This window comes from Leptosomus discolor, chromosome 4, assembly GCF_034619465.1.
Source record: "Leptosomus discolor isolate bLepDis1 chromosome 4, bLepDis1.hap2, whole genome shotgun sequence".
NCBI classification, from domain to species: domain Eukaryota; kingdom Metazoa; phylum Chordata; class Aves; order Leptosomiformes; family Leptosomidae; genus Leptosomus; species Leptosomus discolor.
In genome coordinates, this window is record NC_141394.1 from 55,112,026 (window position 1) to 55,184,114 (window position 72,089).

At 37.2% G+C, this 72,089-nt stretch overlaps 1 protein-coding gene across 1 annotated transcript; it reads left to right on the plus strand.

Annotated features, from left to right (window-relative positions):
• Positions 1–4,250: 4,250 nt before the first annotated feature.
• Positions 4,251–60,271, plus strand: GABRA2 (gamma-aminobutyric acid type A receptor subunit alpha2). Its single transcript, XM_086464614.1, has 9 exons — positions 4,251–4,321; positions 6,871–6,986; positions 29,169–29,236; positions 40,027–40,247; positions 42,562–42,644; positions 46,729–46,872; positions 47,687–47,839; positions 55,828–56,030; positions 59,963–60,271. Exons 1-9 carry the CDS (start codon positions 4,251–4,253, stop codon positions 60,269–60,271), a joined length of 1,368 nt encoding a protein of 455 aa, XP_086320740.1.
• Positions 60,272–72,089: the final 11,818 nt, after the last annotated feature.

Consider the following 72,089-nt stretch of genomic DNA (forward strand, 5'->3'; position numbering starts at 1 on the left):
GTTTGTATTCTTACAGTCAAGAGTGTTGCTGGCCTAGATATAAGGGTGAGGATCATTCTCAAGCAGCACAGAAAGTATAAAACGATTACCTCAATCTGCCAAAATTTTTGTCTGGAACTACTATCCTGCAGAACGTACCCCAGATTAACTTTACTGTGTTAAGCACTGTTTGGCATTACTTGATTTTGTCCATGCCAGAAAATGCTTACTGCCACCTCCCTAATGGCTACAGATCAGAGGTATTGTTTTTGAGTAATTTATTCTGCCTGAAGGACAGAGTAACTTTGTCATCTAAATGATTCTTTTAAGCAAAATAGTGAAGGAACCATTCGATTTAGTATTTAGCAATACAGAGAATGACTTGCTTGAGCTTAACCTCTCCTATGATTCTATTACCTCTAAACTGGAAGAAGTGCTTACAAAATGTCACATACCTGCCCTGCTATTCAATTTGTCCTCATAGATGAAGTCTTTCCAATTCACAAAGGTATTGTGAAACACCATTTGTCAGCGTGTGCAGAGATTTGAGTTCCTTGGCAAGGGGGAATAAGAGGATTGTAAAGTTGTTTTTTTAAGATATTTTTAAATATCAAAATAAGGATTGAATTCGAGTTACATATTTCAGCAAATATAGCAGAAAAGAAATAAACCCTTTAAAGTAAAATAATTCGTTTATTGTTTGAAAGTAACAATTTGTAGACCTGCTGCCTTCCAGCGGAGTGTTTCAAGTCCTACTAAAACCAACAGCATGACTCCCTACCTTCCAGGGCACTTGCATCAGGACTCGGAAGAGTCTCACAAACCCAAGTGATGTGTTGGATGCCACATACGACTCAGAGCTAACTGAAATTCGATAGTGAATGACAGCATTCAATACCACTCCACAAACAATGACGCAGAAGGGAAGAGAGAGTTCCCTGTTGACTACACACCTAAGAGGGCTCAAGTGCACTGTTTCTAACCAACAAGAGGTAACTTGTCTAATGTTTGAGAGGCACGCATGCATGTAACCCAACAAAGCAATAAAACCCCAGCAATACCACACTTTTCTCCTCAATTGCCTTCTAGTTCTTCAGCAGCACGGGTTATAAGGGTGTGGGACTATCAAAAAGAACCTTTTCTCTGGCAGCGGTTGCATTGCTTCTGATCTCTCATACAGTGCTTCAGTGATCTGTCCCTGTACTCAGCTTCCCTGTGATTTGGGACACCCCACAGGGCTGCCCAACTTGTCTGAGAATGTGAACGAGGAGTTATTTTCAAGTTTCTGATATTTTTAAGGTATGTGGTTTATCTGAACTTCAATGCATGAAGCTATGGTAAATCTCAAAGAACATCACAGGTAATAATTGTGATTAGAGCCTAAAACCCAGCACAGAGAAGGCTTTGAGCACAAGCTCATTACAAATATATACCTACCCCATGTGGCTTTTGAAGAATGACAATATGCTATGACAGCAACAAGGAGCCACTGTGACTGCTTTCCTTAAGAAACGTTTTTCTATTTTTTGATGCAACTCACATACAAAGATTAGACTCTAGTTTGGTATTATGGTTACTTGAAGTGTCTTTTGGGAAGGAGTGCCACAAACACCTGTGGAAAATAATTATTCTGCTTCTATTAGGTAACATATATTAGAATAAATCACAAAGACTTTTCACTTTCAATGATTTTTTTTCTGGGTATTGATATTTGTGAAGTCACCCTATCCCAGGACAAGTCGTTAAAACTAGTTTTCTTTACTGTGAGGGTTGATTCTGCCTTTAGAATCAGTTGCTGTTCTGCAGTTATTAATTCCTAACATGTGGGGACTTGCAGACAGATCCAAAGAAGACTTTAGACTGACTGTAGATGCTTAACTGATCACACAATGAAGAAATGTGAGCAGAGCACATTTCACATCTGGACAGGGAAAGACAAGGGCCTTGTACCTTAGCCATGCCCAGGGTTAGACGGCAGGTGAATGAGTGTTCTTCAGATTTCAGTTTTTGCACTTGTGTTCTTAACCATTGTCACTTCCCACAGTCTGGGCTGTCATTTTACCGGTTATTTAAAAACAAAGAAATCCAGCTTGCTCCATCTCTCTTCGCAGCCTTACTGCAAGTTGTGAAATATCTCAAAGTTGGAACTAACAGAACATCTTGACAGCCCAAGCACTTTTCTTCCTTCTTTTGTCTCTCATGCTCTGCTGTGTAGTCATTAAGCCACCATAGGAAGAAAACAAGGGGACCTCCAGTTGCAAGCAGCAACAATTAGGGAGCAGGAAACCAAGAAAAAACAGCAGAAAGGAGAGTAGGAAGAATAATTCTCTAATTTTTATAGTTTATTCTATAGCTAACTAAAGAAATTTTTTTTTCTTCTTCCCCCCCCCCCCCCCCACTATATCTGTGCATGCAACTTCACATGGTCATCTTGGAACCGGTAATGATTCAGAAGGAAACTTCAGCAAAACAACTTCAGTCAAAACGCAGTAAGCAGCTAGGTCTGTGATGTTAAGAGGATAATTGAAAGCTGTGTTTTCTGCAATTAACAGATTCAAAGGAAAGGAGACAGAGGGAGACTGGGTTTTTTGTGTTTTTTTTTTGTTTTTTTTTTTTTTAAAAAAAAGGCAAAAAAGCTGCAATGTTATTGCTGGTGTTATTTAATTATTTCCAACTTAACAATGCAAAATAAGGGTACACTAAATATAAACCCTTATCTTTAATTGTCAAGCATGCTCTGATCTACTTGTGCTAGAAAACCGAAAATCAACGTGAATGAATCCTAGCAGCGGTCCAGCTGCTGCCACGGAAGGACTGCGCACCAGAAAGGAGGGCAACGTGCGTTAAAAGCCAATACAACAGAAAATAATGCCGTCTGAGCGAAAAAGCACGGCTTGTTTTCTTGGCTGCCTGCATCCTCAGCTCACTTTAAATGACAGACTTTTCTTCTCTCTGCATTTCAATTAGACTGTGCCAATGGGCAAGTGGGGGACGGAATATTAATGAGAGCCTCGGAGCCAGGAACCGGCGACCGGCGGTCGCTCCCACCGCAGACCGAGAGGAGCGGAGGGCGGTTGGCTGGGTTATGCCCTACCAAACCCGCGCTCGACCACAGCTCGTTAAAAGGCTGCGAAGGGCCACGGAAAACCGCCTTTTCGCCCTGTTTATCGTTCGCGCACCGGCGAAGTCACGGCGCCCGCCTGCTCCGCGCAGGCTGTGAGGCCACGGCCGCCCCTCTCGCCGGCGCCGCCGTTCAGCGCGGTGACTTGCACCTTCCCGCCCCGCCGCCCCGCACAGCACCGCGGGGCAGCGCGCAGAGACGCCCCCGCCGCAGCGCGCGGAAGCCCCGCGCACCACGAGCCGCCGCCGCCGCCCGGCCGCCTCCGCGCATAGGCACGCGCGCCGCCCGCCGCCCCCCGCGCGCCCAGGCACGCGCGCGCGCGCCCCCGCCGCTCGGGATCCGCTCCGTCCTGGCCGCGCGCGCTGCCGCCCCGCGCTCCCCGCCGCCTCCTGCCCCGCTCGCCGTCGGCGCCCTCCCCCCTCCCCTCCCTTCCTTCCCCCCCCCCCCCCTTCCCCGCCCCGCCCGCTGCTCCCAGGTAGGGTCCCCGGGGGCCCCCGCCCGCCGCGGGCAGCGCGGGGCCGGCGGCGTGCCACCCCCTCCCACCCCCGCCACGGCCGCGGGCAGCCCCTGCCCGTGTCAGGGCTCCGCTGCGGTCCGCAACTTGTCGCCCTGCGGGAGCCACCCGCGCCCCCCGCGGCGGCGGCTGTCGCCGGTGTTTTGCGGAGCGGCTGTCAAACGTGTTGGGCGCTCGGCGGCGGCTGGGGGCGGCTCGCCCGCGGACCCCGCGCCGAGCCCCGGCGAATGGCATGATTCTCCTCGCCGCCCGCCCGCCCCCCGCGGCTGCGGCGTGCCGTAGTGGGGCGAGGAACCGTTAAACCCTCGTCTTTTTCTCCGTACGGTTTTTATTTTCTGTTCCTTCTCGTTTCGGGGCTTTCAGCTTACGGAAAAGGAAAGCATCTGATGCGTCTGCTCACATGCCACTTTTGATCATACGCTGCCTCCTTGCACAGAGCAGGATCGTTGGGAAAGATGGAGATACAATAAGTTGCTAGTAGTGAAAAGTGCTGCAGAAATCCAGTGGTTTCCTTTCTCCACTGAAGTGACATATTTTTCCTCGGGTTAAGTTGAAAGCACTGCTTGGTGGAGACTGGCTGTAGCTGAGAGTGGGTTTGTGTTTTTCTTGCACGGTTAGGTTTTGCAAAGAGCAGCGATGAAGAGGAAGCTGGTACTCTCCGAGATGCAGTTGGTTCTTCTCGTGTTATTGGTGTGGCTACCAACAAGGTGAGAGGATGTTTAATTTCATTGTTCGGTGCAAACATGTATGTTAGGGTCTGCTAAGGGTAAGCTTGTGTGAGAGGTTAGAAGAGTGTAGTATGTAGTAATGCAATGAAAGAGTCTTTCTTAGCTGTTTGAATGCAATATTATATAGTTTCCAGAGCAAATGCAGTAGAAGGTAGTCTAGGGACCATATAAGCCTAGTCTCTTGTCCTTAAACAGTTTATGAATTGATGCTTTATTTCACCATTAAAAAATTAATTCCTTTAAATTCCTTATTGGATCTTAAAGATTTATTGGAGTTACTGTATCACTGTGATTCTATACCATACAGAGAGGTTAAGATGGAGAAATAGATTGCCATGAAGTCAAATAGAAAATCACAGTCTCTAAAATAATGCTCGCATATTTTTTAACACGGGCATGCCTTTTTTTTTTTTTTTTTGGTCAACATAACAGAATTCAAAATGATACTTAAGCTTTAAACCTCTAGGTGGAGATAGCATACAACTTCACAGTCACATATAATAAAACAATAGCCTCATTTATTAATCAACTTTTCTTATGTTGTTTAAAGTTCTCCATTTCTGAAGTGACAACGTAAGAGAAAGTAATTTTAATCACATAACAGTTTTGCGTTGCTCACAGTCCCTAAACGTGCAATTAATCGTAGTTTGTAACTTCGTTTTGCTTGCTTTGGTACTGCAGTAGGTCTTGTCCTAATACGGTGAGGGTCGTAAGCTAAATAATGCAAGTTTCCTGTGATTTAAAAAGTCTGCGTTTGTTTTTGTCTAGGAAATACCTAGCAAACAAAGTATTTTCTGAAACTATGTTTCCTATTTCACTTTATGCCTACCTATGGTGCAGTATTAGTTGAGTCACAGTGGGCCAGATCCTGCAAACCCTACTCAAGTGAGTAATCTCACTGACGTCAAAGAGACTACATGCGTAATTAAGGAGTTTATGCCTGAGTAAAGTTTTCAGGATTTGACCCTAATTTGATATAATTGTGTGATCTAATTTTTTAGTGGTATCTTCAGTTCAAAAAACTGTTGTATCTCAAAAAGAAGCTTAAAAAATGGCAGAGACTTAGTACAGAAATAAATTTTAAAAATAAAAAATCAGCTGTCCAGTAATTAAAATTAGGAAAAAAAAAATCACACCAGTGAAATCACACATGGCATTTTAGCATGTTCTTTGTAAGTTATCTGATTTTGGTCGCTTCTGTGGTTTATGTGATGGAAAGCACAGACTGCAATGATTTACATTTAAATACTTCCTCTATGCTGTTGAATTGGGGACCAACATAAAGCCCAGTCTTCAATGATTTCATAGCTTGCTTTAGAGAAAATGTCACCCAAACCTACTTTTGGTTTGGATGAGGAAGAAAACATGCTTGTTTTTGTGGGATACAGAATGCCCCAATCAGTAGTTCATTTAGAGATGATAAATACTCAAACATTTCAGGTTAAAAATTTAGGTGGCTGAAACAGAGATAAACGATAATGCGTGTAGCATATGATGCTTTACTTCCTTGATACCAATATTCCTGTATTAAGTAGGTAGGACTTTTGAGCTCATGCCTTTCACATGCCTGACACTTAAAACTGTTGGCACAGTAATGTTTGCATGTGTAAGGCTTTCTGCATGGGAGTGTTTCCCTAGCACACAAAACCGGTGGTCTGGCTGTCCAAGTCTAAGAGGACTGTTCAGCAGCACAGCTGACTGGGCTGCAGGTTCATGTTCCAGCCCCTAGTGTTTTCCACAGAGATATGACCCATAAAGACTGTAACATCTCTTTCTTTATTGGCGAAATTTGAAACAATCGATGATCTGTAGATTGTTCTTGACACTTCATTTATGATTTTTTGCTGTCCAACTCTTATAAGGTTTGTCTGCATCTAGTGGAACGTCAGAGAGTGCTTTTCATAACAAAATAGCATTTTGGAAACATAAAGGCTATCCACAGCTATCCTGCAGCTTGCTAGTCAGCATTGTTGTTCCCACCCACCAAATACTGACATCAGAGGACTCCCTGAGCATGATTGCTGGAGTTTTCCCTCATGTTAGTTCTTCTGGTCATGTACATTACATGACCATTGGGTGGAAGCATATCCACAGGATTTAACCTGAGATAGAGTATGCTTAAGTGAGGACGGATAGGCTAGAGCTGAAAGGAGACAGTTTTGTGTGGGGGAAGCCAGGTTATCAACCCAGGAGTGACATGCCACCAAGGTCTGGGAAGCTCTTTGAGGCTTTAGCACCTGCACAGCGAAACGTTTTAGTGGAGCTTGAAGTAGTGCTCATGGAGAAGCGATGTTGGCCAGAATTAGAGGCTACTGTAAAATGACTTCCTGGAAATTTCAAATAGTATATTGTAGACTCATATGTTTCTGAACATGTTATGTATAAACTGTCTATTCATATACTTTTAACTAAACCCTTCCTGTTGGAAGGTAGCAATTTAAATATTCAAAGCCAGCCTGCAAAAGCTGCCTGTTGAGTGTACGTTAAAACATATCTAGCACTTTCTAAAATGTAAAATGTCCATTTAGATCAGTGCTGGCTGACTCCCTGGAAGATGAAGCTAAGAATAACATCACCATCTTTACAAGAATTCTAGACAGACTTCTGGATGGTTATGATAATCGTCTCAGACCTGGATTAGGAGGTAATAAAAACAATTAAATATTGATTTAAAAAAATCAGTTTTAATGTTCACATTTTATGCAGTGATATTCTTCCTTGAGGGTGGGTTTTTTTTCCTAACAACTGGTATATATATTGATAAATTATTTATAACTCTGTATTCACCCAGCTGAATCATTTGAAGTTTGAGGAAGATAACATCTATGAATGGAAAAGAGGCACTTTCACACATTTATCTTAAGTAAAAAGAAAAAAAGAAAGTGGTGATTTAACATAGTAAAACAGAACGAGAACAAAAATAACGTCTAAAGCTGTTATTCCAGTCAGGGAATTTTTATTGAGCAAGGAATGCAGGCTTGGTTCCCTGCAATGCGATGAGTGTATGGTTTCAGAAATCTGCACAAGTGTTTTGTGTGTAAAATCCACATTTTTAGATTCATTCCTTGTCCCAGTGAATTCAGTGGGAATGTTGTATTTTTTTACTTCCTTGGAATTAGGGTTCCACTGGTAATTCTGGTAATTAGCATTTTGTTTCTGGCTACCTTGCATATATTTGGGCATTTGAAAAAAAAAAAAAAAAAAAAAGAAAAAAGGGAATTTTGGAGGACAGAGGTCACTGCACTCTTGTGCCATGACTGTCAGTTGTTTTTCGAAATGTCATTTCACATTTCCATTTTAAAGCTGCATGCCAGCTCATGTAAGTGTGCAAGCAAGAAATTTAAATAATTTGTTTGATGTTGAGAGTATCAATAAGGAAAAAGATCTCCGTGGTATGGGGAGGGACAGAATGTCTTATTTTTGGTAATATTTTCTCTACTATTACTGCTTATCTGCTATTTATACTATCTAATATAAATATTTCTGGTTTTAATATAACACTGTTACTACTATTATTACTCATAACAGTTTTGGTAATTGTGATTTTCAACCTGGAGACGGTTTCAGCTTTGTAAAACTCATTCTAGTGCAAAATCCCTGAGAGCCATTCCTCTTCCTGTTGATTTCAGTAAGATCAGGCCCAAAGCTAGAGACTTGCTCTAACTTCCATGGCAATTACTCTAACAACTCCGTTTGATCAAATTAGGAATTAGTTAAAGCTCACAGTTTTTAGCCAACACTCTTCTATCCTGACCTGTGGCTCTGCTACTCTTCTGGTTCTGGAGAATCTTGGCTTGTGTCTGACACAGCATAAAGTGGGAGCTGGCGCTGGCTGGAAACAGCTTTCTCATTATACATTAATCTTAACCTCAGATATCTTTTCATTTCCATTTCTGGCCTCTGTACAGTGGAGACTTGTGAAATCTTTTAGATTTAAAGACTTTTTAATTTAGATGATCCATAAAATGAGACATACAGCACTGTTGGTATGAGAATTTATATAGGGATGTTTTGCATGGAGATTCAATTTCTTTGCAAAATACCCAAATTTAAGAATTTAGACATAGTATAAACATACAATGCCTTGTGGGTGACTTGCAGAAACATTTAATAACACAAAGCTTGTGTTTAATTGGCAGGGCTTTTAAAATCATGTTTTTTATTAGGAAAATAATGAAAAAACCTTTTATTGTTTACAAAAGGAATGTGCCATTTAATGACAGCAGTCTGCAATTCCTTTGCATATCGTGTATTCTTCTTAATATTAACATTTATATTGTTGAAAACATCAATTTAAAAAAAATATTTTTCTAATGGATTTTTATTTTAGATTTTCCATTGAATCTACTGCAACATACCTCCCTCTTTTTTTTTGACAAGCCTCCTAGGTAAATCAAATATATTTGAGAGCATAAAAATTAAAGAATTAACGTCTGTTTGATATTGGCATACATGACAATCAACCCATGCAGAACATGTGTGAAAGGGAACAGTGTCGTGCGTATTAAACCGTGATGATTCACGATACATTAATCTTAATCTGCAAGAATACTTCAGTTGTGAATGGATGGATTCTTATAGTTTAAAAGGATGCTTGTAAAAGCCAGTTGTGATAATCCACGATATGAAATATACCAAACAATACTTTTGTACGTAATGCTTTATAATTATGGAGTTATATTTCAGGATTTTTGTAGCACTTTATTCCTTTCTCTGTATTAACCTGTCCTGTGAATAGAAAAATGGAAATAATTAAATTTTTTTTTTTTTAGACACGATGTGTCTAGTGAGTCCTGATAGATTCTAAAAGTGTTTTTGCATAGAGTACTGCATTTTGACCATGCCACATGTCATTGATTTAATATACTTAGTCTCAGTTCTGTTCTACTTGCATTTATATGAATCTGAAATAATTCAGTTGAAACCAGTAGAGCATTTATTTTGGCATAGATAGCAGCTTGCATTATCCTGCTAAACTACTACGACTGAGATCACAATCTGGCCTAACATGCTACAACAGAAGTAGTCCAGGGTCTGAGATGGATTCTTTTAAAGTCTTCTGAAAACAAGAGGTGCTCACCAGCCCACTTTCACCTGCTGTGAAAGACATTTTCAGAGATGTTTTACAGCAAAAATTCAGCTTATTGTAAAGAATTATTAATCTCAAAAATATTTTTAATAATGAAAAGTAGTAGCTTAACACTGGCATTTTACTAGTTATTGACCAACAAAATGGGAACATGTAGGCTCCTTCGAAGTCTGTATATGAATTCAACTAAGAAATTGTCTGTTTGGGAATTCCTTCTTGAATTTAGGGATAGATTTATAATCAATTTTACTAGGAGACTTGGTGTGAGTACTTACAGGATGTAATGCTGCTTAACTGATACATAGATACACTTCAGAACTGAGTACTATTTTCTATAGACTTTTAAAGGCAGCTTTAACTTTTAGTGATCATGCAGCTCTGTCATACAAACAGGTTTTGGCTGTTGGCTGTCCTAGCAGCTGGGATTCTTGAATAATGTGTGAACACTATAGTGAAGAAATAGCCTGCAAAAGTGGTGTAGGCTGGGAAAAGAAGACACTACACTGTCCCCTGAAGCCAGGGACATCTCATATGACTTAGATAATACCCCGATCTACTATGTTGATATGGATAGGCATGAGAGTATTCAAGGGGAGATAAATTTTTCTCTGTACTCATTTTATGCTAGGCACAGGATTGCAGCTAGAACACTCTTGACTGCACTTTCAGTTCTGACAAGAACTATTTTACCTGAACATTCCATGCCATTTCTGTTTAGTCATCAAAATAAATTACAAGGTCAGTTTCAAAACAAATTCCTTATGTCATTAGCACTAATTTGTGTGAAAAACAGCCATGCAAATGACAAGTCATAAAGAGTTTGATTGTTTATGATTTTCTTCAAAGCCATGAAGATATTTTCTTCTGTTTGCTGTAGTGCTTGCAAGACACTTAGGGTAGCACTTTTCAATAAATCCTTTGATTTTTATTAGCATGGAGAATAAGAAATCCACAAAACAATGGACACTAAAACTAAGCAAGGGACCGAAAGAGAATTTAGATCTTCAAGTAATGAGACAACAGAATGTTGAAGCTGAGATACAGCTGCATTCAAATCTGGAAGTGATCGAATTACCTGTCTGCTCTGTCTGCTTTCCTCTGCCCCATGCACAGATATGATTAAAGGAAAAAGGGACATAGATTAATGCAATCACCTCCTTTAATAAGTGGATATTCTTGTGTATTATGTGTATCAGCAAAAACATCATGTTTTTTAAAATGGTAGCTTCTTTTTAAGGATGAAAAAGAGGAAGGAAGGGAGAAGGAATGGAGATGGTGCTAGGATTTTGATATCATGTTGGATACTTCAGTACTCTTACCGTCTCCAATCAGCCATTCAGCCTGCTTTGTTTTCTCATGTTTGAAATTGGTCATTTCCAAAAGCTATAGAACTTCTGTCTGTTCTACTCTCCCAAATTTATAAAATAGAATTGAATACAAGACTTAGAAAATATGAAATTTAAATCTTGAAAAAAACCACAAAGGGAAGTTACAGGGACAGAGGACTGGACTTCATAGCCTGAAGGCCAGATTTTCAACTGATGTATTGACATTGAAAAGAGCTGTACAAAATTTATACAATCTGAGGATTTTTCCACAAGCTATGCTCAGCCTCACCAGCTTCAGGAATGGCATTGTCATTGTAACCAAAGAGGTGAATATTGATTATTAAAGAAACTGAGGAAGATCAGACAGTAGGTAGGTGAGAACTGAATGCCACTGTGGTTCCATTTTGAAGGATCCATCTCTGCTGCAAGGTGACTTTCAGGTGTTCTGAATGCTTTAAACAAGAATCTCCATTGTGTTTCACTTACAGACATACCAAAACTTTTTTCTCGCAACATTTTGTAAATAAATTGAGCAGGAAAACCAAAGAGAACTGAAAGGATTATTGCTGACTGTTGCTATCAGAGAGTCGGTGAGCAGGGAGCAGTTGTGGGTATGATCATTCATCTTTGCAGCACTGGATATGTTGTTGCATAGAATTGGTGTAGTAGCATACAGTATCAGACTCTGTGATTAGAAGTTGTATGTTATGAGCTAAAGGGGAAACCACATTTTTTTACAGAAAGCTCTCTTCCCCCCTTCCCCTATTAAGATATATATATATATATATATGTATATATATATGTGTGTGTGTGTTTATCAAAGAGTTGTACGTCTTCAGTTGCCAGGAAACAAGGCCATGATCATATGCTGATAATACAGAATATGTTAAATTTAGGGCAGTATATTTATATATCTCTGTGATTCAGAGATTTTAATTAGCTGTAGAAGAGTTTGTAGCTGTAGCAGTGCCCTAGCTAGACATTCAAAACTTACTGGTGTTTGTCAGCCTCATCATGCTTAATACACAGAGTATCCTAAAAGAGGTCCTTTGACTGTTTTTGCTGCAGATCACTACTGTTTTTAAGGGAAAAAGTGCAGTTCCCCTGCTCAGTTCTGGTTGCTTCCTTAGTCTTTCTTTGCTCCAGTTTCATCTTTTGGAAATGGTAATGTCTCTCTGCCAGTGCTAGTGCAGAGCAATTCAGAGCAGCACTTGCATTTTCTGAAAGCGTACTATCTGTGCAGTTATGCCAGCATACAAAGGGGTAAACTACTGTATACTCTTTCTTGGGCATACCTGGAAGGGTCACATAGAGTCTGGCCATAATAGTGCTTTCAGAGGAGTCACTGAGAAGCTCAGATCAATTTAGGTTAGAGTTGTGGATAATGTATACTGGCAAAAAGCATTCCTTGTGAAAAATGGAAAAGCAGTAGAGAGGAGGATAGGAAAATCTCATTTAATTAGTTATCCAGGGCATACAGGTGGTACTAAAATCCAAGAACAGAACTAACTCAGCAGCTATAAGCATTCTAGGGAATGAATCATTAGGAAAGTGGAAGGATAAAAAATCCCCAGATACTGTTGTGATACTGAACAACAAACCAACAAAAATAATGTAGGATAGGATAGTGGCTGAGTACCTAAACAAAGTTTATTTATTCGTTTATTGACATTCTGTGGATAAATCAGCAGTGAAGATATCAAAATAAACTTCATGTTACAACTGTGCAGAGTATTGCAATTGGGGAAAATGTTGCACTGTGCAAAGTGAAAAAATGCTTCACAACAGTTAGCAAAAATCTGGGTACTTTATAGTAAAGTTTATATGTCTATAAAGGGGCTTGGCTGGGAGGATCTCCCAGTTCACTGAACATGTATATTGAGTACTTTTTTTTTTTTTTTTTTTTTTTTCCCCCCCGGTGAAGCATCAACATTTGCTTCTAACACTAGAAATACTGCTGATGACACCAAGGCTGAAGGAAGGCTTTGCTTACTATTATCTCAGCTACAAGGAAGACACAAAATCAGATACTGCAGATTTCTGTGGAACTCTTTTGAGCTCACTGTTAATCAGACTGATGGGATGGTTTAGTTTTTCAGCCAGATTTGATGGTCTAAGACAGACATCACCTGTTTTCAGTGATACGTTTATTCTGGGTTATTTGGAAACTGCTTGAAAAGCAGTGGGCTTGCTGATATCCAAGGTATTCTACTGTGGACTGTTTCCCACTAAGGCTTCTTATCATGTTACATAAATCTTGGAAGGAGTTTGCTATCTGAAATATAGAGCTGCTTCTCACTCAGGCTGACTAGTTTTAATAGCCAAGTACCAAAGGATTGAAATGTTATAGTTTCAAATTTTTATTACCCTTGTGAAATGATACAATTCGTGTAATGCCACCTGAATCGGAAATATAATTATTATCTAAATAATCTAAATCTGAAACATTTTCAGAAATATTTAAACTCATTAGAAATTCATCCAGGATATCTTGGGGGGATTTTAATGGATTTCATGGATTTTTAGTAGTGGATTTTAACCAAGTGAAAAGCGAATTTAAAATGTAGAAATCAATGTGTATGTTCCTTACAATGAACAAAAGTTGGTCATTCTTAGCGACAGACACATTTTGTAATACAAAATTAATAGTATTCTGGCTTACACTAAAAGGTGTACTTAGAAACACTATCACGGAAATCCTTTAATGTTTACTGTTATGATGTAGCCATGGAGTACTCAGTTTTGTATATTCTTCGTTACATTTCAAATCTTCTCTTAAGGTATACCAAAAAAAGAGTGCCAGCTAAAACTGTAAGAAGGAAGCTATAGACTCTTACTCTATTGTATAATCACCTAAAGGTATTAAGAAAGTTTTGGTGAAGAACTATTAAACCAGCAGTTAAAAAAAGCATTGATGCTCTTTGAATTTTTTGATTTAGATACATAGATATTTGGAATACTCTGTCCTTCACAGAGCTGGAAAAATGGACCTTAGGAGTATGTTTGATTTAAGGATAAATGCTAGTTACATCATACTGTGAGAGGGTGTTGGTTTCTGTTCGTGTGACAACAACCAATATTTAAGCAAATAGTCATGCATAACTTTTTCAATACAATTCATCGGCAAGTTTTGACATTTATTTTCAATGGAAACTAAAAACTTGGGATTAAATGGGCATGCAGAACTCCTTCAGCTTCTTTGTGTAGAAAAAGTTGTGGTTTTTTTTAACCTTGCAGGCTCTAATGGCAAATAAGTATATTTCCTGTATTTTAGCACCCTATAAATAAAAACTACGATGAGACACAACTCTTACTATGTATTTATATTCTGCATAGCACAACAGGCTTTTACTCCATTCGAGGCCTGATTGTGGTGAACAGTATAACAATACTATATTTATGAGGCATAATCTCAAATGATAAAAAATTGAATAAATATTACTTCAGGTTTTTTCTCTCCCTTTCCCCGCTATCACCATAACTTGGAGTCCTGAAAAGCATTAAATATGGGAAGAGACAGTATTTTAAAGGAGAGGTACTGTTTTTCATTGAATCATTCCCAGTTTACTTTGTCATCTTTAGATGGGCAACACACAGGGAACTGAAAAGCTGTACAACATTGTGTATCCTAGAGCTCAACACCTCCTCTGGAAGCACCCAGGAATGTCTAAACCCTGCCCTTCTGAAGTGTCCTGACAGAGGTCTTCCTATTTATTTCTTCTGTTTCCATATTTGCCTTTTCCCTTTCTAAAGACCTAACTATTTCATAAATTCTAGAAAATGCACAACTCTCTTCTTTGACCAAAATTCCATGAATTTATTTCACTCCATCTAAACACAGCTTTCCCCAAATCCAGGCCAGACATGCCATGTAGATGCAGCTGTCTAATTTTGCATTAATTTTTTTTTGGTGCAAAACCCAGACTTGCTTTACCTTTCTGCCAGGTACAGTTGCTTACATCCAGCTGCCTGAAAGATTTCGTATCTAATGAAACTGGATTGGGAAGGTTGAAAAGATGCGAAGGCAGACTCCTGGGCAGGTAGAAAGCAAAGATCCTTCTCTCCCTGCAGATTATATGGCCTTCCTTTTGTGCCAGTACAATTTTGTAGGTGTTGTTGAGCAGTCTGAGGTAGATCTGTTGCTTCTGGCAGTATTCCTGACTACATATTCCTGCCTCTGTTTTCTTGGTGTGCCACCATTTCGTGACCATTTTTAACAATAACCTTTTCAATGCACAATGTAGTACATCCAATTTTTAGAATTAGTAGTGCAGAAGGACTTTGTAATTGCCTGTACATTAAAACTGCATCTGCTTTGTTTTTTACAGTATTTTGGTCTGTATTGTTGGTATTAGTAGCTCTTATTAGTGGCTACTATTATTATCTAACAGTAGCTTCTAAAGACTCCAAGAAACAGATATAAAGTAGAACATAACTGTTTTTCAACAGCCTAGCATTAGGGTAATACAAGCCAAGGTGAAAAAACACTATGAGCAAGGAAGGAGGTCAGGACAAGAGAGATGGAAGAGAGTGAAGGAGGGAGATAAAATGGTGATTGTAAATGTTGACCACTTTTAAACAAATGACAGATTAAGACAGCTGAATGATAGTTTTTTTCAAATAGCCTTTGGAAACTTGAAAGTAGAATAACAAGCAATTTTATCATTATGGTATATGCATGTATTTGAATTTCTGACATTAAAGTTTTTCAGTGAGTCATCTGTCTCAAAAAAGCAGTTATAGAGGATATATCGGATAACATTTTGTGTTGCTGTACAATTCAACAGCCTGCTAAATTAAAGCAGCAGAAGAAGATTTTGAATTAATACTGTCAAAAGTCTAATAAATTTTAATGATAAGAATCAAAGCACCTTAATATGCCAGGGTTAATCTTTAAACACATTTTTATGTGTCTCTTTTTTCAGGTTAATGCTTGAATTAAATTAATCACAAGCTAAAGGAACTTTTATTTACCACTGTCATCCTGGTAATAGTTTGCTTTATAATGCAGAGTATGTCAGCACTAGTTTTCTGAAATTGTCTGTACATCAGGAGGGTATGATTCTGCTAACCTTCTGGAAGCGGTGTTGCTATTTGGGAGCCGTTTGTGTGATTACTTTGTAGCACGTGGCTCTTGATTTACATTCCATAATTCCTTGCCATATGTTGAGGCTATTTAATAATTAGAGCGGTTAACTCTGTGTAAATTTCCCTCTTACCTGGGATTAGTGTGCACATCAGAGGACATGAAACATTTTAGTGAAGTTGTGTAGTTGCAGTCAGAGATTGGGTTTAGTTGCATCTGACCAAATTACATTTATTTTTTGTGTCCAGACATACATATTTGTTCCTGCATGTGCATTTTTTTTGTTTGAACCAGTAGAAATCATGCAATTTGTTTGGGAAAAACATGGATGCCCTATGTTCCATCTGCTTAATCTCTGTCTTTTACAAACTGTAAGTAACTTGTAATCTTGTAGTGTTATAACTAACAGAGTTGATTGCAATCCAAATTCAGTGCCATGGACCAACTGACCTTCACTATGTTCTGGCACATATAATTCAATAAGATCAGTTAAAAACTGGTGTATGCTGTAAAACCTGCATGCCTATTATATGTACCTCATGGCTTTTCTCACAGCAGTGACACTCAAAATGTATCAGAGAACTCGGACTACTTTGCAAAAAGAGTGACTTTTATATCTGAGTAAATACAAAAGGTACATGAGGGTGAGGTAACCAGAAGGTATGATTCACCATTGGTAATGGAAAAGATCCATGTCTCCAAGCCCCAATACAGTGCTCATGGTTTCTAACACAGATTTGACCTAAGTGGAGGGGTTTATACAGAAGATATATTCCACCTGGAAAGATGACTAATAAATAAACTGGTTTTGGAAACTCCTGATTTTTTTCTTGAAGTGTTTGCAGACTGCTTGCATTTGTGATCTTTCATGTGAATTATTTTTCTGGAGTTAACCTATCTGCGTTTAACACCTTCTGTTTTAATTTAAAAAATTGCATCATCTTGATCCCTTAAATACCTGAATATCAGAAAAGCAACATATCTTCTGACTGAAAGATTGCCTTGTCATTAGGAGTTATATTTGTTGGTCTCTATTGCTTGGTGCTGATTTTCTCATCCAAGAGAAATCTTCAAACACGTTGAACGCTTTTTCTTTCTTGTATCCATTCTCAGTCGTCTTAAGATAATAGGTTCTTCAGACCACTTCTGTCAGGAGATTGGGAGTTATTAGTGCCATGCTTTTCCATCCCCTCAAGTGCGTGAGCCTTTCAGCACAACACCAGACAGCAGAAAAGGAATGGAGGGGGAAGAAGAGACTGCATTTATGTTTAATAATGTAGAGGTGGGTTGAAGGGACAATTCCCGCCCTGAATACGCCAGCCTAATGTTCTAGATATTTCCTTCTGACCAACAATCTAAAGACTACTGTAGATGCCTTTTTATTTTCATTATTTGAAGTAATTTATATTTTTCACAATTGATAGGCTCATTGAATGAGGAATGAAGTCCCCCTGGATGAGAAGAGGCTGAGAAGCAGTTGTAGTGTGGAGTATATAAATGAAGAAAAACAGAAGTTTGAGCCTTAGATTCAGTGATGTGTTGATCAAACCCCTCTGCCATCCTGAGGGCATGCCATGGCATTTCATGGACTTTCCTTATCAGTGTCCGTAGTGTTAACTGAGTACCAAACAGTGAACTTCTTTCTACCAGATCTTTAAATGTGAACTTGGTACTGCATTACTTCATGCAGTTTTTGAACAAAAGGGAAGATATTTGCTCTTGGGAAAAAAAAAATAAATAAATAAAGATGAGAAAGCAGAAATATTGTTGTTTGAGATAAGGGAACGGTCATATCCTTAATAATCCCTTTCCATCTGCTGGGTGCTAAAAGCTGTCAGAGAATTCTTTACTTTTTTTTTTTACCAGGCATTTTGTCTTTAGTTGGCCATAAAAATAAAATAAAATAAAATAAAAAGAACAGATAATCTTGTTTGCTACTGCATAATATGCTATTTTTAAAATAACCAATTGCTTTAAAATAATATTCTGTGGTAGATGCTGTCTGCATTTTCACAAAGCCTTAGCATCTGCCTAGAAGAATATGCACTTTAAGAAACTGGATTCTGATTAAGTTCATACTAGGTGTTGTTTCAAAGAAAAAAAAAAAAAATTGGTTTGTATTTTCTGCCTGTAAAAAAACCCCCAACAGTTAATTTAATATTAAAAGCAGAATCTTGTCCCAAATATATAGCCTTTCCACATGTAGAAGCCTGATGGGTTCTGAAAGTCCCATGGACAGCCAGAGGGGAATTCTCTTGTCACAGGCAACCATAAAAGACAAATTTGAGGCTGCTTAATCCAACCTCTTAGAGTATCGTGGGAGTACGTTTTAGAGGAGATTCTGGGGAACACTGCTATCTGTAAAGTAGCTTGGAGACATTCAAGTGACTCAGCCATGGGACTTTTGAGTGCTATACTTCTTGTAGGCACACTACACAGCCTTAATTGAAGACTTTTTTTTTTATTATTATTATTATTATTAACTAGGTAACAGAAGAGTAACAGACACTCTGTAACATGTTAAAATGGGATTTAACAAAAGATTGCCCCGTTACTGTCCATGTTATTATTTTTTGCTCATTTGGGGGGTACTTGTTTAAGTATTAATATGATTCTCTGTTGGGTCAAGCCATGAACTCGTTGTTTGGCAGGACTCCTGTTTAGCAAGAAGCTTGTTATCCATGACCGTCCCACGGGTTGTCCTGCCAAACAAAAAAACATTAAGAAAAAGGCAGCTTGGCAGCCAGTCTGGTTTGTGTTGTGTCTCAAATCCCATACCTCTGTTCCTCCTTTCCCTGCATTTCAGCAACCGTGGGGATCAGGGAAGTGTAAAGAAAAAGTGTGCCTACCTGTTCATATGCACCCTGGGTACTTAGGATGTTAACATACACACAACCTCCACCTGATTTTAGTAAGTCCATGCTAGCGTTTTCAAGAATATTAGAGTAGTCTGGATAAACATTAATTTCCTGTACGTCATAGTTATTTCACCTGGCTTAAAGTAGGAACTGCTGGCAGGTTGATAGAAGGATTAGAATGCTGTCTAGTTTTTTTGTCAGTGTGTCACAATCTTCTGAAATGCTATTACAGAATTTCATACAGCATTATCTATTCAAATTATATTTGAGGCTTCTGCTGCAAAAAAATGCATTAAGAGTGCCCACTAATACACAGCTCTATTAAATAAAGGCACTACCTTTTTCTACTATTGGTTCCTGTCATGCTTGAATGCAAAGTACAAGGCTAGCAAAAGATAAAAAGAACTGTAGCTCCATTTTTAATGACTGTACGATCCAGGACTATAGTAACTAGGCACTATACATGGACAGTAAAATTAATCTGTCTGAAAGGATCATCACTTTCAATGCTCTTTTAAGTCTGTTGATCTCTAGAGGAGCTCCATCAGCCTTTGGGACTTTGGAACATGTGAATTTCATACTTTGCTCTGATAGCAGCAAGCCTTGAGAAGATGCCAACCTCTGGTGACAATGAGTGTTTGTTGCAGAGCAAACAAGACTTCCCATAGCTTCATCCCGGTTTCTGTCACCTCCAGGATCCCAATTCTTTTTGTCATGGCTGAGCACAGGCATTCTCCAAAGGCTTCCTCTGAAGTTGACCATCACCAAGGGAAGCCTTTTACACTGACTTCAATGGTCTCTGGCATGATACCCAGATCTTTATTAAATAATTAACAAGGATAATAAGCACTGTGACAGTGTTTTAGCTTAGAAAAAGTAGTATGCAGCCAAAGGTGAAATCCTGTATGTATTATCAGAGTTCCTTGGACACTCCAGTGTGATTTCTGCAGCCATTTCACATGTCCTTGATGCGGAAGGACTTTGACTTCTGATGTGCTTCCAGGCAATTACGAGAACTTGGGTTTTTTTAATGTTTGGAAAGTGGGATGGTACTGAAGGAGAGCCGCCTTTCATAACTTGTACTTTCACTGGCAAGTTGACCTGTTACAGGCATAAGCCAAAATTGCTCCTGAAATCTAACCTGGAGAAAATCTAGGCTGAGTGATCTCGGTTAGAAAAGCACCTAGGCCTGTATGAGAGAAGATGACTCCTGAGAAACTTGAAGCTGCTTCTTTTTTGAAATGATACTGCTGTTATAGGGAGATGTGTTTTGGAATACAGGAGGTGCTAGCAGAGTGAGTATATTAAATGGGATGATGAAAGGTAATGCAGCAGAATTTGACAGGGTGTTCCCTGACTCTAAGTACTGACGTCATAAAATTAAAACTTTTGAAAAAAAAAAAGAAAGAGAGAAAGAATTCTGAATATGTTTCGAAAATCTGAAATAATTTTGTGAATTGTGCTGCCTTACCTGCATGTTACGGTTTCCTTCCTAATAGCATAAGCCTCTAAGCAGAGTGGATGGAAATATGGTTGCATGGGAATAATAACTTTGCCATCCCTACCTGTGTGATAATACCGATTCAGTTCGGTCCAAATAATTACTGCTTCACTTTGTCAAAGTCTGCTTCCTTCTATTTCCAGACTTGTTTAAGTGCTCTCGTTCTCTTTGTCTTCCTCTTTCTCATTCTTTAGACGGTGTTGGGGCAGCCTGGTTCATTTTAGCTTTATCAGGCTCAAACAGTTGGTCTAAACAATGCAGTAGTTCCATTTGTTACTCAGCCTTGTTATATACAATCCCTTTGCATCCTGATGGAAGCTGTAGCCTCTAAAGGGATAAGGTTTAGCGCTGATGTTTTATTTTTCATTTGAATGCCGTGTAGTTTTGGTTTGCTGCCAAATGTGCTGTGTGTTGACTAAGTTCATTTTACTTGAACCTTTTAAGTAACCCGTCTCAGTAAGATCACATTTCTTCCAGCCAAACTCAACTGTTTTCACTTTCATGTTTCTATTGAACATTTTGTGCAACTCCAGATGAAAATTACTCAGATTTATTGTTTATTTTAGAGCTGAATGCTTTTTATTTCTTTTTCCTTTTTTTTTACCCTTGGGGTGTGGGGATGTAATGAAACATGAAGAAATTGAGATTTGGTGGATTTCATGGTAATCTGGCTTTATGGGAACAGATTTCATATTTCCCATGTGTTTAGATTGCCCTTCCCAATGATTTCATTCACTCCTTCTTGTTCCTATTTTCAGTGTTTTGTTTCTCACTTTGTTAATTGTACCATAGTTAGGACTACTGTTTCTAGTTACTCAATTGTCTCAAATGTTTATAAAGCAAAGCATCCATGTTGTATTAATATCTTTACAATGAACCTGTAAATTGGAGTAATACTCTGTTTAAAAAGATAGGGGAAAAAATCCAGAAAGATGTCTAAATAGTTAATTGCTGAGGTGCCAAAAGTCTATGAAATCCAGCATTAATGACCAAGAATATCTACATTTCTTCTTTTCCCCATGCACTTCTGGGTTGCTTCAAACTCTCTTTCATGTTTAAGTACCGGCAGGATTCAAACTAGACACTGATTGACTGGTTGGCCTGCTGTAATATGTGCTGCACCAGTCAGAATAGTAGCCCTCCCATCAAGGACGATGTACATTCTAGCTTAAACATCTTATTTATTCTCTACCTGATTTGGAAAAGGGATCTGGATCCATGTCTCCCACTTCCTGACTCTGTTAACTAGACACAGGGCTTTTGATCATTCTGGGAGAGTGGTTTCTTCCACTGGAGATGTTTTACTTTGTATAAAATGTATGTGTCAGAACACAGACTGAAACCCACGTTTTGTACTGCTGGACTGTAGAGCTGTTCACAGCCTGGCCAATCAGCCCCATATAGGCTGAGGGCGTAGGTTTGGCAGTGCCTACATCTCCTGCTTCAACCAGCCAGGTCTCCTTCGTAGAACATGAGGAAAGCTAGGCATGTTGGCACACCTTCAGAAACGGTGTGGGCAGAGCTTTAACTGTCTGCAAAAGCAGTTCATAAAGTCAATAAACTAAGTGGAGATCTGTCAAGCTAACTAATTAAAAAATGCTGGAGAGGCATGCAGCTGAAGCCTTTTCATTTCAACACAGGTGAAACATCCATGTTTGGGTGGGAAAACATTACCAGTCTCCACTTCATCTGTTCCCAGTAGTGTGCCCCCTCTAGAGCTCGTGCCATTCCTCCTTTCCTGAAAAGAACCATGAGAGTAGATGATAGCCTGGGATGATGGAAACTTGTGTGAGAGAGTGAACACCTTTTGTCAAGTGCATGCTCTGATTTAAAGCAGAGACATGAACTCAAGTTACTGTGTGTCACGGTCTGTCTTGGCCATAAAGGTGAATTTTCTAAGACAGGGCATGCTTCCTCAGTCTTTGGAAGGAATTGCTCTGCTTTGTGTAAATAATTAGATATTGAGCAGAGACTTCAATTTATGTCTGCTACATCCCATGAGTACTGCTGGTTTGTGGAATCAGTCTCTTGCTTGTTTTCTTGCTTTCTCTCTCAAAGTCTTTCTGGCCCAGTAAATTTGTAATTATTTATAGTTTGAGGAACTCATTGGGACTTGGTTGAGAGCCAGCTCTTTAAGCTGCTTGGCAGCATCGGGATATTTTTGCCTTAAGGTGGAAATATAAGCAGCCAGAGAATTTTAGGTACTGACAATGCTAGACAGGAATTTGGGACTAAAGTGGATTCAGACAAGTATAAATGCAAAATTTAGTCATTATGATATGAACCACAGAGACATTTAGATTAACTTTTATTGATTTAAGGCCTTGTAGGCCTTTGGAGGGTCCCTGATAGTCTTTACATGGAGCTGTCTATTAATATATGATATAATGTCTGTTAAGAGATACAAGCTCTTCAGATGAAAATCAGTTGGGGTATGTTAGCCTACTGGCTTTCAATTCCTGTATCTTTCTCTAGAATATTTTCTTCAGAATATATTCTTGTTTCGGTCAACACCATGAGACATCAAGTACAGCACCCAATTCAGGTCTCATTTACACCAAAGTGAATCAAGACAGCAACTGTTAACAGTAACACTTACAGGTATTACTAGGTCTTACTCATATGCTTACTCTACATATGCTTCATTAAAGATGGAGATTTGAAAGAGAAGTTTACTTGTGGCTCATATTAAGAAATTGTCTTGCTGATAGATTGAGGATAGAGTGAGGCTATTCTAAGTGAAGCACTGATGTCGAAGGAAGTGAATTTGTTTCTTACAGTTGGCTTCAATTTACAAATTGGAAGTGTGTTTATGTAGGCACATGTGGCTTTGAAACTCTTGTAATTTAACAGTGGATAATGAATGAAGATGTTGAGTAGCTGAATGGATAAAACTGTCACATAAAGCACCAAAACCAAATACAAAGAAGAACTGGCAGAACAGTATTTTGAAGTATCTTCATTGCTATGGATTTTACTGCTCTTCAGGCTCCACGTTGCATGACCTCCTCTGACCCCTGGTCCTTGCCAGCCAGAGAGTGTCCTGAGTTGTCAACTGACACACTAAGGAGCTTGTCAGATAAGGGCAGCATGTTGAGCTGGAACAGTGTTTGATGGACTGAGACTCTGGCTGTTTCACCTATGCAATTCCTGGCTTGTATTATGAATGAAAATTTCAAAGCCTTTGGGCAACATTGCCAAGCATGCCCTTGGAGACCATATTACAATGTCAGAACAATGTCAATTCCAGTTAAATAATTTTTTTTATAGCAAAATAATTAAAGTAACATCAAGCTTTTGACAGAATTTCCATGAAAAATCGGAAATCCTCAGTTAAGACTCCCACAGCACTGCAATTTGACCTCCTTTTTTTTTTTAATTTTTTGTTGACATAATTAAAGAGAAGTATTTTATTTTCACATTTTTTTGCATGCTGTAACAGCCCTTCAGTTACAGCCTTGCAATGTTCTCCTGGGTACTATTTACTCTACATTTAAAATAATGATTGTAAGAAATTTTTTCGTGCTATGCATTAGAACTGTGTCTGTATATTTTAGAAGCTCTGTCCCACCAAGAATACTTTTGATGGTTTTGGATTACCTCAGTCAGATTGGCTTTTATTTTAACTGCCCAAACCCTGGATTTACAGTTTTATTGATGAAAATTGAAATAATAATAAAAAAGTCTAACCCAATCAACTAGCCTGTTTTCTTGTGAAGATTGCATTGACACATTAATGGATAATATAGCCATCTTCATGTAAACAAACATCTGCAAACTTGCTGATGGTCCACTCTGAAGACTTTACAATGATCACACTCCTTTCTTCTCTTCTTTTAACCATACTTAGAACAGGCCATGAATGTTTTGTCCCTACTCTCAGCAAAGAAAGGATTGTAGATTATGTTGGTGAGAGAAGGAATGAACAAAACACAGGTCATTCTCAAATATGAGAAATATTAATAAAATTTATTTCAAGAAAGATAATCAATCCTGTGTCAGAGTTCTCCACGAAAGGAAGAGATCTGACGTGGGCCCAACCCTGCATGTAAGCTACACCACACCGCAGACAGTGAAACTTCGTGTACACCTTCAGAGATGCTGGCTGCTGAGAAGAAGGGACATTTGAAAGAAAGCAGAGAAGTTTTGAAATCTGCCTGGCAGGCAGCATTCCAAAGGAACTCATTCAAAATTGAATTGCCTCTGTGGAAATTTACAATTTTGACAAGCTGGTGAATGCTGATGAACATTTTCAACCTACTTTTGTGACCACCTCCATTACTCAACCTGCGATTGATTTAGACTTCAGCCACTGCATATTCTCTGCCAAGCAGAGTACTTCAGCTGAGCCAGCTCTTCTACTGAGGAACAAGTCAGCAAGATTTCAGACCATCAGAAAGGGTATTCCAGCAGCAGGAGAGCTGGCGTAATGGAATGGACAAAGGCATTGATACCAACTCTAACTAAGCTCTGAACTCCTCTTCTAATTTTTGATGAGTCAATGATGTCGCAATTTCCAGTGTGGATACTCAGCATTGGACAGCTGAAGCCAGATTTGATAAACACCTGTACTGCACATTACTTACACTTGATGTGATCCTTCTGCCTCAGCTTCCCAAGTACGGAAAAATGAAGATAATAAAATGATTATCTTCAGAGAGAGGTTATTATAATTAATGTTTGTAAAAATCCTAAATATAATTAAAGCACACAGTAAACCTTCCAACTAAGGATAGGTAAGGATCAATAAATCTTCTGCAATTTGGTATATTTATTGCTTTTTCTTACTTTTTGATTTTTTTTCAGTATTGTCATCATGACAGTTCAAGTATAGAAAGGGAGTCAGGAGAAACCAGTGCTAGAGAGCCATGTGAAACATGATCTTAGTAGTTATTGCTTTTAATACTTCCATAGGTTGTGTTTTACTTCCCCTCTTTCTTCTTAACTTTCTTAACTCTTTGTCCATTTACCTTGGGCTTCCATCTTCTGAGGAACTGGCCTAAGCTAATTCAGATAAGGCTTCTCTTTTAACACTTAGGACCAAGGCAAACTGGAAACAATGCTGCTGAATTTCAGAGCATTGCACGTAATGCAATGATGGCAATCTACGTGTCATATTCTTTGCCTGAGATTTTTTTTCGGTAAGAAGTGTCAGAAATAGAAGCTATATTCCTACCCTTTCCTGTTCCTATTTCTTTGTTTAACCCTCAAAGGTGGTGATTCAGAATAACTTAGGAGCTCACAAATATAAATGAGTCAGCCACTCCTCCTCCCAACAGAGGGTTCCTCTTTAAAAACTAGACTGTTTTTCTAAAGCACTAGGCCTCCATTGATTTAAGAACTTTTGAAAATCAAGCCTTTTAGTTATGTGTTTACATGTCAATTGAAGAAAAAGATTTTATAATTCTAGTGGAAAAAAAACTTGTCCTTAATTTTTCTCAAAAAAATAGACTCTAGATTTGTACATGAATGCATGTTAGTTTGAACATTTTTTATCTGAGTACATTCCTTTGGCTTTTCCACAAGCACTGATGATCCAGTACTGTTTGAATCTCCAGTGAGCTAAATGTGATGACTTGTGCTGTTCTTGACAGAAAGTGAGTTATAAAAAGCCGGTAACTGTGGTGTCTGCTGGATGAATTCTGATTACAGTCCATCTGAAACTGTGCTTTGTGCCTTTGAATTGTTTTCAGTAAGTTACTAGTGGGACAAAGTGGTATGTTTTAATACAGACTTTATTTGATAAGCGTGTATTCTTTCAAAGCAATAACTACAATATTTGTTGTAATAAAGGAGGATTATTTTTTCTTTTCGTAGACACTGATTCGGAAACCCTGAGTTCAAATTTGTAATTCAGAGGAATCTTTATTGTAACACTATGTAAAGTAACAAAGAAGAAACAGATACAAGGCTCAGGCTCCTAACACTAAGAGATGGTAGCAGGAATAATTCAAGATTTATTGCATTTCAGCTTCTTTTGTCCTTAAGGACGAGTTTCCTTGTGTCTAGGGTATGAATAGGAACTTATAAAATAAGCAGATTTTTGAGAGAATATAGGACTCAGAAATAAAAATCTGCCAGTTCCTCTTTTGTGTACTTTCTTCATTCTTTTTTTCCTGTCTTCCTTTGTTCTGTTTTCTTATCCTTCCTTTTCCCTTAGTCTTCTCATCTCTTGTAACTTTTCCAGCTTCCCTTGTCCCTTTCATACCCTGCGGCATGGCTTTCACCTGAGGAGAAACAGCCTGGTGGAGTGCCTGCCGTCAGGGTGAACCCTCATTTCAGGGGAGAGCAACTGGTTGCATTGAAACTCACTGCTGTCGCCATTGCATGGAGCTATGCCGGTTTAAGACAAGTTTTTGGAAAGAAGAAGTAAAGGTGCATGATTAATTTGCATCCATTCCCATTCCTGAGGCTATCAGAGATTAATTTGCCCCAGGACTTTTTATATACATTGAAGTGCTTATCTTAATTATGACTACGTGAAATGAAGCTCTTGCAGCTGAGGATCTGTGGATAGCAAGCCTCTTCTTCCCATCCATCCCCACTCCACTCCCCAAATCTTGATCCTTCTCTCCAAGGATTTGAAATGGTTTGAAGTGAGTAATACACTCCAACAAGGGGAATCTACAGACTGTTATAACAGCATGCAATGGTATGTTGCGGTCAATTTTTTGTTGAGCAGAGGCTCTCTCCTTATTTCTCATGGGAGGATAGATTCGGAAGTATATAAAAATAATATGATAGGATGTGAGACTTTTTTTTTTAATTAAAACTTAAAATGCAAGGCAAGCTTGAAAATTCCATGTCCTGTAGTTTACTCTATGCAAATTGTAAAGTCATTCCCATGTATCAAATAATACGTCAGATGCAAACTGATAGCAATAGGGTGAGGTTACAAGAGGACCATGCTTCCAGTCATTTGGGGTGGGGTTTTTGTGCAGGTTAAGATTTGCCGAGTGACTTTGTTGCCTATAGTAGGGTTCCTTCAGATTATACCAGTATAATTGAAATTAGTCTTGGTTCTCTGCTGTTGGGATACTTGATTATCAGGCATATTTTTGTAATACTAGTGTTTTTCATGAAACTGTAATTAAGATTTTGTGTTGTCATTATAGTACAGGCCAAATTTCACTGTACAGGCCAAATTTCACTGTTAGCCCCTGCAGCACTGTTTTACCCCCTGAAGAGTAGATCTGTTGTCAGTTTTCCATTTCTCAGCCTGTGCCAGGTAACCATTTGGAGAGAATAATCTTTTTCTTCTGGAGAGTCTCCCACAGGCAATGTGCAGCCACTAGTCTCTGAACTGTACCTGTGGTTTCTGTATGATATTTTAGCCAAACCCATACTTTATCCTTGTTGAATACTGAGAACGGTGAAGACTTGGCACCTTTTGTTGCCCACTAATTTTTAGTTTGTAAAATGTCTGGAGTAGAGATCAACTCAGCTTGTGTATGGATGTTGCATAGGGGATTACAGAAGTCTCTATTACACAAATAGACATCTCAGGACGTTCAGCAGAAGTGTGCCTTTGAACTAGTCAGAATCAGCCTTCATTTATTTGCTTAAAAAGCAGAGAGGATCCTGGAAAGACGATTGTCTCGGGTAGGAAAAGCTTTACAAAGTCTTGTGTTCTAATAAACACGTCTAGTGTTTGGCTGGAGAAGGAAATTAGTTTCCTTAAAGATAAGAGTGCAGGAATGTGCCTTCCCATGCTTCAGGAGTTTTCTGAAAGTACTGTATCACCCCATCGCTGCTTTGGGTGCAGCTACGTCCCTTTGAAACTGCTCCACATGCAGCCGCTCACTGAACAGTCTTGGCTTTGCTTGGTGGCTGGTAGAGCATCTGCCGTCATGGCTGGGCACTGCTGATTTCTCTCAATAGAGGGCAGCAATTATACTGTTTGCCTCAATACAATTAGTAAAATCTGCCTATGCCACATGTTTGTCAAAAGGTAGCTTTTAGGAATATAGAAAGTATTATCTATGCATATTAAATGTTGTTAAATATGTAAATCGTAACATAACAGCAGAATCACTCATACAACAGACAACTGTATTATTTTTAGGAATGGGAAGTTCTGAGTTGAGTCAAATTGCAGCTAGTTGTATTCAAATATTTCTTTTCCAGCCAGCAACTGGCTTTAAGGCAGAGAATTCCTCGTTTTGACTGTCTTAAATGCAGACAGTAGTTGGCAACTGCTGTAAGAAATTTCCTGCAAGTGTGTGCTATCCCTCTTAGTGAATATTGTTCCATTTTGAGCCTAATTGAAAACTGAAGATAGAAAACTCAGCAATTATTTTTTCCCTGCAGTACAATATTTAATATTCTGATTTCATGCCTGTCTGACTACAATGATTAGGAAGAACATTTTGTTACAGTATTTACAGTGCCACAACAATATATCAGGAGCATTGTATATCAAGGGAAGGAACTTTATGTTCAAATATGTGCCACTTAAAAACATACCCAATTAAAAACTAGGATGCTGTTGAGTGTTACATTTGGTGTAGTCAATAATTGCTTTGTAAGCTTTTTCTTGTCTTTGGCTTTGAAAAAGCTATTCAGGATGAAGAAAAGTGTCTTGAACTAGACAGGCTTTAATAAGAATGATCTGCAACAACAGAGATAACACCTCTGCAACAAAGGCATTTTATGTTTAGAACCATACTGTCGTGTTAAGTCCAAGACAGTATGGTTATTTTTGCTGGTGGAAAATGGGAAATATGTGTGTAGTTGCTGATGGTCGTATAGTCCTTTAACCAAAGCAAACTACTCAGTGGGAGAAACTCTTGTCTGATAATCTTTGTGTTAAGTGGGATAGAGACCCCTGGTATCTACAACAGGATACTGGTTAGCAGAAGTAAATAAGGACAGAAAATTGTTCAAAATGCTCTGTGATTTTGCACAGAGAGTTTGAAGTACTACAAATTTAAAATGTTTGCTTGTTTTTTCTTTTTGTATCAGATAGTATTACTGAAGTCTTCACTAACATCTATGTGACCAGTTTTGGACCTGTTTCAGATACTGATATGGTAAGTTTTTGAATCTTTTGCATATATAGTAAATGATGTGAGAGATATACTAGTAACTTCCTTTAGACTTGTATTCTGCTTTTACTTATTATGGACAAATTGGAAATAATGTCACTGAAGTCAGGAAACACCAAATCCCAGTAGTTGTAAAGATGGAAACTGATTTATAGACCTTACATGATAAGTACACTTGTATTAGCTGTTTAGTTTGGACCATTGAATCTGTTGATTGTCCCCACTGACTGTACTTCAGTTCATATTCTGGAGCAGTCTTGAGCTAGGTGAACTGGATTCCTCTTGGATGAAACTAGAGTGAAAGGTGCACTGTAGAAGCACACTTAATGTTGGCAGCAGTCTGAGGGACCTGACTGGAGTCAGTCTAAACTAAACTTCTTGAAAGACATAGCTTGGAATTTGGGTCATCAGCAAGACTGTTTTTCTACAGATCTGTTGTTCATAATTTGCACTATTTAGTAACCATTTAAAGGAAGTCAGTGACATTAAAAAGAAAGAAACTGTCAGAATATTGCTCTGCATTACAGTTTTTCATGAAAACAGCAATGGAAAAAACTCTGACACAAGGGATCCTTTGTAGACTCACTGCAAATCATACACAGATTAGGGAGAATATATTGCACCGGGGAGAAAGATCTTCAAGGATGTAACATGTCTAAAAGGAAAGAGGGGAAGGACAACCTGAAAGTTACTTTATCTGCCCTTGCCATACCTGCAAGAAATTATTTCCTGCATGAAATTATTCTTTTACGTTTTGAACGTTCCTTGTTGTATTGAAAACATGTAAAATACTTCTTATGTGTATCTATATGTATTAAAAAATGAATATTTTTAAAAACAGGCAATATTTACATTTTCCATGAAAACTTTCAGGTTATGCATCATACAAACCAGGAAACATCTTGATGTTACAAGCTAGGTTGCAATGAAACTAAGTATTTCATGCTACGGTGTACATTTAAAAAGTTAATTGCTCACTGACAGGTAGTCATAGCTTTGGAGAATATATTCTACTTTTTTGTCTTTTTTTTTTTTTGGTGTGTGATAGTTTCAGTTTTCAATCTTTGCTTCAATTGTGGTGAACACACTACTGAGGCTTCACATGAAACGTCATTTCATAGGAAAAATAGATGTGTTTTCTTTTTTTTACTGTATATTACTGATTCTTTTGAGGTGTTCTTTCCTAATGTTAAGTTTCTGAAACGATCCTTATTTTATTACTAATTATACAAAACAAATATCCACAGATATATACAAAGGTGATATGAACATCTTGACCTTGTTAGTCTAGTATCTCATGTCTTCACTGTGAAATGGGGAGATGATACTAACCCAGTTTTAAAGATGTGGTACTGAGGCAGAAGGAGTCTTACTCAAGGCTGTGCAAATCATCTGTGCTTAAATATAAATTTAATGAAAAGCTCCCTGGACCTAATTGCTAGCTCCTGAAACACTTTTGGCATCAGTGTGTAAATGTGTGGAGAACTCTGGGTGTCCATTTGCACAGACAGATAGGATGGCACAGTGAGGGGTGGGGTTGTTTGATGCTACAGCTCCAACAGCTCTGTGCAGAGGTGTTCATTGGAAGAGAATGCAGTGCATCAGAATGGCAGCTGTTACTGTAATGGGTAGGTCTATTTGCAGATAAGTAGATAGGTAAGTAAGCAGTTTAATACTTACTACTACAAGTTTCAGGGTTAATTTAGCTTGTTCAGTCAATAATTATAAAATCATTTTGAAACGTATGAGCAGTCAATTAGAAAATTTCAACATGTGAATTTTGAAATAATAGTTTCTAAACTATCATGTATTCTGTGGAACATGAAGGTGACATTAGAGTTTTACTATGAATACTCTCGTTTAGGTATTGCAGTGCTGAACTGATAATGTAAACTACTATACAGAGGATTTACTGATATTTTCTTCTGTAAACGTTGGGAAGCTCTTGAATATTCTCATTTTATAAGCTTCCTCTTTGAATGGCTTCATTGGAAGAATAAATTTCTCTTGCCCTTGCCCTCCTAAGTCTCCAGGGGATCCTAAACTGAATCTCAGATCTTTTAAGGAAGGCTGAGTCCCCAGCCCCTGATATCCTCTACTTTCACAGTGTGAGTAGTGAGGCCCTCGGTCACATCAGGTTTTTAGGCTGGACACTGCTGTTGCCCAAAACTCTGATAGTCATTGCTGCCAGTAGGATTCCTTCCCTTGGGATTTTTCATAGCAACAAAAGTCAGCAGATAGACAACTGCACCCCTTTGCATTATTTATTTGCCAGTTTGGGTTTTTTCCCCCTTGGTTAGCATCTTGTGAAGAATAACAGTGCTTAGGAGAAAAGCCTTTTGAAAATTGGAAGGGGACTCACTGCCACGGGAGATGATTAATATGTGTTTATAGTATGGAAGAGGCAGGTGGCATGCTGGCCGGATCAGAGCTAAGGACATAGTTGTCACATAGCAGTGTTGATTCACAAAGTTGATAAAATGGCATTCTAACCATTGTTGTTGTTGAATTGAGAGCAATTTGTGAGGTTTCTGTTTTCCTCACTAAGTATAGTAGTTCCCATTAATGATACTATAGCATTGTGTGCAATCTGTGACTCAGTATGATTGCTAGAATGTAGGTTTTTATTCATATGTCCTATGTTTTTCAAGTATATCACAATTTTGCCAAAAGATAATTAAGCCCAGGGGAATTTGATCTTTGACTGATTTTGGGCTAGCTGAAGTTGTCATTGATAAATTTAGGAGGTAAAAGCTGAGGCTAAGATTTTTCTCCAAATGTGTCAAGATTCAAAACCTTTTGATCCTTGTTGTGGATTAACATTTTGACTAAGTTAAAAAGGTGCTGCTCTCTGTTCTGACCAAACTAGTCAGCTACCAAATCTGTTGACTCTTGGCCAGAACTCTATTGCAAACTGCTTCAAATGAACTGCCGTGACTAAGATACTGGTGAAAATGCTATTGTATGTCAACCACAGTTTTTAATGTCAAAGCAAATGCCAATATAACACAGGAATTTTCAACTTCATTTTGCAAACTAATGAGAATCAAGAAATCAAAACATGGGATTAAACAGATTTTACTTTCACTGTTATGTCTTTTTGAGCTGTTATTTCTCTGAAATGTTTAAGTTCAGTGTTGTGATGTTATGCCTTATAGGCTTCCAACCAGATCAGTGATACAAATTTGTCTTGACATTAGCCTGAGAGAAGAAAAGCTGCATTGTTTAGAAAAACAAACAAACAAACAAATTGAACAGAGCAATTGAAAAACAAAGCATATCTGAATTTTCTAAAGAGTTATAAGGCTAAATTATTATTTAAAAGGCTAATTAAAACATTTTTAATTAAGTTAAAATATTTAATATTCATAATTTCTGAGGTGAAGGATAATTTTTGTTGGATTCTGATTTGTAGGATAATGAAGTGGAAATAATTTAAACATTAAAACTGTTTATTTATCTGTTTTTTCAAAATTAATTATTTGAAGTCTGGTAGATTGATGTATCTTTATAAATATATATGTTGCTAATTCTGATTTTAGCACTGCAAGCAAAGTACTCTTACAGCTTTTTCTCATACTTACTTTATTTTCAGGGTCTCCTGACTCTGTCTTCTAAAGTTTCCCAGATAGCCATAAATGCTGATGTCCTTGATAGAAAAAAATAATATAAATAATAAATGAGAAACATATTTATTCCTCAAGCAGTAGTTATTGTAAGTATAAGACAGAGTATATAGGCACTGACAGTCCTTAGATGAGATCTGCTATGAAGAAAGCTTTGCCAAGATTTTGCCAAATTTGCCTCAGAGCAGTCTTTCTAATTGTCACTGGGAACAGCCTTTCCTGCTTTCCTGCAACACAGAGCTAGTAGGTGGCAGGACCTGAATCAGTTTTGCTTGAATATTAAAAGTAACAAGCTTTCTGAAAGTTTTGTGTTTCAACTTTCAACCTTAGCTTTTCATTGTCTTTGGGGAGTTTTGTTTACTGTGGTTACATCTTTGTTTTTCCCTATTTCTTTTAACACAACAATTTTTGCTAGTTTCTTGATGATAGACCTCGATTTTTTCAGAGTCGAGACATGAACATTTCTCTGTAGAGATGGTTATACCCAGCTAGTTCATCACTACACACACTTCCATCTCCTTAATTTTCAATTAAACTTTCAGTCAAGAGTTTCTGATTTTTCAAATATAGCTAGAACAGAAATTTTCAATGAAGGCTGAAGGTCAAATCCAGAAATGACCAAGAGGGTTGTTACAGCATCTGTCACTGCAACTGAGGACAGTTCTTTAGAGAAACTGGCTGAACTGGGAACTGTGTTTCTTTTTTGTGTCTGTTTTTCAGATTTCCTCATTTTGTCAGATTTTTTTTTTATCTATGAAACTTTTTTTAGCTGTTACTATAGTTATTACCTATGGTTACTTAACTGGAAAGAAAGTTTACAGGGGTAGTAAGATATGTAAGTCAGGAATGCTCCAAGATTATTTTTTTCCCAAAGATTAAAAAAAGCACTGCAATTATTTTACTGTAGCTTTTATTTTAACTCAGTAACAGAAAACTAAAGAATAAAAGGCAAACAGAAATGATAAATAGACTTGGCTTTCTTGGGTGTTGGGGAGCATCTAGGTTATCTTTTTATCATTTATAAGTTTCTGAAATGTCAATAAATTGGTAGCTGTATTCCCTTTTATTACAGGCTCAGGTCATGGCTTTTGCAAGTTAAATCCATAGGCTGAAATTTTGAGGAGGATATCTTACACAACCTCTTGCAGAATTTCTGTCCTTTTATTCTGTTGGGAAGGCTTGTTGCCCTGTGCAGCATCCTGCCAAGTGGATCAATATTGGAGATTGGTTTGTCAGAGGCTGTGTCCAAGCCCTTCACTGACATTAGCTCTCAGTGTACCTCTTGTTTGGATTCCTGTCCTTGGCACCAGGCATCCATTGTGTTTCAGGGTTGCTCTTTCTCCATGTCTGAATAAAAAAAGGGTAATAAGAAGTATTTGTATTTTCAGTGACAGCAGTGTGGATAATATCCTGTAGTCTCTTTCCTAAGTAATCCCTATTCATATCTTTCACATTCCTCTCTTATCCTTCCTCGGTGCTTATTTTAGACTCAGAATTCATTTTACATCAGGTCTATGGAAAGAAAGAGAGAAAATATCATTCAAAGAAGGTCCTTTTCATAAATGGATGTGAATAGGAAGACATTAACTTCCCTAGACACTATCATTCAAACTGATTAGACACATTTTTTTCCAGATTTTTTTCAAATACTTCATGTTTAGATTAAATGCTTAGACAAAAATGACTGAAGTTGGAAGACAGAGCAGAAATAAAAGGCTTGAAATGAGTTCTTCAAATAGAGGAAAATCATGCTACAATTCCCTAGGAATATACCACATATTCTTTATAGTATTAAAGGCCGTATATATCTCGCAGTATTACTTATGTATTTAAAAATGATTACATGTTCCTTTGGAATGCAGTGATGGGATAGTGTTTATGTTTTTAACAGGGCTGTTAAGGGTTTTGGTAATAAATAACCAACAGGGCAATTTCAAACACGACACTCCTTCATAAGGGAGTTTATTCAGAATACTTTCAAGAATTCTATTCACTGGTGTACAAGATCCGCACCTCCTAAAGACCAGAAAGAAATTTCTGGCCATCTGCTATTTCCTTCTATGTTCTGTGTTTTGTACACATCGGAAGGTAAGTTTTGGAAAGGAACAAATGGACTCAGTTTATACATCTGTTCAGTGAGATTTGATGTTAGATACACAGCTAGTGAAGTACTTTTACAGAGCCTGAGTAGTCAGTGTATGTGATTGGAGCATTGAGGGGTTTTTGAGGAGAGGAGAATTGCATCCTGAACTCTTTCAGTCCTGACATTGTTAGACAATGATTTTTTTTTTTTTTTTTTGGAGAATAGATAAGCAGAAAGTGAGGTGGAGATAGTGGAAACATTGTTTGTCCAATGTGGTAGACAGACCTAGGTAAAGCCAAACCATGCAACAGTGTACTTGAAGAACAGTGGGGTTTTGCAGACTGTTGTAGTTTGTTAGCCCTTGCATATGCCATTTGCACTATGCATAAATCTATCCCACAGAGAATGAAATGACCAAGACAGCAAACTAATGATTTGATCCTCCTGCTGTAAAGCTGATTTCAGCATTCACTTAAAAGCTGGATCCAAATATGTAGTGAGGGATTTTGGTAAATTAATTTGCAGAAGTTCCATCACAAACTTGCTCTCATCAAACCCACAAATATCAGATTATAGCAAGAATGCATATACTGGGCAGATTATTTTGCTTTGAATAATTGCATTTTTTGAGTCCCCTGTCTAAAACTCCTTCTTGGTTTTCTTGGAGGTGGTTTTGGTACTTAGTTGCATACCAACCATGTCAGTATTCAACAGTACTAATTGCTTACTAGTTGCATACTACTATTGTTAATGTTTTAAAGCTAAACTGAAAGAAAAATAGCACATTGCCTTAAGGTAGATATGACACCAAGAATGTGCTTTTTAAGAACTAAAATTTAGAAATTATACTAATGTAAAAAAAAAATAATATGAAGCCCCTATATTAGCTAGGTGAGGTCCATGAATTTTAGGTCCATGAATCTTATGTGTTTATCTCATCAGTGTATCAACCACAGTATTTTCGACTGTCTTTAAGGAATCATGAAAAAGATATGTGTGCCATTTTCCCTTTCCTTATTTTTAATTTTTTTTATTTGCCTTTTTAATTTTTTATATTTTACAGTATTTAAAATTTGCTTTCATCGTTTTATATGTATGTCAGTTAATGTCTTTAACAGTGGTCAAGGAAAAGTCCAACTTTCTTTAGAGAATTGACTGAGAAAAATCTTTGCAAGTTAGGAGTGAGGAACTCTGGCCTGAACTGTTCAATAAACGAAGTGCTGTGTTCCAGAGGGTGATTAATAAAATGTTCAGTCTGCTCCACAACAATACTGCTTGCTAATGGACACTCGCAGTTTTTGAGATGTTTGGAATGCTTCCATCTTTACTCCAAATGCAAAGACTGCCAAAATCTGCCAACTGTTAACTGAGAAGATGAGAGTACGCTTTTTGTTGTTTGAACTTTTCCCGTACAAATCTCACCATAGCAAAAAAGGATACTGCCATGTAGTGAGGAGAGATTGCTTATACTCAGGTCAGTTAAAACTTCTCCCAGAGATACGAATGTCCTTTTTTTTTACTGTGCATACTGTTATGCACCACAATTGCATATTAAAAGAAGAATGAAATTTCTTCACCATTTATTTCTTCTGACCATTGAACTGGCAGAGGCTCGAGTGCTTCTTAACACTGTAGTAAAAATCTCATCATCTGTACCTAAAATTTCATGTAAGCTGGTATAATACATATTTGAAAGATTGCTTAATTGTACTGTGCTAGAATCCAGCAGTGAAGGCACAATTTGAGACACAAATCAGTAGGAAGCATTTACTTGTCTAGAAATGACCACAGGAGTCCTTTGTAGTCCTGGATGTATGTTCTTGTGATTTTGTGGAGATACTGCACTATGTACTGGAGAGCGGTTTGGTAATGTCCAGAGACAGCACAGGTTTTTTTCATACAGGAGAATATCTGCAGATTGTATGAAATTAGTATTAAGTATTAATTTAAGTCTTTTTTTTCTTGAGTCCAGGTTTGGGTTTCTAACAGAACGTTAGTCTTGCTTGAAAAGTAAACATTACACAGCATTTACCAAAAAGTGGTATATATATGAAATAGGAAATAATTACAAAATCTTTATGTAATATCTTTTGATAAATGCTTGCTTTTTATTACATTGATTATATTCAAAATACTTTAATAGTTTCATGTTTTTTCATTTGTTTTGTATGATATTCATCATAGGGATATTCATGATCATAAGTAGAATAGAATTGACTCAGGAGGGATCAGTGGATATAGCACTGGGATGCCAAAGGCATGGTTTGCATTTTGCTTTTCATAATCACTCTGTAAATAGACCAGGACAAGCTAATTGCATCTCTGTGCCTTGGTTTCCCTTCATACAAAACTGAGATCCCAATACTTCCTTTGAAAAATGCACTGAGGTCTATAGAAAGAAGTTATTTAGAGAATTATGTGAGATTTTATTTCTATTGTGGTAATTGGAAGGAGAAGGTGTTCATGATCATTCACATCAAACCTTGGTTTGTTCCTTGTTTCCAGCTTCTGAATGGGATGTTCTGCAAATAAGGATTCCAGCATGGATTGATTAGAATTACCTGTGGATCAGTCAGAGATTTATCAGTGGGATCTTTCAAGGCTGCAGCTCAGATTCTTTCCTGCTTATTCCACTTCCTGAGCAGTTGCCATTCATCAGATGTAGTTTTTTGAAACGTTGGTTTTGATTTAGTGCCATTTCATGTCTGCTTTTTTTCTCTATTCTATATCTCTTGTAATTCTTTTTATATATATTGGAAGACAATGAAGAAGCAGGACCTTCGAAATTCTTTATTGATGGAAAAGTTTCAAAAACTTAAGATTTATATTCTAATCATTTATGTGCAGGGATATTTGTCAAAGGAACCTGTAAGACTTGTCACTCACTTCTGTTGAATTTCGGTGGGATTTCAAAGTCTTACTCCCTCAGGCTCTTCTTTCCACTCCTTTATATCTCAAACATCAATCTTATCATACATAGCAATGGTTTATCAGCAAAGCCCCTCAGACAGAAACTGCAAAGAGGCTTTTAGGGCAATTGTTTTCCTTGAGTTATCTGGTATTTCTAGCCAGATTTCATGTATTCCCCCTGCTTCAAGCGCAGTGTTCCTGCTGCTCCTGAACCTCCATGATTTTATGCCTTTTTTTACTTTCCCTCGTCTACAACAGAACTGATGGATAACTTGGAATTTGTAAATGGGATTTTAAGTCACACGATACTTAGCAAAAAAAGCAACATATAAATCAGCAAATAAAACAGGACAATCAAACGTGATCTGTCACAGAGAAATAGGCAAATTGTCATGAGTCAGTGCCTCTGACAGTGATGAGACACAGTAAAAGATCAAGTGTAATGACAAAGAAATACATGTTTTAGAAGTGCATAATATTGCATTTCACAGATATATTTACTAAAATATTATTAGAGATAATAGGTACTGGCATTAAAGAAACACAAGCAAATTAATTTTCAGTGTTCAGTCGTGTTAGTTTTACTTAATATTTGTTTGAGTAACTATAATTTCAATTTTAAAAATGACAAAATTGTATTGTAATGCAATACGTCTTGATAAAGCTAGAAATTGTGCTTGTGGCTTTTGTCAGGTTAGTTTAGGAGTATCCCGTTGCATCATTCCAAAAAGATCTCCCCAGGCACCTGTCACAGTTCCTAATGACAACTGCTTTCTCTCCTGCCTCTGCCATGGTTCTTCAGGTAACATAATTCTCTTTCCTTTATTTCACATGCTTGTCTCAGCCTCTGGCCCTAACCTGGAAGAGGTCCTCACAGCACCTTGGCTCACAAACCAAAGGAGCTGAAAAGGGCTGTCACTTCTTGCTGTCCACTCAGCACTCCTTTTGTACCACTGTGTGACTGACTAAGAAAAAACTTAAGCCTTGTTAATCAGCACTCAAGGGAGCCAGGAGAAAGTGATGCGGGCTGATAACTTCCTTGAACTCACTTTTATATTGAAATTACTTGAATATGCTATATTGGTTGAATTTTATCAGGACTTGTCCATTCAAAGGTAATGTACATGAAAATGGTTTACATAAACTGTAGCATTTGCAGAGTAATTACAATAGTACAGGCTGTTGTTACATACTAATATTTTGAAATTGTAAGTCTATTTTTCACCTGTCCAACAAAACTAAAATTGCACCAAGGTAGCAATTGCTAATACACAGAATACAGTTTGCTTACAACAAATTTTTCAAGCTCTTCCATGCCCAATTTATATGCTGTGCTGACAGTAGCAAACCACTAAATTCATTTACAGATCCAACGTGAAGTTAGTTGATGAATTTACATTATCAATGTTTAATCAGTATCTTTCTTGTTTGTTTATTTAGAACAGCAACAAAACCCGGCAGATGGGATACCCAGTGCTGGGTGACACAGGTGTCTGGTCTACGTCATCAGTCTGATTTTGCTTGCATCCTTTCTTCGAGACTGTACTTCCTTCCCAAGATTAGGCATCAGAGTAAAGTTCAGCAGACAGTGTGTGTCACCTGTTAATCATCAGCTATTATTCCCTACCTATGTTAATAAAATCCATACCACTTCAGGGCCTTACTTTCCCCTTTGGAAGAATCTTCATTATATCAGTCTGTCCATATATATTGTATGGGTAGCCTTGTTTGCTTCCTTTCAGTCTCAGCCATTCTCTGTGCTCTTGAAATGCTGGGTTACCCTCCTTCAGGTGCATCTGCTGCAGGAACTATTTAATATTCTTCTGTGTATTTTCTTATTACTTCTTAATGCAAAATAGCCTTCTTTATTGAAATTACCTTTGTCACACAGACTATGTGTATCACGTACAGAAATCTAAATATTGGAAGGGTTTGATACACAAACAGCTAGCAGTCATGAAGGAGAATGTCATACCCTTAATAAATTGACTTCCTGTTTATTATTTTCAGTATTATACAATTTTATGTGATGGTTGTTCTCCCCTGGCACTTTTAACAAGGGAGTTTTTGCAACCAGAGCTTTTCTGCTCTGGCCCTCAAAAAGCAGATTAATGTTTCATTGTGTCAAAAAAAAGCATATCTTTATTCCCTTACAGGAATACACAATAGATGTTTTCTTCCGTCAGAGGTGGAAGGATGAAAGATTAAAGTTTAAGGGCCCAATGAACATTCTTCGATTGAACAACTTAATGGCCAGCAAGATCTGGACCCCAGATACATTTTTCCACAATGGGAAGAAATCAGTGGCTCATAACATGACAATGCCAAACAAGCTTCTACGAATCCAAGATGATGGAACTCTCCTGTACACCATGAGGTAAGTCTTTTCACCTCTACTCAAGCTATTTCTTGATGTGATTTTTCCAGATAACAATTAAATAAGGTTCCAGGAGGACTATCCTTTGTTTCACGTCTGACCCAGCAGAAAGAAAGCTAGGAAAAAATACGTTTTATTTCCAGCTCTGTTACAAGTCTGTTGGCTGATTATGAGTTGTATCAGTTTTCCTACATGTTCCTTAGCTTTCATACCCCTATAAGGTATTAAAAGATACTGACCACCTTGCCTTAAGTGCTTTGAGACCTTCAGATGGGAATGACTGTGTAAGAATTGTTGAGAATACTCAAAGTTTACCAATTCCATCTTAGAACGATTAAAATTGTGTATGACTTTTGCCTGTTACTACAGCCATTGTACTGACCATGTGAGCCCTTAAGCAAATTTATTATTAAGATCGACGGCAATAAAAAATAAAGAGGAAGAAGAAGGGGTTAATAAGGCCTCAAATTCTTTCTAGCAAGGACTACAGGGAAAAACTACTTACTCTGTAGTAGCTGTTTCTGTATATCTAATTACAATATTTTACTTAGACTTTTAATTTTTGCATCCTGTGCATGATTAGCAGCTAAGACAAACATTTAGCTGGTAAAATGTATTAAATTTGCTTAGAAAATAATTTATGAAAAATTATAAATACCACGTATGCATAGGCTTAAGCAGCATTTTTATAAGACTAATTTCTTCTTCGGTTTCTCTTTTTGCAGTAATGTTAACTATATGAGTTTTCTGGAAATTTTTAATCCAAATTTCCGGAAATCGCTGACTTAGTTTCTTTCTTTTTCTTTGATAATATTTAATAAATTGAATTTGTGAGAATGTAGACTTAAAATCCCCAGCCTAAGTAAGATATAAAATGTGAGCTGTAAAGCAAACATGTACTGTGCAATTTTTTCCATGCAGCCATATCAGCTTCCCTTCAGCCTGGTATACTATACAACATCCAAAACCCTGTAGTACTGAGTGTTGATGGGTAGACTGCTAATAATGTTGCATCATGTGGTGGTTGGAGAGGTTCAGAAATGTTTGCCGGAAATAAACTGAGAGCCCATTTATAGTGTTTTTGCTTGGGCTCAAATCAATATTTGAACTTGTACCTGTATAAACTGACTGAAATTCTCTCACTCCAGAAGATATAATCACATGCTGTACATAGTAAGAAATACTTTTTGAAACCATTATGAAGAATTTTTTAAAAAAACATAAGCTAGAATTAGCTAAGCGTTTTCATGACTCGTGTGTTGCTTCTGAGAGTATGAAATTAATATGCAAACAGTTTTCATTGTCTGGATTTTAAACATCCACTTCTGTCTGTGTCTATTTGAAATGATAGTGCGATTTATACCAGAGCCTCATGCAGTTCTTTCCTTTGCCTTCAGCTGTTTGTTGATTCCTCTCTCTCTCTGCCCCTTGACTTCAGAAAAACTTTCCTGGGGAATAGAAATATGGAATATTTCTGGGTGGAAGGATGGGAGAACATAGTGAGGAATACAATGAATGTGAACCATGTGGAGTTCAGGAGGGTGTAGCTGATGTTTGAGGCTGGATGAAGAGGAACAGAGACATCCAGAAAAAAGTCTCTACCCAGAGGAGACTTACAGGATAGGAAAGAGAAACAGAGCTTTTACTTTTTTTTTTTTTTTTTTTTTTTAACTAAAAATAATGGAGAAGAAAAGTCTGTCAAAAACTTTCTTCAAACTATTTTAAATTATTTTAAATCATATTAATTCCCATATTTCATACTGGGATACATTGTTAACATACTGTCATGCCTTCTACATAAATAAAAATAATAATCACAAGTAACATGGAGAATGAGTAGCCGCAATCTTGTAAAAGAATACAAATGGGTTTTTTTCTACATCTTCCATTTGAAATGTAAAAAACACTTAAATTCAGAAAACTATGTCACACAGTCCTTTGGCAATTTAACTGTATTTTATTTGCTTTTGTAATGAGCCTTTGAGAGCCATATAATCACACGTGTACCTCAGAATATTATGAGAAGAAAATGACTGTTCTTAACAACCTGCAGTTACATAATTTATATTTTCATTTAAATGGCCTTTGCTCATAGTTTTGAGGTCAGCTCTTTCAGGTTTTTGATGTGATAAGTCAGTGCCTTCCAAAGGAACACATAAAAGGCAAGAAGTAAGAGCTGATTTAAATTTTAATTAGTTTAATATAACATTTCAGTTTCATCTCCTAAATCAGCATGAACTCTGTTCATTTCTGTGGAATTGATTTTCTTGTCCTGCTAACTGACTTAAACGCATAGCGGTCTTTTGCCTTTTAGGCTTACAGTCCAAGCTGAATGTCCAATGCACTTGGAGGACTTCCCTATGGATGCTCACTCATGCCCACTGAAATTTGGCAGCTGTAAGTATATAATGAGAAGTATAGCCTTTAGTTAACGAATATCTACCATTGCTCAGCATCACTTTTTTTCAGTGACTTGTTACATGAGAGGTTTAAAACACAAGATGGTACTTTTTAAAAAATTTGTAACCTGACGCATTGAAATCTCTTTATTTAGTGTTGTGTCTTCTAAAGCTTTCTTGACTCCAGTTAACAATAAACACTATGCACCCAATTCAGCACTGCAGTGATCTACTTTTATTCCAGCATGCAAACCATACTGATGGATGCAGACCTGGGTGCACGTAGCTTGTGTACTATTAATGAAGAGCAGATTAAAGACTTCAAAGAATGTTTATTTTATTTTATTGAAGCATTTATTTTCTCTTTTTCGTTAATGATATTTGGTTTTACATTCATAGTCCATGAAGGCAACAACAACTGGCTTCTTGTGATAAAAAAATTAACTCATTAGTGCATCTGCATGTTATAGACAGGTGGCCTTTGGTCTCACTAGTATTATTTTAGCAACAGTGTAACTTCATCTACCTATATTACAGCCTTTATTGTTTTTCTTCATGAATCAGGATCACATTATATATATTTCCTGGATTTTGTACATGAAAAGGTTTTTTTTTTTCCTTTGGCTGCAGCCTACATTCTCTGCTGAGCCCAGGAAAGGGTATATTTTTTTTGAGGAAACTGGTTAATACCTTTACATTCTGTCTGGTTTTACATTAATGCAGCCACCGCAGGTTACAAAACAGGTGATATGCTGCCACTAAGGACATCATTAACCAGACGAACATTATCAGAGCACTCTGTGCTCTCTCCATAACCCTGACATATCCCTTTTCCTTGGAGTTTGGAGTAAATTAAACCCAGCCTGTGTTTCTGATGATGTTTCCACACTAGAGGGAAATCTTAGCTATGGAGATAAATGATCATTAGAATTAATAATACTTGTATCATGGAGCCTTTTTTGCCTAAATATTATAATACATAATGCAGCCTAACTAACTAACACCAGAGATGTTAGCTGAAATCGGCTACTGACTAATAATATTTACATATATGTGCATAGCAAAGTATGTTTGATTTATAAGGTGTGAGAGGAAAAAAGTCTCATAGGTAGCCTCAAAAGAACTTAAAAACCCCTGTAATAATGAAACTGACACTCAGGCCAAGAGGCTACTTCATAGGATGATTTCATTTGCATTCCAAAGTTGGAAACCCTTCTGTATAGGTATATTAGACTTCGTGTGAACGGTTTCTTTTCTTTTCTTTTCTTTTCTTTTCTTTTCTTTTCTTTTCTTTTCTTTTCTTTTCTTTTCTTTTCTTTTCTTTTCTTTTCTTTTCTTTTCTTTTCTTTTCTTTTCTTTTCTTTTCTTTTCTTTTCTTTTCTTTTCTTTTCTTTTCTTTTCTTTTCTTTTCTTTTCTTTTCTTTTCTTTTCTTTTCTTTTCTTTTCTTTTCTTTTCTTTTCTTTTCTTTTCTTTTCTTTTCCTTTCTTTTCCTTTCTTTTCTTTTCTTTTTTCTTTTCCTTTCTTTTCCTTTCCTTTCTTTTCTTTTCCTTTCTTTTCTTTTCCTTTCTTTTCTTTTCTTTTCTTTTCTTTTCTTTTCTTTTCTTTTCTTTTCTTTTCTTTTCTTTTCTTTTCTTTTCTTTTCTTTTCTTTTCTTTTCTTTTCTTTTCTTTTCTTTTCTTTTCTTTTCTTTTCTTTTCTTTTCTTTTCTTTTCTTTTCTTTTCTTTTCTTTTCTTTTCTTTTCTTTTCTTTTCTTTTCTTTTCTTTTCTTTTCTTTTCTTTTCTTTTCTTTTCTTTTCTTTTCTTTTCTTTTCTTTTCCTTTCCTTTCCTTTCCTTTCCTTTCCTTTCCTTTCCTTTCCTTTCCTTTCCTTTCCTTTCTTTTCTTTTCTTTTCTTTTCTTTTCTTTTCTTTTCTTTTCTTTTCTTTTCTTTTCTTTTCTTTTCTTTTCTTTTCTTTTCTTTTCTTTTCTTTTCTTTTCTTTTCTTTTCTTTTCTTTTCTTTTCTTTTCTTTTCTTTTCTTTTCTTTTCTTTTCTTTTCCCTTTCCCTTTCCCTTTCCCTTTCCCTTTCCCTTTCCCTTTCCCTTTCCCTTTCCCTTTCCCTTTCCCTTTCCCTTTCCCTTTCCCTTTCCCTTTCCCTTTCCCTTTCCCTTTCCCTTTCCCTTTCCCTTTGCCTTTGCCTTTGCCTTTGCCTTTGCCTTTGCCTTTCCCTTTCCCTTTCCCTTTCCCTTTCCCTTTCCCTTTCCCTTTCCCTTTTCCCTTTTCCCTTTTCCCTTTTCCCTTTTCCCTTTTCCCTTCCCATTTCCCTTTCCCTTTCCCTTTTCCCTTTTCCCTTTTCCCTTTTCCCTTTTCCCTTTTCCCTTCCCATTTTCCTTTTCCTTTTCCTTTTCCTGTCTGTCTGTCTTTCTGTCTTTCTTTCTCATTTGTTTGATTGGTTTTTTTTTTCTTGCTAGTTTGTTCTTGATTCTCTGCCTGTGGTTTCTGGTTTCCTAGTAAACAGGAGAATTCAAAGTGTGAGCAATGTGATTTTAGAAATCCTGCCTTTCATTTCCCTCATAGTCACCTGCACTCCAGCCTGTTGGCACATCCAGGGGACTCTTATTTCTGTTCATTTTGAATGGCTTCACAGTCATTTTATTTCTTTATCTAAAAATAATTTCAGGACTACTGTACATGTTTCAGCTTTTATTCTGGGATAGAATTTGAATGATGAATAGTGGTGAAAATAAGCAAGAATTCTGAGGATTTTGGTTTAGCAGAAGCAAGTTTGCCAGTGGTATATATTTGCCTCAGCTCTTCATATGCTGCTAATCTTATATTGCTAGAAGGATCATTGGCCTGTACGAATGTCTCAGGAGTTTTTTAATACATAAGAGAAAAGCCAGACTGAATGTATTGGAGAAGCTGCAGCTTAAAAGATTGCCTTTCTTTTCTTTTGAAAAAGCCTAGCCAACACTGGGGAGGATGGGCACAAATCAGCAATTGGCAATACTGCTAGTTTTCATTAAAGCAGAGATCTTCTTATGGGAAGCTGGAAAGATAGAAGGGAAGTGTTAAAAATCTCTACAAGCTACCCACCTGCTAGATTTTGTTAGTCATGCAATTTATGGCTAGTTGCATGAAGAAGCTTCTTTCTGGGCCTCCAGAGATTTCTCAAGTGAAAAAGTTTGTAGCCTAACAGAAATGTTGCTTTTCTTTTTACTTCACTACAGTTATGGTATAAGACTTAATTGTACTTGTCCCTGTCAATCGAAATGAACACACAGTTTCTTCCATCAGTGTTTTACCCTTTTTCCTTTCGTACTTCATTTGTTAGTAGGGTATTAGACTGGAAAAACTTGCAGGACATACTCAATTTTTTTCTTTCTTACTTACTGGAGAGGCATTAATGCTATTTAAAATACAGTGTTGATTTGCTTTCGTTCTAGTTTACTTTGACAGACCCTAGGCTAAATGTATGTTTGACCATGAATGCACTGAGAGCAGCCTGCTTAATGTCAGCATGTCTCACAAAAAGATACCAAGGAGTGATATTTAAGAGGGTGTGCAGGGCAAGGCTGAGAGGCACTACAAGTTTGTTAAGGGCTTTGTCATTGAACCTGGCTTCCTATGCTTAGGTGTGATTTTCAACTAATAATAAAATGCATGTGATACGCTCCCAAAGTGGAGAGTGGGGACAACAGAAAGTCAGAAAAGTATAATGACATTTCAAAAATGCCATGTGTCCTAAACCTTGCAAATTGTTGTTCTTTTCATTTGGCTTACTACAAATTTTTGGATATATATAATAACTAATCTCTGACAAGTTTTTTAACAGAGTAGATTAGATGTTTTTTGTAATTTAACTGCAATAAATTGTGGTTAATAAGATCACAAATGAGTGCCCTGTTTCCATGCTGCAATAGGCATTTACCCTACGTTAAAGCTATTTTAAATGGCCAAACATATTTTTTTTATGATACCATTATAAGGTTTTGTTGTGGGTTTTTTTTTTTTTAAATAAGTAGCTCTTCTAATTCTATGAGTTTTGATGGAAGGTGTTTAATTTCAGTTACTGACAGAATATTTTATCTTATTTCCCACAGATGCATACACAACCTCAGAAGTGACATACATTTGGACTTATAATGCTTCAGATTCAGTGCAGGTGGCACCAGATGGCTCAAGATTGAATCAATATGATCTTTTAGGCCAAACAATTGGAAAAGAGACAGTTAAATCAAGTACAGGTTAGTAAAAGATGTTTTGAAGAAAAAGGCACTCACTTGGCTATGAAGGCCACAAGCATTGCTGGAGGTAGTAGAAGGCTACTGAAAAAAACTGTTGCAAAATGTGAGATATTAGGTATAGTCTATTAATGTACAGTACAAGTAACACATAGCAGCACTTTACTGGTTCTTTCAAGTTAATAAATAAATAACTGATGATAGCAGAGATAAACTTGTCCCCAGTGGCTGTTTTTTAATGCTATCTGGAGCTCAGTCTTGAATCCTAATGTTTGTAACCCAGGACTGGGATAATAATTTAATTTCATTTGGTAGATGATGCTTTTTGTCTGCTAAATGGTGAAGCATGCAGGTTTCAACCATTTTTTCCTTCCATCATGTTTTTTGGCATTAAACACTGGATTATTCTACCCGACTCTAGACTGTGTTCCTACATGTGTCAGGCTGTGCTCCTACATGTGTCAGGCTGTGATGAACCCCATGATTGTCTTCTGACTGTAGATTAAGTTTTGAGGGTGCTTTTGTGTGAACACAGAGAGTTGCTTATGCACAGAAGCCTGCAGGACTGAAATTCTTGTCAGGGCATACAAAAGTTCTGTAAATTCCTGAACACTGATCTTTCTTGGAGCTCAGTGGGAATAAGGTGTAGCTGTTATATTCTGCAGGATGCTTTCTGCTACAAAATACATTCTGTGCAATTTAACCCTAGCACATTTGGTTCACATAAACGTACTAAACTTTCTTTTACCAAAGAAATAGACTTTCTTAACATGATAACCTTTTGTTTCATTGTATTTTGTTTGTTTGTGGAATCTAGGCGAATATACAGTAATGACGGCTCATTTTCACTTGAAGAGAAAAATTGGTTATTTTGTCATTCAGACTTACCTCCCCTGCATCATGACTGTCATTCTCTCTCAAGTGTCATTCTGGCTGAACAGGGAATCTGTACCTGCCAGGACAGTCTTTGGTGAGTATACTGAGTAGCATTCGCTTTGTTTGCAACAGCTGAGGCTGTTAGGAGGTATTTCTGAAGTCTTCTTGGTAAAGGCCTTTTTCATCGAAGTTGGTGTGTTTGTAGAATGTGATACTATTTCTAGTCCAAACAGCTTTCAACTACATCTTACTGGTCTCCTGACAATCTCAAAGTTTTTGGAAATTAGTACATACAAGAGACCTGTCCATATATCCTTGACTCTTTTAAGAGGAAGAAGTTTTAACAGAATGGAAAAAGATAATAGTGTTTCTTTTTTAAAAGTAAATTTAGATTATTTTCTGAAACATCTTACCTTGATATTATCCAAATATTTTGGTACTTGGTAGATAAGCACATTTCTAAATATATTTGTAAATTAAGCAAATTAAATTTGAATTTGTTGAATTACTTGAATGTGTTAAACTTTGCAAGCTGCAGTTCTTTTTAAAAAAAAACCTATTCAGGGGGTCTGGACAAAACTTTCTCACTAATTCAAATTGGGGTGTACTATACGGCAGCAAACAGCTTCAGAAATGCAAAATAATGGTGTTTCTCTTATAAGAAGGTTTTAATCTTTATAAAAGCAAAATAACAAATGTCTTTCTTATTTGCATAACTTAAAGTTCTTTTAATTTGTTTGCTTTTAAAGAAAAAGAGACTAGCACGACAAAAAAAAAGCAATGTCTGTGTGGAATCAGCCACCAGAAATGCTGCATAAAATTGTATGATTAGTCATCAGTAAACACTGTGCACTCTTCAATAAATAGGCCAAACTCAAATGCATATTAAGTATGATGCACAATAAAGCACTTACTGTCTCTCCTGGTAGAGAAAATGCCACACAAAGCATTGTGGAAAATTTGCAGGTTTGAATATGAGCCTTATTGAAGTCAGGTGAAATGGGTCAGTGGTTTTAGTGGGACCAGAATTCTACCACATTTTCTCAGGCAGTTATGAGGCAGACTTTTTTTCTTTCTTCAAAACCTTCTGTGACCATTTCTGTTTATCAAAATGCACATTCCTGTTTTCCAGCCTTGCAAATACGCTGTCAAATCCTTCTATACCTCTGTCTTTGCCCTTTTCTGTACCTCCTCCTATACATTTAGGACAGTGTAACTGGTTTGGCCAAAGAAAAGTCTCACTTCTCTTCCTAAAAGGTGCTTTCTGTTACTGGGTTGCTGGTAACAAGGCACTATGTCAGTTACAAGGTAGTAGGATAGTTTTCCTGGGATGTTGTGTCCCTTCCTGCATACCTCTTCTCTTGTTCTTCATTTATTTTTTGTTTAACATTATTATTTTTTAAATCTGTAATATCTGCATGGCAGCCTGCTGCTTTACTCTCCTGGGGTTTAGCATAATATGGATAATGAACAGTGTCCTGTTTCAGGATGTCTTGAGGGAACTGGGTAGGAGGGCTGCAAGAGCAGAACCACACAAAAATAAAAACCATAAAAATCTAAAAAAGACATAAAAATCTAAAATCTGTTTACTAACCACAATGGGTATGCTGAGGACATAACAATTTCTTTGCTAATATTTTAGTTCTGCCATACAGACATGCACCTCAAGCACCAGTCAGCACTCCGTCCCCTCCAGGCCATCTTAGGCTGGCACCCTGAACCCAGGGGAACATGTACAGGCTCTGCCTGATGGAGCAGTCTAGCATTTGCACCTCAGGCTTAGCCTTCTGCATTGTGTTGGGTGTCCCCTGAGGAGCTATTTCTTAACATTTTTTTACACTCTAGATGAGATAAGCTGCCAATGGCCTCTCTAATCACGTAGCCCCAGGTGAATCTCCCAGTCTTTCTTGCTACTTACTGGCAGCAGTTGTCACTGGGGTTTGTGATACCCTCTGGTCTCCTGCCTAAATGTGTTACAAAAATGTGGTTAGCCACAGTTTCATACAAAGTTCATATATTGCTTCTTACTGTTTTCAGGCTCACACTGAATTAACCTTGACAGTGAGAGCTGGGCAGGTACACTAAAGGTCTCGTTTGGGTGGTACTTTCAGGGAGGCTCTGTGAAGTGTCACATGAAGCCCATACTACAGATAAGTTAATAAAACAAGCTACTTCCAGCAGGGAATATAAAAACTGCAGGAGATTTTACTTTGCACTTTTATTGATCATACTTAATTTTTAGTTTTTATATGGAGTACTCACTTGCTAGATACCCCTTTTTGCATTGTATAATAAATATATCAATATTAAAATATGAATAAGTAGAAAGTACTAGTTTTAATAAAATGTTTTTCAGAATCAATGAGAAATTTATTTCAAATACCTTCTTGAGAGCTGCCAAGTCCTAGAAAAAACTAACTACTGAAGTACTCTTCCTTTCAAAGAAACATAACTCCTAGTTATTCAAAGCACCACTTAGCATTTATTATTTCATGTTTGAAAGAAGTTACTTTTCTTTCCTCTTTCTATCCTCTTACAACATAGTTTCAAGTTCTAGGTTAACATGAAGGGCTTGGTATAATGAGGCTTCTTTTATAGTTGAGCTCTTTAATCCTTTTCCTTTATGGCATCTATTTAATATTATTGACCTAAGCAACCCCAAATGAATTATGGCCTAATGTTATATTGTTTCAACTTTGCTTTAAATTATTGGAAGAAGAAAGTTTTATCATCATTAATTAAATAAGTCTTGAATGTTTTTCTCTAGCAGATAAATTTGAAAAGCATTTTATTGCATTTTTAATGAAAGGGAATAAGCCTGATTCATAATGCCTTCATTTACTGAAAGATTACAATCTGTTTCATTTAGTAATGTGTTTATTGTTCCACATTTAGTGTAAACAATATTAGCAAAACTCATCTTGTGCAGCTTATTGAATTCTTGCTTCATTTTTAATGGGTCATAACATTTAGAACCATCACATATTTTTGAATAGCAGCATTAGAAATGCAGGTGACAACAATCAGAAATTAGATTTTTAGTGCTACAGTTATCAACATGTTTTAACTCACACAGAGTAGGAGTGAGAATGTTAAAGTGAATGTAGTTAGATATATATTCTTTGATACCCAAAGCAGGCAAGAACAAAAATTAGTAGTTATTTTTTAGTACATTGTCCAAGATACAGAATGTTGAATTCTTATATCTATGTTCTTTTGTCAGGACTCTGTTCTCTGTGATCATTTTATTCTTACGCCCCTGTGTTCTGCTTGTTCTTAGTTTATCTTTTCTGAACTTATATTAATTAATGTACATATTGAAGCAAAAAGCCATTTAGACCTGAAATAGATAGACTTTTTTAAGTGTGCAGCTACAAAAAGGGGAACCTAAGAAAAGTTCAAATCTGTTCTCTGGTTATTTTTACATGGGAGTTGAATAACGTAGATGCTTCCTTTTGAACAATTCCGTATATACAAAGTACCTTTTCCCATTTTGTTGAAAAAAACGTTAACTGTCTGTCTTTACTTCTCATTTCATATGCTGCAGATTACCTTTTGTTCCTTTAGAGATGTCCAACCACTCACAAATTTCAACCTATAATTTCTTAATTTGGAATTTCTGCTAACTTTAGAGATAACACTAGTGGTAAGCAGTGGGCAAGTATACCTGGAAAACTGTAACCCTTAGTTAGAGACTGGGCTGGCTGCAAACAAACTAATATGTCTTCTCAGCTCAGTGGTGTGCCAAGACACTAGCTCATGTTCCAATAGTGGCATAATGACATGCAACTTTTACTGGAGCTGGGGTAAATGGCACTTGCTGTTCATCTTTGGGAATTAGCTTGGCTGTCGATCAACGGAGAACTCGGTTTCATTCCTCGGTATTGGTACAGTCTTCACTTCATGAGCACCGACTTCACAATATGTACGTGTAGCTTAACTGACTGACTGAATGCAACTTTTCTGGAAATAGATGATGTTATTGTCCTTGGCCTCCCATGCTATTTAAAAAGGCTTCTGGCCTTTTGTGTTGTTCTTTTAGTAAAAAGAGTAGACAGAGCACTTGAGCTTTTTTCTACAATCTTTCTCTCAATGGTTGTTCAGACTTACCTCCTGGTGCCTAAGCAGAATGAATTTACACTCCTTTTGTATGGTATTCTCAAGTAATACATATGCATTGCATAAGTAAAAAAGAAACAGTATGATGTGTAGCCAAATGTTATGGTATAATACTTTAAAATTACATTATCTCCAGAATTTTTAAGCTTTTGTTTAGACCTCCAACCATTTACTCTTGGAGTGATAAAATGAAGTAGTAATCTGTATCTCTGTAAAAGGGACAACAGTCTTTTCTTTCTGCTATGTTATTTGTATTTATGAATCTGTTTATCTATGGTTTTGGCCCAGGTTGAATGATCTAATTACCTAACAACATCTGCAATTACTGTTAAGAAAAAAGAGCGTAAAATAATAGAGCAATGGAATTAGCTTCCTAATATAAAAAAAGTAATTTATCAATCCTTTTGTGATATGTTCTTCAACCATTATGCGTCTCTTTGCAAAGTGCTGTGATTAAAAGATAAAATTATGGGAGGAGTAGCATGACATTATAAGAAATGGAACACATTTCAAGCATTTTGTACAAATTATTTGCAAAGCTGAAGTACCTATTTTGTTACAGAAATGTACTTTGGAAACTTGTTACTTAGGCCTTTTACTTTCATTTTGAAAGGAGATGTCCACATTCTAACATGAGAAGACTAGGACATAATTTAGTTGACTAAAATCTGTTCAAATCAGAAAAATCAGTTGATACACAAGAGGTGAAATTAGGGTCCAAAAGAACTTGTCCCTGTCAAGGAGTAGCCTGACTTTTGCACACAAATGTGGGCATAAGCTGGTTATTATGACAGATTTTAACTTTATTATTAACTTTAATAAATATTATGTGCTAGTGCCTCCAATTTCCACTATATGTTTTCAGTTAGGCATTTCTAGTTTTTCAGTTTATGTCTTCTGCTATTGCATGGCAGTGCCCTGTACCAGGGAGACAGAAATTGTTTGCCGAAAGTTGGCTGGCTAACTTTAAACACATCTTGAATGGTATCCATCTGTCCTGGAATTCAAGATATGGCATTTTCCACATATAGAAGTTTAGTTCCAGTGAAAAGTGTTGAATTTACAACCCTGGAGATGGATATCCTCTCTCCAGTGAGCAGATGCTGTTTCAAAAGTGGCACTGTAAAAAAAAATCCTAGACAATCAAATAGTTCCAGGCTTGCTTGTCCTGAATGGATAAACCTGTAGTGACAGAAGATATTTAGCTTTTATAGCATGCACTGCTGAGAACAAAAGTTATATAGATGTTGGGGTATATTTACTATCAAGTATAAAATGCTTGGTCCTCTTCGGAGAATGGAAATGTCAATGGTTTATTTTTTGGATCCTTTTTAAAAAGACAAACTGATGACTGCTCATGGTCTCTTACAAGTTGATACCTGTCCATGTCCTTCTGGCACCCATTCAGTGGCATATTTGCTGGGTGCTGGGCTGTAGAAGATAGTTCTTGACCTGTTTATAAACTGTGGTCTTTATACATCGTAATAACATAATCTGTTAAATTATTTAGGCTGTTCAGAGTAGTATATGATTTAGGGGAGAAGATTGTTTTCCTCCAATCTTTATGGAATGAGTGTGGGGTCTTTCACAAGTTGACCATATTCCTCCACACTAATAGTTTTTCAGTCCTCATGTGTTTAGCAGTGACAAGGAGGCAGGTTATTTCCGTTTAGTCCTTTTTCATAAAGAATACTTGATAATACTAATTTTTCAAATTAACTATAATGTACAAAATCATGTCTCTTGACTGAAGAAGAATAGCAAGTATAAGAATACTAGAGATTCTTAAACTGACAGGTATCACAGATTAAATTTTCTGTCCAATTTTTTCCCACTCAACTCAAATTAAATGACTGTGGTAGTTGAACATCACTGAATTTATAGAGTGAAGGAGTAAATGAAAGTGTGTTGGCAATTGTCTGACAATGTGCTCTTTGATTAGCATTTAGGTCACAAAGTGGTGTGGCTTGCTGAACTTTTTGGCGAAATTGTCAACTGGTAGCAAGATACAAGATGTAAATTAATGACATTTTAATTGAGATGAGAAAAGGTCAGCAGTTAATCTTAAATTAGATTTCTGAAGAAGCCAATGGGGCTTCCAGAAGATTAGTTTATTCTAAAAGGTAGGACTTAAACAGAACAACAGTACCTTAACAACTGTACATATTTACATGTGGATAAGGTCACCTCATCTCTGAGAAACAATCACTTTACTGATACTTCTGTATAATTAAAATTATTTATCTGCAGCTCAGGACCAGTATTAAAATATGCATATGTTAATTTTAAGTATAAGATAGACTGCCTTTTCCCTGAGGTGCTGAAAAATAATTAAGCCATATGTTGTGTAAGTGTTAGGAGAGAATAAGTTCTTTACAAAATATACTGTCTACACATTTTCATACAATATATTATGATAGCTGCTTCCTTTTCATTGTGTAGGCTAGTAGATCTCAACAGTGTCACGGCTGGTTCCAGACCAAACCCACTTCTTTAAGTTATGGAGGCTGAAAAACAGCAATTAGAGAATTGTGTTTGCTAAGGTATCTGGATACTGGGTGACTCAGCAGGATGTTTCTGTGCCTTGTTTTCCCTTCTGCACAGGCCTTTAGAAGCGCATCAAGGGAGTGGCATTGAGACTGAGTCCACTTAGCTTTGCTCTGTCATCCTTTGTAGCACCCTCAGAGATGGAGATTCTTTAGAGGAGGGATGGAACTTGCAAAGCCTGAAGAGGTCTGAGTAGGTGTAATTGCTGCCTCTCTTCCCTCTCACACAATGGTTAAAAATGCTTCTCTTGTAGCAGAAGGAAAATTTCACCAGAACCCAGGTGACAGATTACTGACAGTGGAGGATCTGGCTTAGGGAAAGTGGCTTTGCTTCTCTTGGGCATCCTTTTACAACAATTTTATGAGTGTGTAGTTGTTGAAGCTGTGACATTCTGTTACTAATATTTCTGCCACGACATCTCCTTTGCCTGTCATGATGGAGTGTAGGTTTGCCGATCTGTGCTAAGTATATCACTTTGCGTTGCTTTTCATTCTGGAGACGTATTTAATGGCGTGCCACGAAAGGAATCGTTTAGTTTGTCTAAGTGTGATTCAGCCTGAGGTGGGAAAACTGATTTACTTAAGGAATGGAAACTGTACTTGTGGCTGTGGGTTTTGGCATGCTAAAACTGATCCAGTATAATGTTCTCTTCCTTTCCTCCCATGTATGTTTTTTCTGATTTTTTTTGAGTATAATTCCTGGCTTCCTACTGGGTCTTCGTTATATACAAAGTACTGTAAAGTGCTTTTAATAACTGCCACAGTGAAAGAACAATCTTCCTGGATTATCAAGTCTTGTTTTCTGACACAGTAAATACACAGTTATAATAATCTGACATTTCAAATCAATATGCTGTTCTAGAAAAAAATCCATGTGACCTGAATGAAAACCTGTTTATGTCTTCAACTGTGTCACTGGATGGTTAGTGAGACAGCTACTGGCAAAAAAAAAAAAAAAAAAAATCTATAATAATGAAGGTCAATTTGTCTAGTACAGTCAGTAAAGACGGGTGCCAGACCTGCAGCCACTGCAGTGAAACCAGACACCAAACATTAACATATTAATCATTATTACTGTAATGCTGCAAAACATTATGACTCCATTAAGGAATTGTTAATTTTGTCCCTACCTGTCCTGATATCTAAAAACCAAAATAAAATACTGTCTATCTCCTGTAAATAAAACCTTCAGCTGATTAAAAAAGGGAACTTTTGGCAACAAAATTAAAATAAAGTACTTCAAAGGAAACTCCAGATGCAACCTTTAATATGCTTCTGGCAGTTTGTCAACAACTTAGATAAGCAAATTTTCCATTGTGTTTCACAAACATACCATAATAATTTTTGGGTTGTATTTTTGTTAACATTCAAAATCCAAGTAAAATTGTTGATGTTCTGTTTTTTTGTCCACTTGCAGGAGTAACAACTGTGTTGACAATGACAACATTGAGCATCAGTGCTCGAAATTCACTCCCCAAAGTCGCATATGCAACAGCTATGGATTGGTTTATTGCTGTTTGTTATGCGTTTGTATTCTCTGCATTAATTGAATTTGCTACTGTAAATTATTTCACAAAACGAGGATGGGCCTGGGATGGAAAAAGTGTAGTGAATGATAAGGTAAGTCCTAAGGAAATAGCCCTATTTCCAGTAAATTGCACTAAAACAGCTGTAATATATTGTTTTGATTACATTTCCTGTTTAAAAATCCCAAACATGATGCTTTAAATCAAAAGAATGTAGATGTATTTTCTGTCCTGAACAAAAAATATATCTGCCCTGATGTTGCTAATCTCACTTGGTCTCAATAATCCAGATTTAGTTATCAAGCACATTGGTTTTTTTATGTTGGAAACTGTCTGACTTGTTTGTTAACTACTCATTTAAAACTGTGTATCTCGTTATTCAGAAAATTTAATCCAGATTATATTGGTTGGTGGGTTGTTTTTTTTTTTTACTTAATCCAGTTGAGTTGGAAATGAGAAAAAGATTACAGAAAGGTATAATGTATATTAATTTTATTGGTAACTAAGGATCAGAAAAAACCTGAATGCCCATATAGGCAAAAGCTGTTAATAACAAAATCTAGAGGGTTTGAACATTTTCAGTATTCTGAAACTTATCCCTAATGATACTTAGACATTAACTTTTAAACTAATTTAAATAGCTGTTGTACAAAATTCTGAATACTTCTTCACCTATAATGTCTTGATGTTCTGAGTGCACGGAAACAGAGTCGTGCCTTAATTTTCTGGTATCGATTGTAGTGTAGATGTGATAGCATGAAGAAATTTTAACCTGATAGAATTTCTTATTTCGTGAACGAAATGAACTGGTGATATGCCCAAATTTGTGTCAAGCTTTACAGTTTATAATTTTAGTAACACAGAACAAATGTTAAAGCTGACATTGTTTTGACCAGCTTACTGTATTACATAATTTTGTCCTGTCCTGCTCCCTGATTCTACCAATGGAAAAGGATTTCTTCTGGCAAAGAATACTCTAATTTCTGTGGTTGTCCTTAAAACAGGATAGGATATGATTTGCTTCATAGATGATAGTAGTAGACATGAAGCAAAGTTTAGTTAACTGATGATTTCTCAGCACTTTGAATGCATAAAGCACAGTGCATAAAGGAGCAAAATGTCCAGTTAATGGTAAAGGGGAATTAGAGGAAATGAGTACATAGTTTATAATTCCCTATGGCTTCTGGAAGGGCATGAACTATCCATAGCTTCAGGATCTGTATCCTCATTCTAGAAGTAGATACCAAATCACTACAAGTTTATCAGCATGTCACGAGTGAAGCTTTTCAGACTGTCGCATTGCCCTGGCATTGTAATAATGTAGGGAGCCCTTACAAACTCTCTGATCACCCTTTGGCTGTTCCTTTAGTGTTGTCTCATGATCTTATGAGTGGCAGCTGTTTAACAGCTAGGTAGTTTTCCTTCCTCGGAATGACAAAATTAGCCATTCCATTAAGATTTATATATTGTTCACATGTCTAGTTCTCTATTTTCTTCAAACTGACTTAACAAAAAGCTAAACTTTTAACATTTTCATAGTTTCTCATACAAAAAATAGGGTTCATCTTTATTTTGCAGGTCTCATTTAATGGTATTACAGATACCTTTTATAAACTTACTAAGTGTGCCTGAAAGGAAGGAATTATAGATCAATTAGAGTGTTCCTCTTGTAATTTGATTTGGTAATTTGCTCTTGTTTATGACAAATGCATCTGTGCATCTAAAGCCAGGCTTACTCCTCACCAAATAAAGTGAAATATGTTTCCTCAGTGACAGTCATCTGTGTTCATGTTATACGGAATTCCCATCTAAGTGCTGTCAACATGCAATTTATCTCACAGGAAAGCAGGTGCAGGGACAAACTACATATTTGATCAGCCCTTTTCATACTCCAGTCAATAAGAAACAATGCTGAATTCCCACCCAATCCCAGATTTTGTTTTTATGTGACATCACCTTCTGAGACAAGGTATTTGGGGCACAACATCTAACCATGAAGATCTTATCAAGATTTTTAGGTCACCCTGATAAATATCGAATTTGAGCTAATTAAAAAAAAAAACCAGGAAATTGGGTAGATGCCTCCCAGTGGAGGCCACTTGTGCCACTTCCATTAGATTAAAAATCAAACCAAACCAATACAGCAGTTGATGATTTCTTATATGAGACAGAAATTAACTATTTCTTCATCTGTTTAATTCTGTATTTTGTGGAAGAGATGGACTGAATCTAATATTTGTTTGCCTGCTTCTAAATGATATATGGAGAGCCTTGCTTCCTGAGAAACTGAAATCCTTCCATTGTTTCCTGTAGGTTATTAGAAGTTCCTTACAAAACAGTGAATCGATTTATAGCATTACAGTCTTATTGCAGAGCTAATCTGTGTATCTATATATATATATAAAAACTCAAGCCTGTACTCATTACCTACACATCCCTGTGTCTATCTATAGACATAGCTTCTCCATTGGACTGCTATTTGAAAGCATACGCAGTCCCATAAAAACACAGAATTGCTGAGGTTGGAAGGGACCTCTGGAGATTTTCAAATTTAACTTCCCTACTCCAAGCAGGGTCGGTCCGTGGGGTCATGTCCAGACAGCTTTTTAACATATCCAAGGACGGAGACTCCACAACCGCTCTGGGCAACCTGTTCCAGCGCTTAATCATGCTCACAGTAAAATAGGTTTTTTTGTATAAGTGGAATATTCTGTATGTCAGTTTGTGCCCATTGCCTCTTGTCCTTCCACTAGAGACCACTGGTCTTCTTTACTGTCTTCCACTAGATATTTATATACATTGATAACATTCCCTCCTGAGCCTTCTTTTCTCCAGGCTGAACAGTTCCAGCTCTCTCAGCCTTTCATACTTCACATGCTTCAGACCTTAAATCACCCTTGTGGTCCTTCGCTGGACTCACTCCATTATGTCCATGTCTCTATTGATCTGGGAAGCCCCAGAACTGGATCCAGCACTCTGGATGTGTCTCACCAGGGCTGAGTCAAGGGGAACGATCACCTCCCTTGGCTTGCTGTCAACGTCCTTTATAATGCAGCCCAGGAGGCTGTTGGCCTTCGTTGCTGTGAGGGCACATTGCTGGCTTGTGTTCAACTTGGTTTCCACCAGGCCCCCCTGCTTTCCAGCCCATTAGCCCCAACCTGTATTGGTGCATGGGGTTATTCCTCCCTACGTGGAGGACTCTTCAATTTCCCTTTGCTGAACTTCATTAAATTCTTGTCATTCCATCCCACTTTTCTTACCTTCTGTTATTTTTTCAAGTTCTAATCCCCATTTTCATCACTATTATGCATTTTTTAAACCATAATTTCTGAAAACCAGAAACAGTTCTTGGGCTAATTCTCATCTCACTTCTGCGACTACCAGGCTGGAGTCCTCCTTTCTCTTAATTGCAATCTCTTTCTGACCTCTCTGTGTGTGTCTGTGTATATATACATGTAAACACACACATATTTCTCCAGAATATCTTAAAAATGTAGACGATTACTGAAATTCCTTTATTTATTGGTAGTATGTTATGAGATGTTCAAATAATAGCGATGCTAGATTTATGTGGGAAAGGTGGCCTAAATTTCATTTTATTACAATGCCAGGTAATCTTTGTTTCCCAGTCCACTCATTCAGTCCTTCTAGTTCTCTTCAACAGAGAACATTTTAAAGATCTTGCAATTCTGTTATAAGGAGTCAGAACAGCTAGAGGAAGACCAACTCTTTTCCAGTTATCCTTACAATCCCAGTAACAGACCCTTCCTCATGTAACTTCAGTAGGGCATTTGATGGTGCAAGAGTCCCATGTTTTTAGAGCATTCTTATGTTAACTGTACCTTCTCTTTGGATAGACTAGAAGTGTCTTTCTTTATATTTGAATTTATCAGTATGATATTCCTGGTATTTATTTTAACATACTCACACATTCTCATCGGTTTCTTTTACATTTGAAATTATGTTTTATTAAGTCTATTCTGGCAAATACCTTTAAATATTTAACTTCATGCTGTCTTCCAATAGAAAAAAGAAAAAGCATCTGTCATTAAGAAAAACAATGCCTATGCAGTGGCTGTTGCCAACTATGCTCCAAATATTACCAAGGACTCAGTGCTACCAACTATCTCCAAGAGTGCTACAACTGCAGAACCCAACAAGGCAAAACCGGAAGCAAAGCCACAGGAAGCAAAGAAGACATTCAACAGCGTTAGTAAAATTGACAGAATGTCTAGAATAGTGTTTCCAGTCTTGTTTGGTACTTTTAATTTAGTGTATTGGGCTACGTATTTAAACAGGGAGCCTGTCTTACTTGGCTTTGCGCCATCAACCTAAAAGCTGAATTGCACTGAGGACTTAAAGCATCATTCTAATCAGATAGGTTGTTTGCTATGTACAGTACGACTAATAACTGCTAATCTGTGAACCATTATGTACAGAGTGTATATAGATGTCTTATCTGTGTATCTCCAAAGGAGGGACACAGTGTTAATTCATGGGTCTGTAAACAGATAGCACCCATGGCAAATACAGACAGCTCTTTAAAAGTTATACCCAGGGGAGTTCTGTTAAACTAGGATTCAAATATACAGAATTATATTCTCTCCGTACAATGAAATGAAGATATGATCCTACATAATTATTTAGGAACAGTATTTTTTTAATTTAAAGTTAAAATATTTTTCTATAAAGTAACTAATTCTACTTTAATGAAAGAAACTGTCATTTAAAAAAGTGATTTTTTTAAAAAAGTGTAATTGTTTCATACAATAGCGGTACCCATGTACATAACAGAGTACGGAGGTCATACAGTTCTACTGTTCACAAACATCCTGGATACTAGTTAGGCTGAAAAGGTAGTAAAGGCTACTATATGGCAAAAGCCTCAAGTTTCTTACTTCTGTCCTGTTTGAAGTTGTTAATAAACTCTTCTAATTGATTTCAAGGAAAAGCAAGTGTTAATCAAATTTCCAATATCAACCAACTTCCACTAGTGAAACTCTTATTCTTTTCACTATTTTACTTATTTCATGTTGCCCAGCCAGGTTGTCTGGTTTAGCAAAGTTGGATATTTTTTTGTGTTTTGCTTTTGTTCTTAATTGGATTATTGTCAGGTTCAGAAAAGCACTCGGAAATTTTTCAGGGTTAAGTATATCGGTAATATAATGCACTTTTTTTCCTTGCTTAAATGTTACCCTAAAATCTTCCATTAAAATATTTATCTGTGTTTGTCCCAGAAAGCATTGTTTTCCAGGGAAACAAGAACCATGATTTAAGTTCAGGAAATTGTCCATATAATAAAATTTACTGCTGCTTTTGTAAATTGCAACTTTACATTTCGCTGACATAACTTTACAACAACTTTGTATACTAGAAATGGTTTTGCTAAGATTTGAATGTTATTTTTTTAATAAAAGGTCATACATCATCAGTAGGTACCAACTGTATTTCATATACACAAATACAACAAAATTGGAGCTGCCATTTGCAATTTTATATGAACATTTAATACTGGTCAGTAAAATTGTTTTTCATCTGAGCCTTTGCAAAGATTCTTTATGTCCCTAAAGGCCTGGTAAATCATGACATAAGTAATAACTGTGTACTGTATTTAGATTTTAGTATACTTGGCCAATCAAAAATATTTTGATTCACACATACATTAGCAGTTATTAGTTGACCTTTAAAAAAAGATACACCTTTATGATGATGTCTTCTAGTAGAGACATATGTAGTCGTATAGTGTCATTTATTGCAGTTTTGTACAGTACTTGAGTATAGTGCATAAAATAGATATGTTCAGAGTTTAACAAAGTTGTACAAATATTTCTAAAATCAAATAAAAGAGTATCTTAAGACATGGAAATGTGCTAAAACAACATAGAAACACTGCTTTCATTTGCTGTTTTATTTTCTTGCTTTTCTTTGCTTTTAATGTGATTCTGTTTTGTACTTTGTGTGACAGTATAGATGCCAAGGTCACAAATGCATATTATTAAGAGAATTAATAGTTAAGACAGAGTTGACATCAGTAAAATAAAGACATTTTGAAGTTAAAAATGACAAGGAGAAGCATGGACAAGGTGTGTATCCCTTGAAGTCCCTCTAATTAAACTGTCAGATTAAAGCTTTCTCATCAACAGTAGTTAAAAAATTAGCACTTTACTCAGAACATTAAAATAAAAATATCCTTATTTTCATATATATTTATATATAAATGTAGATCTTCCATGTAACATGGAGATGTGTGCAATAGTGTGATTATGAGCATAAGGCTGGAAGGCAAGCAATAAAAAAAAAAAAGGTTTTTTCATGGTATAATTATACATTTTTAAAATGTTTCATTTGTAAATTATAAATTAACCCTTTAACGTCACATTGTCCAGGTATGAATAAATATATAAATATGTACATATGTACAAATAATTGTAAATATTAGAACTGTAGAAAAATCCCTCCAGTTTTAACTCTGTTTTTGGCAAAGGGCTCTGACTGTACAGTTTAATGGAGGCCCATGCTAAACTGCTCTTGAATTTGAGTAGCTCGATTATGTTTTCTGTAGCTGAAGTTTCCTTCTTGTGACCTAGTGGGAGTTCTTACCTTCTGTTCACATCAGCAAGATCTAGGGACTCTCCAAACCTCACTGGACTGGGGTATGAGAATCAGAGGTTTGTGTTTCACCCTTGGTCACATCCCAGGTGCTCCAAAACCTTCACAATGTTTAAACAATGTTGTGTATTGCTCCATGCACGACACTGTATAGTCAGAACTCTACCCCCTACAAACATGAGTGTGCTCAGAGGCATGTTGGATTACCCGATAAGGAAGGATTTTGCATGCTTATCCAAGAATGGGACCCCTCAAAGGTTTTTAACAGTAAAAGTCTTCTCCAACAAGACTTCTCTGGAAGATAACATCTGTGTAATTCAGAGCTGCATGCAAAAAAGCGTATTTTCAGTTTGCACAAGAAGCCTGATGCTGTCTCATGTTAGTCAGCTCTACTGCTACTGCTTTTATTTGGTACAATTATTTTTTCATTCACTGAACATTTTCTCTATGCTTGTGTTATGCTTGGAGTCAGACAAAAAACAGGTGTTTATCACATGCTAGATATATTTATCACACACTAATATAGAAAAATGGGCATACTATATGAATATTCTCAGTGAAAAATAATACATTTTAAATATTGACATGCAATTATTGTGGGCATCAGCAAGGCTTTTGAGTGCGTGCACTCCAGAAAAGTTTCACTTTTACATTTAGTTCAGTTGGTCTGTGTTAAAGCAAACTCCTTTTTTGGGAGGAAGGAGTCTGCTTTATGGTTTCACTGCTGAAACACTTACAGTGAGTAAACTGACTACATGTAAGTTGCAAAGACTAACAACTGGATACATGAATTTGAATGTAAAGATTTAAGCAAACACAGGCATTGTGCAAGAAACACTGGAATACAAGAGTTAGGCTGCCTTTCCATTTAGCGGTATCATCTGTGTCTGGGATTTTAAAGCTGATCTCACAAATTTACGTGCCAAATACCTAGAAGTTTCATTTCATTTGAGTAAAACTTGCTGGTCTTAAAAGCTTAAAGTGGGGAGAGAGAGCATGAGTGAGCAAATGCAAATCACTTTCCTATCAAAGACTTGCACATGAAATCGACCAGTGAAATTTTTGGTTGACATGTTAATCTAATTTATTTTTTTCATTATTCTTGGGTCAGAGTGTCATATTTTATGTGACTTAAGAAATTAATACAATAAATACAATGATGTAACTCTGTGGTAAACTTGGGTTAGAATTACCATAGTTCTGAACGAGGCTTATGAAATATGTTTCCAATGTAGTACTGGGGCACGTACTTCTGGATGCATCTGGACAGTAATTTAACAGTAATTCATAAATCAGCATGAAAAATATAGATATCAGCAGGAATTATCAGCCAGGGTTGTCTTCTGGAGACTTCTTAACAGATTGCTTTTAAAAGATTGGCTTCCAAACTTCTCAATTATGTTATAGCCAATGAAATTACCTTCGCCTTCCATATTTAGGTTAATTCAACTTGTAACTGCTGCATTGTTGAGCTTCTTTAAAAAAAAATATTACGGTAGATATTCTGAGGTATGAGCTTTAGCTTGGGAGACTACTCATACCATGAACATTATGCTAAATTGAGGAGCCAGTCTGCCTGTATATTCACAGGAGAAAGCATGAAAGAGCTTCACTAGACATGAAACCGGAGCCTTACCGAATCATCTTCCCTTCCCAGTAATTGTAGATAACACATGAGGCGGTGACACTTTTCAAAAGTGGGGTGACCATAAACTGTCTATGTGAAAGCAACCAGAAGCAGCTGGGAGGAGGTAGGCATGTGTCGGGGGAGGAAAGGGGGAAAGAAAAGCAGCAAATGGCTTTCTTACGATGTCAGTGGGTTGTAAGATGATTGAGGAAGAAGCCATTGAGGGAGGTAATGTGTATTTTTGTTTCGGCTTCAGTTCTGAGCCTTCATCACCATATGTGAGTTGTGGGAAAGTAACTATTAGAGCATACGAAATTGAAATACTTCTTGTATAATTCTGCTGAACTTGAGGGATGTGAGTTGTGCCTTTGAAACTGAGAGGCTTCTGCTGACTGCTTTGTGAAAACCATGCAATATTGTGTGTTTCCTGCCATATGGGACATCTAGGGCAGACAGGGAAAAGAAGCTTCAGGAATTAAGTAGAATTTTGTTAATTCTAGGTTTTGTTTTTGTAAGAGATGTGACTTTCGATTAAACATGGATAGTCAGCATCCATCCTCCATACCTCTCATTCCTATTCTGAAAGTTTAGTGGTGCACAAGTTTTTGCCTTGGCCTTTCACCAAATAGATGAAGTCTATGCTTCTGAACATTTCCATTCCTAATGACTTTACATGAAAGATGATTTCAGTATGGATATAAAGCTATCATCAGTCTACCCCCCATTATGTGTAGAGACATAATGCTAAAATTTAGAAAGCAATGCAATGGGTTTTAACGCAGAGGAAGAAAACATTTTAAAATGAGCCCAGATAGTTATAAAACTTCATTTAAACAACACAGAGCATGATAAATGTACAAATGTCTAAACACATCTAAATAGAGTTCTCTGATGTGGCATAATTTGATGTAATATATAAAGTTTTTGTCTTAAAGACTTTGAAATGTTAAAGTAATTAAGTGAATTTATATGAAAGTCAGCTCATGCTTTAGCTTCCAGTAAAGGGAGTGGTTCTTTAGAAAGCAGAGTTTTAGGTTTCCTTCCACCTCTTCCCAGCGACAGTACATCTTCTGCTAGAATCCTGTCAGTTTGCAGTACAACTTGAAGTTACATCCCGTTAACATTACATTGATGTTTTTATTTTAGTCAATGAGACCTCCTCTGCCTCATTTCTGTAGGTAGTCCAAACTCCCTAAAACCCAGAAGCTTTAGTGCTATTCTGAATCCAGTTGTTAATTCCAGCCATCTGAGAATCAGTGAAGGAATTCATCACATTAGACCTTTAGTAGTACAAGCTAAAGACTCAAAAGCTTGTTTCAATGAATGGCAGATGTTAATCATGTAAAAAAGTTTTTTTCCTCTACTTTAGGCCATTTAATTTTCTAGATTCAGATCTCTCTAGGTGGATCCTTGAATTCATGTTTTGGAGTCTGTGATTACATCTTTCTGGAAGAGGCTAAACTTTGAGGGCTTGACGTCTCTGATTGAGATTGGGGCAAAATTGACCCTGAATTTAAAATAAAACTGATTAGCATCCTCAGGATATTCATCTACATTGGTGAAGTCTGTAAGGATTTCTTACAGAAGGGGAGTATACCTGAGAGTAGACCTGGGCTCTCCTTTGGATAGTGGTGCTTAGTTCTTTAACCCATGAAAATAAGCCCTTAAAAGAGCCTACCATACTGAAATACATGACTTTCTGTCTGTCTCATTCCTGGTATATATTAACGCCTTTTAAGAATATTGTGAAAGTGCTATGAGTTAGGAGTAGGTGATAACACTCACGAAAAGGAATTTGGAGGATGTTTTAAAATATGCAAGATGATGTATACTCTTCCTCTAGTGTTCGTGTCTGCATAAATATATATTAATATATTTTTATTCTTGGATGATTTAAAAGTTATATTTTGCTTTCAAATTTTAATTTCTTACATAATGTTGCAAATACGTCACTTGATCAGGTGGCCTGGAGCCTGTCTTTATGCTTTCAAGGTTTTTCAAGATTGCACTTCATTCATCTGATATTCAAAGAGATGAGCTTCAACAGGTTGAAGTGTTACATTTGTTTTCAAGTATTTCATCCATCTATCTACACTGTTGAGGATGGACAGAAATAGAGAATGGAACAAGATACTGCTTTCATCAGCTGCTTTTGATATTCTTTATTAGATGTTAATTTTGGCTGAATTTATCAGTTTATAGGCTACTGTAGCTTAGCATTAGCACGGAATGCAATGTAGTACTTTACATCTATTAGAATACATATGTACAATATGCACCGTATCTATAAACTGTTAAAAAATCGGTTCCTAAACAGCACCCCTTCATCCTCTCCCCTCCAAATAGTCACTTTATTAGGAAACATTTGAAGGCACTTTAATTTTAATGGAAATGATTACACTAAATCCTGTTCTGCTTGATTGAAAAAAAAAAAAAGTAAAAATAACATGGAGTCTGATTCAGACATTGTTACCAATTTCTCAGCTGGGCTGGAGTCAGAGAGCATTTATGCATTGTATGACGAATCTACTTTAGTGAGTCACTTAGGCGTGAAAAGTATAGGAGTTTGAAAACAGATTCTTCTGGTACATTAACAAGAAATAAGGAAACAGGAAGAATGGAACCAATAATTTTAAAGAAAATTAAGCACCAATCAAATATGCACAGTAAGAAACTGCATGATACATGTAAGTATACTTAACCTTGAACATCAACGTCATATAAAATCTTCTGGGTGACAGTTCACTTATTTAGTAGGTTTCATAGTTATAAATAAAGAGGATAATATTCTGTAATTTGTGACCTTGTTTTAACTGGAAAAAGTTGTTACTTTTCTAAAATGTAAAAGAAATAACTGGATTTATGTTTGAATGTGTCACTGCTTGCTGTTGAAAAATATTTATTAACCACATGCAAAATATTGCTTACCATTATCTTTTTGTACTTCTTATTAAAGTTAATTTAAATATAGCACATTTTGTATTTTTGTTTTTAATGCTTTGACAGCACAAGTGTTTAATTCCCCTCATGGCTTTTCTCTCAGGATTTATGTGTGGGTTTTTTGCTTATTTGTTTTCGTTTGCTTGTTTTTAAGCCACATATTACAGCCTCTATGAAAGTTCTTTTTATTAAGGATAGAATTTCCCAAAGGAAGCAAACAATATATTGGAAAGAAAATATTCCCTACCTTGGTGAGAGTTTAACAGTGTTTTCTATTTATATAATGAGAATGTCCTCATATATTCATATTACCCATGGCAATGTTTTGTGTTTTCAGAAGGTTATAAAACATGTTGCTGCAGGGTATACAGTAACCACCAGTTGATGTGGAACATAAGAAACCTCCTACTGGAAAGCTTGGTTCATCAATGGGCGTAGATGGGGTAACCACACTTACTCAGAAACAACCCCAAATGTACACACTGTTAGTAGGGTGTGGGTTTGGTTTTGGTTTTGGATTTTTTTGGTTTTGTTTTGTTTTAAAATGACCATTCTGAGTTCCAAGTCTTTCAGTGCAAAGGCTACAAATATTTTAGGGGTGGCCCTTTCTTTTCCTGTATAGTTGCAGCTTCTCATGACAAACACATAAATGTTCTTCATGGAAGATGGAAGTAATTTTGCTTATCAGAGGGGCTCCTTGTATCCAGGCTGGGGCTATGTTATGCTCTCCTGAAATACCTGGGAATGCCAGGACAGAGTAGGAGGAATCTGTGTTGAGACTAGATAAACATAGTAGAGTTGTAATAATTTACACTGGAAACAATCTCTGGAGGTCATTCTGTCAAATCCTCTGCTCAAAGCACATCCACATTACATGAAGTTGTGTGAGGCCTTGTCCAGTCAAGTGTTGAACATCTCCAATGATGGAAATCGCATAACCTCGCTGGGGCCCTGTTACTCTGTCATCACTCTCATGACGTAAAAACATTTCTTTGTATTTGATTGGAATTCCCCATGTTGCGAATTGTGCCTGTTGCTACTTGGTCTATTGCTTTGGACTTCTGAGATGAGTGTCCCTATGTATATAGTCCAAGCTATAGCACTAAGTGGTTTTGCTTTATTTGTAACTTAGACTGAACATGCTAACATTTGGGCCCAGGCTTCACCACAAGGCTGGCTTTCCTAGGGTTTTGCTTGGAAGATCACTGCTTAGATCCTACTTGCTTGTACCACAAAAGAGATACTTGGGCTGGTGGATAACAAACTCCACCTGCCTCTGTGAATCAGGACAATATCCTTTGCATGTGTATGATGACTTCTGTCAATTAACAAGATGCAGTAGAAGAGCCTTGCTATCACATGTCCTCACATAGTCAAACTGGGTGATTTTGCACTTGCTTTCCCACAGTACATTTTCAGGTACTGAGGTGATACAAAATATATGCCATATTATCTGAGGAAAACCCTCCCTTTTATACAGTGACTACCATTGTTCATGAGGTAAGGGTTACATACAATGTGGCTGATGGACTCAATTTTTTTATTTCAAATGCATGTAGGTTCTTGACTATAGAGTGCTATAGATCAGGTAGCTGAAACCCTCAGTTTGGACAGTGGCATAGGTATGGAACTGTGCTGGATCAAATGCGTGGTGCTTCACAGCCAAATATCTGCCCTGTCAGCCTTGGAGCCTCTTGCATGAGGAGGCCTGCAGGAGCAGAATTCCTCCCTTAATAGGTGCTGAAAATGTATGGAAGATTTGCAGGCAGGTAGTGCTCACACAGTAGACTCTTCCCTTGTGGTTATGCAGCCTTTTGGTCTGGAAAATCCTGTGCTTTGGTGCCAGCACCTCCCTGCAGGAAGCCGTAAATGCAGGGCTGCGTAATTGCAGTTGTGGGCCCAAGCAATGTATCACAGCTCCTGCTTGTGCTTTGTATTCTGGCAACTACTGGCAGGACAGGCTACACCAGTTAGGTGCCTTGTATATGGACCAGCGACAGCCCTCAGTTCAGAAACAAATCTGTAAAACCTATTGCTCCTTGTGGGCCTTGGCTGGGGCCTCTTTATGAGCTCTGTAGCGTACCTTGTAGAGTTCAAGATACTGTGTTGCTTTGTAGTTCAAATTATATTAGGTGGTTCATCCTGGATTTCAGGTTTGTAAACTCTGTTAAAGGTACCAACAAATGCCAACAAACATATTCCTGTTGGAATATTTGTCGGAGAATACAGCCTCCTTCTGTCATTGCAGTCTCCTGGATTTGAAGGGAAAATCAGAATGTGAGGAGTAAAAAAATGTCAAAGAAAGCTCACTTATGCTCTTCAGGTCAAATTGCTATTTACAGCATGTCTCTAACTGAATTCTGCAGCAGGATGTACACTCCATCTGCAGATTGGTGCAGGCTGAGTGAGGGCCTTTTTGTTAATGGATTAGCTTTTTTCTGGATTGCTTTGTGATAGCTCAAAAGTGTCTTCTTTTTTTTTTTTTTTCTTTCGGTAGCGCACCTTACACAATTAATCTAGTCTTGATCCCGAAGTCCCAGAGAGCCTTTTCTATTGTGTTAGAGACTGACATTGAGGTACAACACTCTCAGTGAACTCCAGACCTACTACAACGCTGTCGCCAACACAATCCCCAGGGAAAAGCCTATGAACAGCACACATGCTGCATATTGAGAAATATAGGGGGCAATGTGTGGGCCCAATTCTTATCGCTACTTCACAGCTTGCCATTTATTTGCCAATGCTCCAGAACAAACGGTCCTCCCTTGAAGTGGTGCTGAGAGTTTGGCTGACCCATGAAACATGGGATTCATGCTGGGATACTGCCAGCAAGAGGCTGGACGTGGTTGTTCAAACACACTGATAGGTATGTACTTGTGTTATTTGGGCATTGTTCCCTGCTTTTCTCTAGAGCTGTAAATCAGGAGCTTTTAAGTGTGTACTGACAAGATCTAATCCAGTTGTATGATCAGTACATTTCTTGTGTATCTATTCAGGTGTCCTGGTTTGGCTGGGACAGAATGACAGCCCAGCCATGCTGGGCAGGCCATCAGCAGTTTCAAGTGAGCCAGGGCAGCTGACCTGATTTAGCTACAGGTGTAGCCCTTCCCATAATGTCGTGGTCATTATAAAGGGGGAAGGTTGAATGAGGAAGGGGAGCTCACGTGTGGTTCCTCCTCTGGCTTATCCTAAGGACTGCTCTTTGCTGGATTGTGACAACTGGATGTTCATTTGGCTGAGTATAACTCTGTTGGTTATTGGTGGTGTTTTCATTAGGTCTTCATTTCTACCCATGGGTCTGCTCTCCTTTTTCCCTGATTCCCCTCCCTGGCTAGTGAGCGGTTGTCGGGTGATAGAGCAACTGTTATAGTTTAGCCCTGGGTAAAGGCAGATATCAGGATATTTGCTTATTAAGAGATTTATTGATTTATTAGAATCCTGCAAGTAACACCTACTGGAGCCACTGGATGAATTTGACTTCCTTTTCATTTCTTCCCTTTCAAAGAAAGTGTAATGGAAAGCAAGGCAACATCCTAATGCCAAGATAAAAATAAGGATAAAGTTATTGGTGAAAAAAGCAGTCTGTTCTTCTTGTTTCTCTCTTTATACATTTTCTTCTTCATAGATGCAAAAACGTATGCAGACAAAAAATGCTTGGAGGGTAAAATATGCTTGTAATGCTTTCTTATTAGCAATTATCCAAAGATAGCTATTGTTCCATTGGAAGCTGCTGTTCTTTAGTTAGAATATCTTTTTCTGAATATTTTACCAGTATCAAAGAATATTTTTATGCTCTTATGGAATGCTGAGGGATTAATAATAATGGAGAAAATATTCTAGAATATAGTATATTTTTTAGGAAACTTTTAATCTGAAAATCGGATTGTAATGAATAAGGATTTCTTTTCAACAGTGTGCTTTATGTACAGATAAGAAATAAATAGGGGGCCCAAGTAATGTCTGCAGAGTTGACAAATCATATGTGAGAAGAAAAGCATTTAACTAGATCCAGCATGGAAAACATCTTGAACCGTTGCCCTTCGCATTTGTGGTTGATAAGAGCTGCAGTAGAAGTGAAAGATGAATATTCATAACACTTTTAAATATTGAAAAGCATTCAATTTCTTTGGAGATCTTTTGAGACCCTGGTATAAATTATTAAAGAGGAAGACATTCAATGTCTCTTCCACTTTCTAAAGACTAGCATCTCTCTTTGCTGTTACTGGACATGAGTGGTAAGTGCAAAGAATGGGACTGGAGCTTTATGAAGACTTCTGTTTTGTGCAGAGCAACTTATTTAGCTGCTGCACTTCTCTCCAGTTGTTAGTATTTTCAGATAGGGGAGGTCTCATTGCCAGTTCTGACTAAATTGTGGCTTGGCATATTGCTGTAAACCTTTCTGAAGGAACACATTTTCCTTCAAAATCCCTTTCTATTCTTCTTCTCTATCACAGCCACCTGACACTAAAGAAGTTAGTGTTTGCAGAAACAACAGTGATGGGAGTTTAGGGTCAAACCATGCTTCATGCTGCATTGTAAGTAGAGTTCAACTGCTTTTACTGGGGACTGTGCATGGTGGTCAATATTTATATTGCTTAAAAAAGCTAGACAGCATTAATACACTAGAACAAATGTCTAGTAATGTGCCAGTGATCAGGTGGTACTGGCAATATCAAAGACTACATCCATCTGGATGCTCTGCCATTTATCAAAGGTTACAGTACCATCTCACACTAAGAGGCAGAATTTTAAAAAGTGGAAAAAACCCCAAAGCAATACAGGAGGCTTCTGGAGTGCATTGGTAGTAACTTCCTGGCACAGCTGATGGAGAAGTCAACAAGGGGAGATGCACTGCTATAGCTCATACTTACAAACAAGGATGGACTGGTTGTGGCTGTGCAAGCCTTGGGTGAACTGACCATGAGATGGTGTTTAAGGTCCTGAGAGGATGGAACAAGGTAAAAAGCAGGATTTCAG

Bases quoted from the DNA above. Each gene is read 5' to 3' on its own strand.
- GABRA2 (XM_086464614.1), top strand. From the start codon at position 4,251: ATGAAGAGGAAGCTGGTACTCTCCGAGATGCAGTTGGTTCTTCTCGTG. The intron at 29,237-40,026 runs GTAAGTTTTTGA...ATTCCCTTACAG, and splicing joins CTGTTTCAGATACTGATATG to GAATACACAATAGATGTTTT. The intron at 56,031-59,962 runs GTAAGTCCTAAG...GTCTTCCAATAG, and splicing joins AAAGTGTAGTGAATGATAAG to AAAAAAGAAAAAGCATCTGT.